The sequence below is a fragment of the Akebia trifoliata genome, chromosome 4 (assembly GCF_017979445.1).
Source record: "Akebia trifoliata isolate Shusen 1 chromosome 4, ASM1797944v1, whole genome shotgun sequence".
NCBI classification, from domain to species: domain Eukaryota; kingdom Viridiplantae; phylum Streptophyta; class Magnoliopsida; order Ranunculales; family Lardizabalaceae; genus Akebia; species Akebia trifoliata.
Genome location: NC_141378.1, coordinates 28,184,425 through 28,256,513, shown reverse-complemented (window position 1 = coordinate 28,256,513; position 72,089 = coordinate 28,184,425). Strand labels below are relative to the sequence as shown.

Sequence of the window (72,089 nt, the reverse complement as noted above, 5' to 3'; positions counted from 1 at the left end):
GGGACTACAGATTATATATTATATTATCAGAGAACAAATTTATGACTATAGGGTTATAGTGATAAATATTGGACTAGTGATCTAGATGAGCATAGATCCACGTCAACTTATGCATTCTTGTTTGGAGGTGGTGTTATTTTTTGGTCTAGCAAGAAACAATTGTATGTTGCTTTATCCACAATGGAGTTTGCATATTGTGGTGTGATTTAAGAAGTTGTGTGGTTGAAAAGGTTCCTTATTTGACTAAGTGTAGTACATAGTGCTAAACATCCTGTAACATTGTATTGTGATAGAATAATAACACTAGCATATGCGAAAGATCCTAAGTACCATGAAAAAGTGAAGCAAATCAACATTCGCTACGACTACATTCAAGATATGATTATGCAAAAGGAAGTATTCCTATCACATATTTCTACAAGTTAGATGATAGCATATCTTCTGGCTAAGAGTTTGGGACATCGTAGGTGTTGATTTATGATTATAGCAAGTGTTTCCCCATTAATGGTCAGATCTTGATTATTAGATTTTTGAATCTGATTTGGGAAAATAATGACGAGTTATTAATTGATCTCGTTTCCACAGCAAAGAAGAGGGTCGGGAACGCAACCTCGCAATACAACAAGGTGATCGACTCCGATTTTACATACATTTAGATTTGATTTTAGGTGTTCTTGATGGATTCTCAATTGGAAAAGCAAAAAAATCATAAGAAAGAAAAATATTAAAGAACATTAGAAATTGAAAGAAAACATGGAATTGGGAGGCAAATGCAATTGAAACCTGAATTTTATTAATTAAATTAAGTAGAGAGGCAATAATTTATAGGATTTGGAGGATTTGGAGTTCCATTATGGAATTTTCTTTACATTCTTCTCCACTTTTCTCCTTCATCTCTATTTTGTCTCTCCTCTTGATCTTCTAGATTCACTTTTTTTCCTAATACTCTCTCCCCAATCTTTAACAAAATTAAGAAATAAATTATGCCTATTTTCTAAGAACTCTCATCTCGAAATTATAATCAACTCCTTCACTTATAACTCTTGATTATTAGAGAGCACCCCTTACTTACAAATATTGCAGAACACTCATTCTCTACTTCTTCTTTTTTATAATTATTACACATTATCTCACTTCTCCTGTAATTATTACAAAATAATCCTTCTATTTCAATTACAATTATTCCAAAATAAACTCCTTTCACTTTTAATTATAATTATTTTCAAAATATTCCAAAATACAAGAAAAATTATAGAATTACCCCATTTAATTACAAATAATCTCCAAAATAATTAAGAAAATTGGATTATCTTATACTCACACACTTTTAAACATAGTTTTTTTAACAGAGACTTGTTTTTTCGTCATTAGGCTAATGGCATTCACTTACACAATGACCACCCTGGCCCATAGACTACAAGTAGAAAGACAACTTGTTTATATTTTTGAATCTTAAGGGTTGAATCAATTTACAAGGCACAATGATTGTGAGCCTGATAATTGTGTTAATGTCACCTTGAATTTTTGTCGAGATGAGATTCATAGGATTCAAACATAATTTGTAGACTTACATAATCATATAGCCTAAGGAAATCGAATGTAATCTTTAATCAAGTGTTTTGATTAGTAATTGGATTGAAAAGTTCAAGTTAAGTGCTTATAGTGCGACTAAATTCAAATCCGTATGGTGTTGAGGTTGACAAACTTTTAAGGAACTCCACCAAAGCATGTAAGTCATATTACATGTGTTATTTACCTGTTTTTAAGTAAGTGAATGATTTCATGCTTCCTTATCGTGTGAGTATATTGAATAATTAGGTAATAATTATGCCTTTAATGATTAATGATTATGTTGTGAAGTAGATATCAATATTTACTAACTCTAGTATGTTACCTATGACTAGGATTGATAAGGTCTAATAAAACGCAATTGAGAAAGTGACTTAATCAAAAGTAAACAACATGAGGACTTGAGGAATACTATTTGGCATCGCATTCTAATGATAAATTGTACACGATAAAGAGAGCTTGTACCCGTACTAATATTTTTATTTTCAAAAAACATTTCTATAATATCATATATTCAATTATATGTATGAATTTACAAATTATTTTGTTTTTGAAAAGGAAGCTCGTGTAATGTGTACAAGATTGAGTATTGTTCTGAGCTTAGGCTCACGAGGGTTTGGAAAATGCTTAATCCGATGTAACCAAATAAGTCTGGGGCATGTCTGAGTCATAGAATATGAGATATGTTTTGTTAGTTAAATAGAAACTTGACATAACGTTCTCTCTGAAAGACAAACTCATATTGGTTGCACACCTTATTCCCTTATATGAAGAGAATAATTGTATAGTTTGAGATGAAGAAATGATTATTGAACCCTACTATGAATGAGTGAGAGATGTTGATTGTTTTGGACGTCCATGTGGGCCCATCTTATATTCATGTACACTAGGACTCCTCTAGGAGTAAAGTCCTAGTTATATTGAGTCCCTATTTTGTTAGGAGACTACAATCTATAAAATCCTTATTACTATAAATAGGGATATAGAGTCATACGTGAAAAATACCAAAAATTAGAAGAAAAAAACTTTATATTCCCTCTCCTCTTTAAGTTCAATAAGTTTTTGGGTTTCTATCGAAGACTCTAGGGTTTAAAGCATAAAAACATCTTGACTGCTCTAGTAGCATTGATGTGACGAGTATTTAGACTCTTCGATGTCTGACAACCAACAAAACTTGACATGATTCAAGGTTTGGATCTCTATTACATTTAACATGTACACTCCCTAAATTCCTAACAGTTTGGGAAGACAAGGATGTGATTTTGTATCAAGGGTGAGATTGTTGGGATAATATAAAAGACCACTCTTTTCTTGAGAGTATTTTTATCCAAATTATTTGAGGATCATTTGGATTTCTTTTATGTTTTCTCTCCATATGGGTCTTTATGTTCTTTATTTAGAAATATTCCTAGAGTAAGGATGAAGTGAAGCTAGGGTAACAAGGGGGTTGGGAGGGTTTTCTTTGTGCTCATGATACATGACCATTGTTGAAACTGTTTGAGAGAATTTTCTGATCTACAACCTTGCAGGAATAAAGATTGAGTAAGAAGGTAAATAATTTTGATGGCATGTGTTGGTATAAGAGGTTCTTGTTGACTTTTCTTTCAATTGTAAGGCATCTCTATAAATTCAACCTTCTACTTTTTCTTCAACATTGATAGTGATAATTTCTTTATCAGATTACCTGTGGATGCAACCTTCATTGCATGAACTACATAACTTTTTTGCGTTGGGTTTGTTTTTCCTCCTTTCTCTGCTTTCACTAATTTTCTCAACATAGTTTGCTTGTTTTTTGTTCTTGGAACATTTCTGATATTGTTGTCGTACCAAAAAATAATTGTTTTTGTGGGTGTTCATGATTCATTACAACACTTCCCAATCATCTTGTTTTTTGGTTGATATGGGATGTTCTATATTTTTTGTTTTTTCTCCAATTTGTACACATAATTTTAAATATAAAAAAGAAAAAAATAGATCAACGTCCAAATGAAAGTATAATATTTATAAAACTAACTGAACAAGGTATTTATAACATAAATACATTCATAGATTATCTAAGGATGATCATAGATCACCAATTTACGGCAAAATAATAATTGATGATCACATATCATTAGGGAATATTTTTTACTTGCACCTTTTGGAATTTTTGTTGTTGATGGCTCAAGGAGAATCATGATCATTTAGTGTTGATGGCTCAAAGATAACAATGATCATTGAAATATGTTTTGTTATAAAAAAAAATAAAAATTAAAGTAACCTTAATCGATTATTGTTCAAAGATCATCCAATAACATCTAACATGCTTGAGATAGTCATCGATTGGCATACTATAGCCAAAAATTTTCTATTTTCCATTAAAACATTTCATACTTCTTGTAGATGCTAGAAATTGACACAATTCTAAAATAATTTCAAATCAAAATCATGTTTTGAAAACCAATAAGTGTTGGGCGTAATGGCCAGGGCCTCCCTCCAAAAAAGGAGAGGTCTTGAATTCAAGTCCCCTTATTAGCTACCATAAGGATTTATCCAGTCTTACTTGGTATGTGAGGTTTGTGGGGAAATTGCATGTAACAAGACACCCCCATTATTAAAAAAACAAAATCATTTTTTGACAAGAAATCAATGAGTACATTGAACAAACCTGTGGCGCCCCGCCAAACACTGACACAAAACCCAATGCCAAGTCTCAAGGTACTAGGTGGTACCTCGAAATTTGGACATGACCCATTTTGTTTATATTAGAATTCTACGGAACATGAAAACCTGATAATCCAATATATAACAAAACCTATATATAAATATGCAAATACAGGAATTAACAGTGAAAGACTAATTACATTTAACATGTAAGTAGATCAGAGTGCTAAAAAATTAACAATATGCAGGCTTACCAAAATACTCTCACTCTAACATAGTCCTAAACTCTCAATCCAAAGACTACATACATCTTGGATGAAACTGACAACACTAAGGGATGTAGCCCTAGTACTCACCATGTAATAGACTCTGATCGTCGATCTGACCGATCAAATACTCCTCACTTACTGACTCTGCCCCTGCCTCAGTAACTGCAAGTGCTGAAACTAAAAAAAAAATAGGAAGAAAATGGTGAGTAACGAAAGTTACCCGGTAAGTCCACAACCAATTCCTACTAATAACCCTCCCTAAACATGATCAAGTAAAACATACTGAACATTTTAATACATGCAAGGTTTTATAGAATAAAATACGATCAACTGGTACATATAGCCAGAGATGAACAACTAAACAGTTTAAAAGTTCACATATCATCAATCATCGGTACTTGAAAGCGCCCTCGATCCGCGGGGTGCGCGGATCCGCTTTTGACCCTTGAGGTTTGGGAGTCGCCACCTAGTTATTATGGTTTAGGAACCAAACTGACTCTACAATGGATAAAAAAGAACTAATCTACTACAGAAATCTGAATCCGGGGATCATGTTACGGGGTTGGAAGGTGTTAGGCACCAACCCCGCCCGGCCAATGCCGGTCTCTACTTATTCCAAATATAACTACATCGCTAATGACAAAACCTAGATTAAAAAAATAATGAAAAATCTTACCTTCGATCTGCAAAAGTACTATTCCCTCAGATCTGGTGAAAATAGCTCCTTGTACCGTACTCCTTGCTTCGTTCTGTGTCCGGATCTGATTTCTGATCTCCGAGGCAAGGTATCTCCTTCTTGGATCTGGATGTTTTGAATTTGTTGTGAATTTTGGAGTGTTTTTTAAAGGTTTCTAGGTGTTTTTTAGGCTAAAATCGAAGTAGGGGTGTTAGGGAAGGAGTTGGGACTCCAAAATTAGGGTTTTGGGGAGGTTGTGGAGGCTTCTTCACCTACTTTTTCTAGGGTTTTTTTCTTTGATACGAAAATAGGGTGTGGAGGCTCCTATTTATAAAGTTTTTAGAAGCATTAGGGTTTGATTAGGGTTTCTTTTAGAGTTTTAATTAGGGTTTTGACTTTGGTCTCATGAGATGGACTCAGTCTTTAGGGCTTTGACTTAGGGTTTTGACTTTAGTCTTATGAGATTGACTTGATTAGTTTAGATTAGGGTTTTGACCTTAGTCTTATGAGATTGACTTGATTAGTTTAGATTAGGGTTTTGACTTTAGTCTTATGAGATTGACTTTAATACTTGACTCTAGTCTTACTTAATTGACTTTAATTTTGACTTTAATTTTGACTTTAGTCTTATTTGATTGAATTTAATATCTTGACTTTAGTCTTGCTTGATTGACTTTAAATTTTTGGAGAACCCCCCTCTATTATATCTTTGATTCTTTGGACCCCCAAATGGAGGGGTCATTAAATAAATATCTTGCGAACCATCAACAATTTTTCTTGAAAGCCTGATTGATCAATTTTTTGATTTAAATTTTATAATTAATTTTATTAATGTTTCACTTTACATTATTTAATGATTTATTTCGAAATTTTTAATTATTAAAATTATGAAATTACCATTTTGCCCTCGGAGAGGACTTTTTACGTTTTAAGTCGTTTTTCAATGTTCCAGGATGTTTTGAAATCAGTTTTTCGTAAGGAATTCAATGGGAATGTTGGTTTTTGTCATTTATGAAAATTTTTGTGTGAAATGGTCGTGAATTTTATGAGGGGTATTTTCGTAATTTTGTCAAATTTTGTGAAAATTGGCAAAATGATTTATTTGGTTTCGATTTGTCGTTTTATGTATTTGAACGGATTTTCCTAAGCGTAATGTAGGCTCCAAGGTTGTTTTGATGTTAGGGGTATTTTGGTAATTTGATCATTTTTAGTGATTTTTATCGTGAAGCTTCTTTTTGGCTTGCAGGATGATGATTTTTATGTTTCTGGGATAGTATTTTCCTAGCGTAGCGTGATTTCTAAGTTTTGTCAGTTCGAGATACCTCATCCGGATTTCTGAAATATATCTGGTAACAAAATAAAGCATTGGAATAGACATCCATCATTGGGAACCTTTGCGATCGGGTTGACGACTTGATTAATCAGGCGGATGCAAAAATGGGGTGTCTACAGTACTCACTATACATTTTTCTACTTATGCAAATATAGTTGACAATATTGAAATAGTAGACGTGTTTTTCAGTTTATACTTCGAAATATAACAACAGATACATAGTACAAGTAGTGGAGTCTTGGAATTAAAGAGTTGGGATTCACGATTGGATCGCTCCCAGTCGGGACATGATATTCCTCAATAACATTGTAGTTCCTGATTTTGTGGTTGATTTAAATTCATGATTAGAATTAGAGATGGCCGTTTGACGTGATCGTAAGTAATAGGTCTCTTTTCGATGTGTCAGAATGTTTGACTATTACTAGATTGTTAGTGATCACTAACTAATCATCTTCATCTATGCCTATCAGGCGTGTATGTGATTCCCAAAATAACACTCCACTCGTATACGACCACCTTTACAATACACGTTCACTGGTAAAGATAAGAAAAGAATGAACCCGGATTCCAGTTGTGACTCCACTCTCATACGCGTCTCATACCACGTATAGTGGTCCCTACCATACATCCCAAGATAGTGCACCCTTCCGGATGATGTGATGCACTATCTTTTCAAGCATTCACAGATCCTTTAACATCTCACAAAATAGCTACATATATATTATTTTTCATTTAAAACAAAAGAGAAATTAACAGAATAGGGTTGAGAATGGATATTCAGCTCTTACTATGCAATTGTGGCCCCTCGGCCTAAAAATAAATAACAGTACTCAGCGCACGCGCTAACATAATCTTAAATAAATATGCAACCCTTTCATTAATAACTTAGATATCCTTTCACCAACCTACATACAACATACAATGTAAAATGCAGACATCACCCCTCGGGTGTGACTTTAACATTTTACCGATTCATCAATTTCCCATTCTTTCGACATTCTCATTTTTCGTCTTTTCAAATCCACTATTTCCTTTTCAATATTTCAAATTCACTTTGTTTATTCAATCGAAAAACTACTAAAGTTTACGCAAAATAGGGTCCTAACAATGCACATGACTAAAGCTGTTAAAACGAGGAAAACTGGTGAAAATTTGGCTAAGTATCGGAAACTTGATTTTTCAAAATTCTTGAAATTGAAAAAGGATTTTTGGAAATGAAATCCTCAAGCACGAGATTTGACACCATATAATTTTATAGCTTAATTTAAAATAACACGAAAGTTATTACATTTTAAAATTTTGCCAAAAACATTGAAATCTACGTTTTGTTCTTGAAACCAAAATATGAATTTTTATCCTTTGAGATTTGGATCTCGAAACCATTCCCATTGTTCCGAACTGAGGGGTAAAATCGACATTTACTTAAATATTTTTAATGAAATGAAGGGTGAAAGTCATGAAGAAAACAAACCAAGAGTCAGAAGCAGTTTTGATCAAACTATTATGTCAGTGGGATAAGCATGATTTTGTCGGTGGGACCGATAAAATGACCTTCGGTAGGTGTCGGTGGAACCGACAGCTTCTGCCAATAGCACTGAACATATTCGTGAAATTTCGATCTTTCGATCCATTTTTGGGGTCTTTCATCTGTTTTTCGAACCCTTGGATCCACCCACGTGTTTATTATTAAAACTTGATAAAAAAAACATCAAATCTCTAATTCTAATCATGAATTTAAATCAACTACAAGATTTCTACGATTTATAGATACAAACAACAAGTTTTTTTAAAAACCTAAATGCACATTTTCAAAATCTAAGATTACTACTAAGAATTGAAAGTCCCTTACCTGGTTGTGATTGTCGGACATGTTTAACTAACTCGAAAATCAAAGATTGGCAGCAAGGACTCGAGGTTGAACGACTTCGAGGCCCAACGGTCGGGTTAGTTGCGAAACCCTCGATGGAGATGTCATTCCTTCCCCAACAACGATGGATCACTCTTCTTCAAACTAGGTGAAACTCCAAGTGGGTAAAATTAAAACCCCTATTGCTGGTTTTTAGTGGGAACCTAAGAGAAAAGAAAAAGAAATGGAGGTTGGATAGGGTGAGAACGTGGAACTCGACAACGCCGACAATATTGTCTTCTTCGTCGAGGTTCAACTAGGACTTGATCACGATGGATGAGGGTGAGAATGTGTTAAAATCCTAGGTTAGGAAAATGGTGTTGATTTGGTTTCTTAGAGAAGAGGGGAACAAATGAGAATAAAAGAAGTTAGCTTTCTTTTATAAAAATTGAGGGTATTTATGGTATTTTCTCTTCTTTATATATTCGGTTGTAATTCGACCATTCGGACTTGAAAATTTTCAAATGAATATTTCATTTCGAACAATTTTTCGTTGCGTACCTAACGGTATCATCAAATTTTTCTAGTTCTCGCTCTAATGAACTTTCACCATTTTGGATCCCACTTAACATGAAATTCGAAGATTTTATAACTTTTTCATCTGAACTCGAATTCGAACTTGCTTATAAGCCAATGTATATATTTCGATCCTTTTGAATCTAATGATGAAGTCGGTTTTTCTTGAAATTAATCATAATAATATTTGAGTATTTTACTCTAAGTCCCTCATTCAGTATTTTCCTCCAAATCTCACCATTTAATTTTCTCGAGATATGAGTTGCAAATCCAGGGTATTACATTCTCCCCCTCTTAATAAAAATTTCATCATCGAAATTTGAATCATACCTTATTGGATTTTTTCGTCACCCTACTAACACAACATATATAACCAACAACACCTATATGCGATTATCATTCATTCAGGTATTCAAGCCAATTTCTTTTCTAACTCCTAACCACATGTCAAATATTTTTCATCAACCCAATACATCCATCCATTAATTACTCCAAATCATTCTCATGCCCCAACTAATTCATCATTTGTATAATCATAAAATACAATCAACTTACCTCCTATCAATTCCCCACCAATTTCTATCAATAATTCTTTCACACCCCCCTCTATCATTTATTATTGTAATATCAATTAATCCTTATTCATGTAACTTTATATTTTGCCTAAATCATACATATTTCCACCTATCATCCAATACTGATAGCACCATGAATACCCTTTACAAATCTCACAACTATCTCTCGTGAATTTAAATTCATAGTAGTATCGTTGTCTTACCTTCTTCGTCTATTTTCTCACAATTTCATTAAGTCACCATTAATGCAACCTTATCACAACATTATTCTTTCTCGCTTCTTATATTGATCTACCTTACTTTCAAAATTACAATTTCTACCTAACTCTTTCATACTGTCATTCCAATCATTTTAACAATACTATTAACTTATACAATCATCAAATTCAACATGCTTTCCCATTCGTAAATTCATTCTTACCTCTCCTAATGAAGCGTATCTTTCACATATCAAGTTTACCTTCAGATACTCGTTCATTTTTGTCACACACCAAATTTCAATTTTATATTGCACACCTCTATTCGGTAGATTCCTACTTAATCTTTTCAAAAATTGCATTCTTCCTTCACAAGGTATCATTCTAACCTCACTTTCTAACAATTACTTTTAGCCTTAATTCACACATACTCAACATCATATTATTATCATGTTATGAATACACTTATACTACAAAACACATTTTTACTCATAATACTCCTTCCTACCTTACCTAACTGTGCCTATCTCATCAACATTTTTTGCCCCATAGTTCTCAACAACTTTTCTGATAGTGGTATAACTAGTTTTATTACTCGATCCGTCTTGATAAATTACTAGCTCCAATAAGTATGCAAAATCTTAGCAACAATATATGATCTAAATGAATCAATATTGAATAGAACTCCAATTTCTAACATCATAATTAAAAATCGTACTTTCTAAAATATTGTTGGAGATAGTTGGTCCCTTTTAGGTCACAATTCCTACCTGCGACTGTGATAGATGACACTCTTTTCTAATATGTCCCACTTGATCACACCCATAACATGTTAATGATTTTGTCTTCGTAAATTTTTGTAGAGTGGGCAGTTGGTAAACTGGAGTCTAAAATCTATGGGTCTGTCTCGTTGGTACTCTTGGCCCTACTGACCTCGTTGGAATTCCAATAGCTCTATGACTTGGTGATGAGGGAACCCCACAACTCGGTGGTTGAGTAGCTCTATATTGTGCGTAAACTGATCTAGGGGCGATCTGCCTCAAATACATCAGCCTTTTGCCTGGGTTTGGTCTGGAAAGATAAGAGGTCTAGGGTTGATTGGTCTGTCCCTGAGACATTTGTAATTTCATCTCCTCTCGCTTTTGATCGCTTGTTCGGTCCGTTTGTGATGTTATAAGCATGTCTTCAACCATGTTAAAATCCTGTGGCATTTTTATCTCTTGAATTGGCCCATCTAACATCTTTCTAAGCCACAGATCTTTAATTGGTTGACGTCAACCCGAACATTGCACCCCTGTGTGTCCCAACTTACCACATTCATAACACACTACCACTTTTTCTTTCGATTGATTTAGTATTTTATGTTGTTGTTTCCTACAAAACTCATCCATTTCTTGAATGGGTATTTCCATAGTCTCACTTTTTATATATGGTTGTTTTCCCCACGACTCTACTAGTTTTGTAATTGTTTACCTCTCATTGATTCCTAATTGTCTTTCTTCTACTAGGTCTTAAGGCGATGATTGTACTATCCCTATTTCTTCTTGTGGTACACCTTGTGTCGGGATATTTCCTCTTGGATCCTGTCGGGACTTATTCTTAAAGTGGTGGTTGAGCTTTTCTTCTATCCTCTATAATCTTTTTGTCAATTGGCCCACCATGATCATTTGAGCCTCAAACATCTCTGATTGTCTCCTTTCCATGAGGGCCTGACTCTAGGATAACTACGAGATAACTTCTATCAACCGTTCTAGCTTGGCGAGTTTACTCGATCCTAGCAGGTCTTCCCCACCAATTTGACTCTTTGTCATGGGTCCAGTTGTAACTCTGTTTCCTTGCATCTTTCCTAACCTGCGAGTTCAGTAATCTACTATTTATTAGAAGAAAGGCACTTCTTAGATCCATGTCGACATCATTCTTACGGAAACATTAACTATTATTATAATATAGAATCTAGTAATGAACACTATTTTATTACTGTAAAATGAACTTAGAATCTTATCTTAGGCTTACTAGGCTTTACGAACTTCTAGACATGGAAGAGCTCGCAAACCCAATATGGAACCACTGATGAGCTCGAATATCAGATTCCTAGTAACACTCAATGATTACCTCTAATGTTATGGTATCAGCTTATTTTCTAAAACATAGCCGACTTGTATCCCATATGGATCTAATGCCACTACAAAACAAAGGGGTTTTAGAGGCTGTTTTTTGGGCTATTTAGTGAAGCGCCACCTATATATGTACATCAACGGCGGTTTTACATGGAGTGCCTCCGAACAGATTAAATCAGTGGCGTTTGGTGAGAAACGCCTCAAACGATCGGAAAATAGTGGCGATTTTTGGTAAAACGCCTCTAAAGGGATGAGTAGTAAAAGCGATTTTTGCGAAACCGCCGACGAAAACCCTAACCCTCGTTTAATCAAACCCTAACCCTCTTACTCTCTATTGCGACGACGACGACGACTCAGATTTCTATTTGGGTCTCTTCTCTTCTCTTCTCCCTTATTCTCTTCTATAAGCCCTAACCCCAAACCCTAGTTTCGTTGTCTTCTCCACTCGACGACGACGACGAAGACGGCTTCACCTCATCTCCTCTGTTATCTTCTCTCTTACTCTATAATTTGCGATTATATATCTCATCCGACGACAATGATCAAAGAAGTTCATCTCAACCTAGTCTTCAACAAAGTTCATTGCCATCATCATCTTCGAAGAACTTCATACTAGCTCGTCTGTTGCACTCTCTAGGTATGAATTTTAGTTTGTTTTTTAAGGTTAAATCTGATGAATGTTTACAGTATTTTTCTCTTCTTATTTCTTTCTTTAATTTTGTTTGGATAGTTTGTTTGTTTGGTTAAAATCTTTGTGAAGTTCTCTCCATATAGATTTAAATAGATGGTGGCCAAGATGTTGCTGGTAATACAAACATAGTGAGAAAAAATCTTTTTTTTCTTCTTCTTTCTCTTTATTTTGATTTCTCCTTTGTTTTCCATGATCTCTGTTCTATTCTTTTTATAGTATAGTTTGATTTTTGTTTTCATTTTTCCATGATTTCTCTTTTGTAAATTCCCATTCTTTTTATTTGTTTATATTATTTTAATTTTTCCTGACTTTTTAGGTTAATTTTAAGCTAATCATTGGGGGTTTAAGTGTAAAAATTTAGCTTTTGGGTACCCATTTGCGTTTGGCGGCATCATGCAATTTAGTGAAGCTTAGGATTCATAGATTCTCCAAGTGCGCTCTGTAAATAGGCGCCATGCCCGAAATGCACATGTCAATAAAACAATCCGCCATTACAGGTTCATGGAAATTGGTTACAGCGTGACATAAACGCCTTACAAAATCAATAAGTGTTTCCTGATCGTCCTGTCTTATGCGGCTCATATTCACCACGGTAACTTGTTCTTCGACGAAAAAAATTTATAGATGAAGGAATTCACCATGTCCTTCCAAGAGGCGATGGACCTAGGTTGCAAATATATTGTTATACAAACTATAGGTCAGACTGGTTAGAGACTTAGAGAATTCCCTAAGGCACAGATCGTCATCTGATTCATATTCACCCATGGCCATTAAAGTACCTGTAGAAAGAGCTTGGGTTTTATATTTTTGAAGAGCTTTCAATGATTGGGATGTCAAGGTAGTAGCTAGCTTATCATCTTGCATTTCATCTAGTTTAATTTCTACAAGTGTTGAAGAACGTCACAAATGGGTGAAAGCTGGATGGGGCTTTTTCTGCTTAGTCTTTTTTACTTTCCCCTTCAATCTGTATGACAACACTTTGAAGCTCTTTAGCTTTCAACCTAATATAGACCGACCATTTTTGTCTTCCAATATTGCATTTTTCATACGCCTTATGGAATTTTTATTGCCATTGGAAGTAGAAGATGGGTTAGATGATATCTACTTTGATGATTGTATAATGTAGACAATAGGTTAAAGTGAACTTCACATTCCTTACCTACAATCTTTGCAGTAGTTTCCTAAATCTCTCTAAATTCAATTACTTACCATCCCTTGTCAACTATTTGCCATTTACTTCGGTAATTAAGAAAAGAGGAATGTTGGAATGATAAATCTCTCTAATAAATTGGAGGGGTAATGGTCCTTAGTTGTTTCTATCCATTTGTACAGTGCTTTATGCAGACAGTTATAATATGAGGATGATTCTATTATGAAACATTATCCTTTTGATTGAAATTCCTTAGGGGACGTTTGTTTGCGGTTGTAACACTATTCTGAAATTTAATTGAAATAGCTCCTAACTGATATAATTGTGTTCTGAATTAATTTGCCTTTATTGTTTTACTGATACTGGAAGTAATTGAAATTTGATGATTTTATGTTTTGATTTTGGGTGATCGAAAATCAGAGAGCTTTGTAACTTAATAGCTAATACACTCCAACTTTTAAAAAAGAGTTTGTGTGTCATATAAACTCTCTCATATCGAAAATTGGAGAACTTTGAAACTTACTAGCTAATCCACAACATTTTCTCTTGTCTATACCTCTTTTTGGTTGGACATGTTGAATAGGGTATTTGGACTAATTTTACATTTATGTATTTTGGTTGGGGGTTTTAAGGGAGCATGCAATCATTTTTATAGATACCAATTTTATGTTTTAGTTCACATTTTTCTTGATTTGGCAAAGTTAATTACTTGGTTGTCATTCTACCCAGCAACCATTAGGGTGTGGGACATAGACCCATTGAACCTGCACAATTTGCCACTTTGTGAACTACTAGTCCTTAATAAGTCAATACTGAACTCGAGGAAAACTTCTAACCTTCTCGGATTGGTGATGGCAGGGCCAATTGTCCAAGCTACAAAACAAGGAACATAGGCTGGGACCAATACCCACATGGGTGATGGGGTGATTCTCGTAATCCCTTATATGCAGCATTGACTAACCATCAAGTAATTAGCTTTACATGCTGAATAATCCTTCCTTTGATTATTACTTCTTGGGTTAGTTCATAATTTAGCTGAGAACACTAATGTCATTATCCCATTGATAAATAATACAATATTATCTCATCCCAGCTGTTAGATGTGGAATATGTTGTTTTGCGTTATTGTTCTCCAATCCAATAGCTTGCACACTATAATTTTTTTCATTCTCCAATCCAATGAAAAGGAGAATGATTAGGTGTACACACAAGTGACACTCTGCCCTCAATATGATTTTGCTTCTTTCTTGCTGGTTTTCTATCTTGGGACATTCTCAAATGGGGTTATTAGTAGAAATGTCTCATCAAAACCTGCTTCTATGAACATTGAAGCTATTTTGTCTTTTGATTTACTATTGGGAATGTTGCAAAGGTAATTATCTGTAAAAGAATTCAGGTATGCAAAATTGTGGAGGGCCAAAGATCCTCCAAGAAATTGAATGATAGACAGATTACTGCTCTGCTGAAGGTGAATTGTCAGCATCCTCAAGAAAGAGAGCTTGACATTTTACAGGTGTGTCTTTATTTAAAATATTTAGTATTTTGCTCATTATCTTATTTTTCATACATATAATGTGGCTTAAGAAAGTTGAAAATGCAATTCCATACAAGCTATTATCAGTAGCTTCTTAGGCAAACAATGTCCTATTATTTTAAGTGGGATTTGCTTTGGGATGCATGAGGGCCTTGTAATCTTCTGTTTTTGATTGCTATTTTGTTTTCTCTTTCTTTTTGACAGAATTTTATTCTATCAAAATACACATACACTCTGTCCTGTTATGTTTGCTGGAGGAATGAATGCAAGACCTCACTTGACTAAATTTTGTTCATAGGATTCAGGTGTTTTTTTTCCATCCTGGGATTGATATAATGGTCTATGGATAAATTATTGTTCTATAATTAAAAAGAATGCTCAACTCCAATAGTTGGAAATCACCAATTAGGCTTAGTTTTTGCCATATTGGTCTACCAAGAAGTGGGGCTTACATGGGGTCATTGACCGAGGGATAGTGTGCCACATGGAATTCCTGAGTTCATTGATTGAGCAAAGCTTTTATGGAAATTTAGTACTACTTGGTGGAACACAGGTATCCTATGCTTCTCAAAATTTAAGGATCCTCTTCACTATTGATCAACGTCATTTACTTGTGGAAAGTTAATGTGTTTGAACCCCATCAACAATGTCTGGATTCCCTAGCCAAATTACAAAATGCACCCGTCCCTCACAAGGCTTGCATGTTCTTCTTGTACATTATTATAGGCATATAAATTGTGACTTTGTGGGACATTTTTTCTTGTTATTAGTCTGGTTAGTTGATGAATTTCAAAGGTGCATGAAGTTTTAATAAGAGTCAACATCATTGACCTATGGTCAAGGGTGACTCACTAATTTCACAAAGTAAAGGAAGTGTTATTTTTCATGTTGATAGTAATAGATTAAATGCTCATAAAATTTTCCAAGCACACTAGAGATATATAAAAAGAAGAGACCTTTCTCGTGAGTGAAGCCTCTTGTTATTAAAAAATCATCACAACGTGAATTTACAAAATAGTTTCTTGTGCTGAGTATAGAGGATCTTAACCCTTTCTGTTTTTGGTTCAGGCTCCTATTGTCTACATGAAAGATGCATTAATAATGTCCAGGAAACAAAACCAGTAAATATTATTATTTCAACACTTGATGACCTAAGCCCAATTCGAACCTGATCGAATCGTTTTTTGGTTTTTAGCAGTGAGTCGGGCTACAACCTTTTAGATAGGTAGTGCACTTGTTAGCTGCATTTTTGGAATTTTGGGCTTAACAGATCTACTAGTTCTTTTATTACATTTAGTAAGAGGGTTCTTGAGTTAAGAAACATATCGTAGATGTTGTATGATGGACAAATTCTTCTTGGGTATGGTGCCCTAAGGCTTATTTTTTCTATTAGACTGTTAATCATAATGCTTACCATCAAGACCCTTACGCAAAGGAATTTGGCATCCAAACCAGTGAGAAACTTACTTCAGTTGAAGCACACATTCTGCCTACACCCAGGGTAATAAATGTGCAACTATTTTTATCTGCACGATATCATTTTTCTATTATATGGAACCACCTTTTGCCACTTCAGTTTAGGTTTTTTAATGGTTCGTGATTGGTTGTATTGTTCATGCAGATTAAATACCATGATACATGAAAAGAAAAGGAGTGCTTGCCAGTAGTTGGTCAATGGAACATGATGAATAAGGTTTCACCTTCTCATTATTCAAGAATTTCACAATTTAATATTTCTATAGTTGTAAGTGATATGGTTCATTTTTTTCTTCCAATTGACACTTGTGTAAGCAAAAATAAAATTAAAATTCTAGGTACATATTGTAATCATCATTTCTTGCGAAAGCTAGTACTAATTGGCAGAGGTTATTATGATGTTGCATATGATGCAGGTCAGTTTTGTTCTTTCATACAAATAGTTTTGTTATAAGTACTCATTTTGAGCTTCAGGTAGGGCCAGCAACATTTTCAAATTAGATTCTAATCTGGTGCTATCTACATAAAAGTTGGTTAAGGGTCAGTCTCTTATACCTTGGCTTAGTTTGGTTTTCGTGGTTGAAGTATGTGAGATTTTTCAAATATGCCCGTCGGTTTCAAGAAAGTTAATGCAATACCCATTAATGCTACGGCGTATTCAGTTGTTGACCTACAGATGGCTACAAACAGCTTCAGCGTAGAAAACCTCATTGGGGAAGGGTCTATCGGACGTGTTTATGGGGCTCAATTTGATGATGGAAAGGTATACATTTCTCCTACATGCATCAGGTCCTGTTTGGTTTAGTTTAAACTGTGTGAATCTTCTCCTTCGTAGGATTATACTTTCATGTCATTATAACAATTATTAATGAGAAGGTAAGAAGGAAGATTGCACTATTTTTTTCCCCTAGTGTTTGTTGTGGAAAAGTGGAGCTTTTTTTTTTATTTTAAGAGTGTTCTTTTGGCATTCCTAAAAGAACGTGTTCAGTTGATTTATTTGTTTGAACATTGTTATTTTTATCCTTACAAAGCAATAGTTCTGATTTTGCCAATGATACTCATCAATTGCTTGGTACTTACGAAAGGGAATCTATTCAGGTATTTACATAAAGTTTGCTCACCATCTGTTGTTCACAAGAATTTCAAATCAGCCAACATTTTGCTGGACATAGAACTCAATCCTCTCCTTTCAAATTGTGGGTTGGCAAGCTTTGTTCCAAATGCAGAACATCAGGTAAAAACTCATGCTTCCAAAGTTTCATTTCTAGTGCATGACCAAAATATATCCTTATGTATAATCAAAAAATGAAATATGTTGGAAGTATGTTACTGGTTAGGTGTTACTCATTATACCCTCTTTTGTCAATCTTTACTGTACCAAGTTGTTATTATAGTCACTATGTTAAACTTTTCATATTTCTGTATTCAAGGAATAATAACGTCAGGATGTTAGGACAGGAAGATATAATCCACCCCACTTACGCAGTACATTTGATGTATGTGCATGGAGTCTTCTTGTAACTCGACTGTCATATTCCACTATAACCTTATTTATTACATTTTTTCTGTCATACATTTGTTTGTAGAGAAAACTGTCTAAACCCAAGTTTCCTGGACCCTTCATATCCCTTTGTATATCTATGTTGTGGGTATGGGTATGGGATCCTTGTTACTTGAGGCTCAGTTGAATCCAAAGATTTGACATTGAGTAATATTAAAGTAAAAAAGTTGTATTGAAAAATAAAAGAAAATAGCAAAAAGAATTTCCTTATAATAATATTAAAAATAACAAAAGATATGTGGGTAAAGCAAGTCTAACACTTGTGTGTATGGATGATTTCAGGTTTTCAAGTTTGAATCGATGTGTGTATGGATGACTTAAGATTTTCGAAAACCATTTGACAGGTAAAGCTATCTATTATACAAGAGATGATTTTACTACAAATTTTTGGAGATGAAATGATATTCTGATATCATTCTTTCTTACTTCCTAATTACTATAGGGATATGCACCTGACAGTTCAAGGCCGAGATTGGAGCAATCTTTGGTTTGATGGGTGACGCCTTAGCTCCATGACATTGATGCTTTGGCTAAGATGGTCGATCCAACACTCAAAGGGTTCTACCCACCAATTTTTCTATTGAAGGAGTAACATCGATATCGGTTGATGTACATAAGTATGGGTTGGCTCTAAAGGGAACTAGTATAGTTCTATATAAGAATCACATCATTAGAAAGGTAGTGTTGTCTAACGATCAATGTTTGAGTTACTTATTTTGTTTATAATTCATAGAGTTGCCTCTTATTTTATAGTGAAAATATTCGTGAATACGTACTTTGTTTTTGGATTTCGTAGATGTATGTTTGGTACATTGTAGTTTATGTAGCGTAGATCTCTACACAACACATTTACAGGTTGTGACATCTTTTTATAAACATGTGATAAGTGAAATGTGGGGTGCCAATAGTAGTTCCTTTTCTTTATATAATTGTAGGTTTTATTTTGGAATGAATATTTTATTAATTTTTTTTACAACATTAGAGGCGGTTTTGAACTGCTTCTAATGTTGTTTTTTTTTAAAACTAATTTGTTATTAGGGGCGGTTTTCAAATTGCCTCTAAAATATAAAAACCGCCCTTTAATAACAATATTTAGAGGCGGTTTTAAAACTGCCTTTAAATTATTATTATTAGAGGCGGTTTTCAAATAGCCTCTAAAATATAAGAACCGCCCTTAAAACATATTCTTTAGAGGCGGTTTTTAAACTACCATTAAATTATTATTATTAGAGGCGGTTTTAAAATAGCCTCTAAAAATATAAAAAATGCCCTTAAATCATTATTTTAGAGGCGGTTTTAAAACCGCCCTTAGTCGGCTACTAAAAGGAATCAGCGACGCCACTATAGTGGGCGGTTTGACTAAACCGCCCTTAAATATATTGGAGGCGGTTTAGTCGAAATTGGAGGCAGTTTAAAATCGCCTCTGAATACCTCATATTTTGTAGTGTGCTATGTTCTGATACCATCTATGGCGCCCTTCCAAACGCTAACACAAAATCCAATGTTATGTCCAAATTTTGAGGTGCCACCTAGAACCTTGAGACTTGGCATTGGGTTTTGTGTTAGCGTTTGACGGGGCGCCACAAAACCATATCTTACCAACTGTGTACCTTATCTTACCAATGGTGTAAACATGAAATCTAATAATTTGGATTTACCACCTGTAGACGCGTGATTTTTGATTTCGAATATCACTTCTACGAAAGTTTGAAGGCGCCCCCATTCATATTTGTAAAAAGGTGTGAATGGTCACCCAACGTACATTTTTAGAAAAAGTGTCATTTTTGGCATTTAGTGACTCTCGTTTAGACAAGGTATCAATCAACCTAAGATTGGGGTAAGCGGCTCGATTGGATAAAAAGGAAGGTGTTAGGCACTCTTTTCTCCCTACCAAGCAGTGATAACCTCAAAATAACTTGGTCATTTTAGAATAAAAATGCAAATAAAATAAGATGCCACGTGTTGACGAATGGTACTCAAGTAGAGATTTACTATCGACTTTATCCTATAAGGATCATCTCATTGAAGGAGTTGATCTTTATATGGACCTAGTCTTGGGAATAATATGTTTTTGAAGAGTGTTGGCTATGGTTATGGGTTCATTCCCATGAGTTGGGAAGGACTCAAATACCGATTGCCTCAAAATACTTTAAAAGGGTTTAAAATTAATTTTTGTTTTGAAAATGGTTACAACCTCTATACTTTTAATCAAATCAAAGTCCAATCTACAAGATATAGGGGAGGAGAATATTACATCTTAGAGATTTTCTAAAAAAAATTAAAGAGGTGAAAGGGATAGTAGAGGAGGAATATGGAGAAGAGAAAAAGAGAGAGAGAGAGAGAGAGGAGGAGGAGGAAGAGGAGAGGTATGCATTCCTTTGACCCACTTTGAAGCTTTAATGTTCTCTTTCTTTCCTTCCTTCCTTTTTCTTCTTTTATCTCTTTTTCTTAAAATCCTTAGTGAAATATGAAAGTATTTTTCTTTTAGATTAATGTGAGAGTATGAGAATGAAGTAAAAGAGAGTTGAAAGAAGATTTTTTAGTCTAAGACTTGAGTACCCATTTTGGAAGGTGAGGAAGGTTATTTTTAGGTGTGGAAAGTTACTTTAAGGGGTAAAATAGGGTGAAAAGATATAAGAGTAGTGAATAACATGGGTTTTAGGGGTGAGGGGTGTGAAATTTAGAATTGGGAAGAGAGTATTTTTGGAAGAAATGTAAATGGATGGGTTTTTTTATCCAAATGGTTTGGATCCTACGCAATCTATTTGGGTGGAGTGTTTGGTGAGGTGAGATGATGCGAGATTTGGTTAAAAGAATAAGATTGAGTGTTAGTTGGAATGAGGAGGTGAGGTGTTTGATTAGAAGAATGGTTGTGTAAGGAGTTGGGTGTTTAGCATGTGTCAAAAGGGATGGGAGATGATTAGATGAGTTGATTGGAGAGAAGGGGTGTTTGATTGGAGAAGATGGGTGTGAGTTTGATTTGTGAATGTAAGTTTGTAAGAGGACAAGGGCATGGGTTGAGATGTGGGTAGATGATTTGTTAGAGAAGGATGATGGGGGTAGGTATTGGTTGAGATGTGGGAAGGATGATAGGGGTAGGTAGTTGGATAGGGGAGATGGGTTAGGATGATGACATGTGTCCTATTTAATGATCAAAGGGTGATTGGTTGATGTGGATAATAGTTTGTGGGTTAGGGTCATGGATTATGGATGTGGATTTGAAGTGGTTTGGGCTTTGGTGTGTTGGACTTGGGTTTTTGGAATGATTTTAGGTTATTGGAATTGGTTAATTATTTTAGAATGAGTTTTTGAGGGTGGGTGTGTTTTAGGGTTTAGGTAATGTGAGATCAAATTTAGGTTAAGTTGGATAAGGTGAGAAATGATTTTTAGGGAGTTGAGGGTTTGTGGGCCTTAAATGGACTTGGGTATTTTCAATTTCGAGGGTGGAGCGGTGAAAGGTGAGGAAGGTGGGGGTACGCCAAGTCTATTTGGTAGACCGATTAAACCTTTAGGGGGTCTTAGGGACCTTTGATTCGATTAAAATGTCACATTTCGATGAGTTGGACTTTTTAGACCCGTTGACAAATTTGATATTTTTGGGCCCTTTGAGTGAGGGCCCGTTCAAATTGGGGTGTTGTAGACACCCCATTTTTGCACTCGCCTGATTAATCAATTCGTCAATCCGATTGCAATGATTCCCAATGATGGATGTGTATTCCATTGCTTTATTTTGTTACCAGATGTGTTTCAGAAATCCGGATGAGGTATCTCGAATTGACAAAACCTTAGAAACCACGCTACACTAGGAAAATACGACCCCAGAAATATAGAAATCATCATCTTGCAGACCAAAAAGAAACTTTACGATAAAAATCACTAAAAAATTATCAAATTACCAAAATACCCCTAACCTCAAAACAACCCTAGAGCCTACGTTACGCTTAGGAAAACTCTCTCGAACACATAAAATAACAAATCAGAACCAAATAAATCATTTCACCAATTTTAACAGAATTTGACAAAATTACGAAAATGCCCCTCATAAAGTTCACAATCATTTCACATGAAAATTTTTATAAATGACACAAACCAATATTCTCATTAAATTCCTTACGAAAAACCGATTCTAAAATATCCTAGAACATTAAAAACCGATTTGAAACGTGAAAAGTCCTCTCCGGGGGTAAAACGGTAATTTCACAATTTTCATAATTAAAAAATTCGAAATTAATAAATAAAACATTAAATAATTAAAGTAAAACATTAATGAAATTAATTTAAAATTTTGAACCTAAAAAATCGATCAATCGGACTTTCGGGTAAAATTGTTGAGGGTTCGTGGGATATTTCTTTAAGGACCCCTCCATTTGGGGGTCCAAAGAATTAAAGATATTTTAGAGGGGGGTTCTCCAAAAATTAAAAGTAAATCAAGCAAGGCTGAAGTCAAGGTATTAAAGTCAATCAAGTGAGACTGAAGTCAAAATTAAAGTCAATTAAGCAAGACTAAAGTCAAGATATTAAAAGTCAATCAATTAAGACTAAAGTCAAAACATTAAAAGTCAATCAAATAAGACCAAAAGTCATAATAGAATTATAATTGATTAATAACTCTATCTAATAGAGTTCTAACTTAAAAACAATTCTACCTAAAATAATTCTAATTAAAACACAATTCTACCTAAAACAATTATAACTAAAACACAACTCTAATTAAAAGATCTCTAATTAAACACTAACTCTATCCAAATCAACCTTAAAAAAATTCTATAAATAGAGGTGCTCACACCTTATTTTCGTATCAAATCATAAACCCTAAGAGAAGTAGGTCTAGAAGCTCTCCTAGCCCCCCATAAACCCTAGTTTTGGAGCCCCAACTCCTTACCTAACATCCCTCCTTCAATTTTAGTCTAGAAAACACCTAAAATCCCTCCAAAAACACCCCCAAATCCGCAACAAATTTGAAGAGTTCAGATCCAAAAACAAGGAAATACCTTGATCTAGGAGATCCGAAGTCAAATCCGGAGACAGAACGAAGCAAGGGAGTACAGTACAAGGAGCTCTTTTTGTCAGGTCTGAGGGAACAAAATCCTTGCTATCGGAAAGGTATGTAATTTTTTTATTTTTATCTAGGTTTTTAGCAATGTGATATATTTGGGAAGTTAGTAGAGACCGGCTTTGGCCGGACGGGGTTGGTGCCTACCACCTTCCAACCCCGTAACATGATCCCCGAATTCAGATTTTTTGTGGTAGATTAGTTCTTTTTATCCATGTTAGAGTCAGTTTGGTTCCTAGACCACAATAACTAGGTGGCGACTCCCAAACCTCAAGAGTCAAAAGCGGATCCGCGCACCCCGCGGATCGAGGGCGCTTTCAGGTGTCTACACCACCCTCACGATAAGAGTCTTCGAGATATGTAAATATTATTAGCATATGCATAAAATCCAATTGTTTGATTTCATGTTTAACAGATCGGGTTCATGCGAGTCATTTTCCATGAGTTATTGGACCTCAATCCTTTAAAATATATAAATTAAAAAAAGGAAAATCTTTTAAGGACCCTGGCAAAGAGGTTTCTCTAATTAATCCCTAAGTTTTAAGGCTACTCTTAATAGTCCACTTAATAAAACTTTTATTTCTAATCAATCCTTGAACTTCATTCCTCACATTTCTTACAATTGAAATATCGAAACTACCCTAACCATTCAAACTCACAATTTTCTTCAAAAATTGAATTTTCAGCATCCTAATTGAGTTTCAAAGACTCCATTTTGATGAAAAGGATTTGAGAAGGAATAAGAAGTCATTTTCAAGTAATTTGAAGATGTATGAAAAAATTAGGATTTTTTCAATATTTTTTACTTCATTTTTGGATGAAAATTGATTAAGGGTGGTTCTTAATTTCTTTTTGAAATCATCTATACAAGTTGTCGTTTCAAGTTTTTAGTTGATCTTTCCATATCTTTTAGTTGAAAAAACTCGAAAAACAAAAACTGGTGGGTTTTACCACTATTGAGCTCACCACTTTTTATTGTTGAGTTCAACATTCTTATTGTCAAGCTCAACATTTGTTTTAAAAAAAAATTGTCGAACTCAATAATAAAAAATGTCAATCTCGACAATAAAGAAAGCTTGATGAACTCGATAATAAATAAAAATTGGCGAGCTTGACAGTGCATACAGTTTTTTGAATGACAGCTCCATTCTTCATTTTTTGTTATAAATCATTCAAAAAAAAAAGGAGTTGCTATTGGCACCCCAACTTTTTTCTTTTTGCACCCCAATTAAAAATAAAGAAAATAAGTATGATTGAAAATAAGTAAAAGTTGAGGTGTCAATAGAAGTTCTCTTCTATTTTTTATGTGGTAGATTTCTATTTATGGGGTTTAAGATTTTATACGATCCTAGTCATAATTGTAAACAAATACTAAAATTGTTTGAATTGAGTGTTATAATGTTTTGTAATGTTGAGATAATAATTTGTGCCAAACCTTTATAATGTTTGAATGGTGTGTTTTAATCTTTAATTGAGGTGTGATAAATAATTGAAGAGATTGTGGTGTAATAAATAAAAATTGGGGTGTCAAATACAACTCTTAATAAAAAATGCATCTAAATTCCAAATTAGAAGTATATCATTTTCATTCATCATTCACGATAAAAAATCATGAAAATGATTGGAATCATGATTGAAAAACCTAAGTATGTGAAGAAAATAAAAAGGGGGTAGTTTGAGAATTTTAAAAATATTATAACTTGAGAGGCTGATAGGGATGGCAATTGGGCAGGTTTAGCTAAACCCGGCCTAGGCCTTGATTAGATATGCTTGGGTCATAATTTTTTGCCTTGCCATGCCGCACCCATTATATAAAACGTTTAAATGATCTTAAGAAGGTTTGAACCATAGGTTTTCCTAGCCTTGCCCATCATATAAATTTTTTAAAATGATATCAAGAAGGTTTGAACTTAAGATCTGTTTCTTGCATCTCACCACTAAGGTGTTGTTTGTTAAACTGAAAAAAATAAGTACTGAAACTTATAAGTGTTGAAAAAGTTGTTTGTTTAGATGTAAAATCATGTTTGTTATACATTGCTGAAATTAGTAAATTATCTTTTTTACCCTTACAATCATATTATACATTGTTTGCATGTTTCAAATGCCTATTTCTTATTAAATATAATAAAACATATTATTTCTTATAAAATTAAAATACAATTCATTTTTAAAAAATAAGTTATACTAAAATTTTTAATTTATAAATAATAATTTTTATTTATAAAAATCCACACATTTCAAATTAAAAATAATAATGTCATACAAGTCATCAAAATTTAAAATCAACATTGAAAGAACTTAATTTGAGATGAATAATTTTTTATGGAAATGAAGGATGTGTACTTATAAAAGTACCTCATGAATTAACAAGGGCAACCAACACTATAGCCAATTTTTTTTTGTCTTATATGGGTTAAATTTTTGGGAATGAACCAATTTATGGTGAGGATGATCTATATGGTCTATAGATCATACTCACAAAAAATTAGCCAATTCTGAAACTTCTAACCATGTCAAAACCAATTAAAAAAAAAAAAGATGATTTACAGTTCTTGAACTTGATTTGATGGGATTAGAAGTTTCGGGATTGGTTGATTTTTGGTGAGGATGATCTCCTCATTGTAAAGATCATCCTCACCAAAAATCAACTCATTCCAAAACTTTTAACCCATATAAGACAAAATAATTTAGCGTTGGTATGGGTTTATTAATTTGTGAGGTGCTTATATACTTATCCATAGGATATAAGAGGTAATATCCTTTTATGTATAAGGACATACTTGTCCATATCTAAAAAAATGAAGGGAATATTTGTCTGTGCCGAAAAAAGTGAAGTGCTTACTACTTCAGCATTAAATAGTGCTGAATTTTTTTCACTTATCTTCAGCAATAAGCACTGAAAATATGAAGTAAAGAAACACACTATTTTGACAAAAAGTACTGAATATTTTTTTTGGCAATAAACATTGAAAAATAGTGTAAATAAATACTATTTGGGGTGAGATGGGTTTGGATTAATGAGACGAGGTATATCAAAACCGTCTCTATCCCAAAATCGAATTGGATTAAAAAAAAAAAAAAATCAAAATAGCCCAACACCGTTTAAGGTTCTAAAAAACGGACCGTAATGGAGGAGATTCCTAGAGAGGTTTAGAGGTGACGTGGAGCGGGACTATCAAGCAACCGCCCAAAACTTAAGGTTAATGAGAAAGATATCCCTCCGCCAGGGTCTTCAAGTAAAAAATAAAAACTTTAACGGTTTAACACGTACAAAACGAGGCGACTCGTACGAGCCAATTAGGTCTCGGTGTCGGTGACGAGACGATACGAGATATCTGGTTTGAAACTTGGAAATCACGCTTATGTGTCTGGTTTAACTTTTAATACATCGAAAACAGAGAGGAAGAGAGAGAGAGAGAGATGACTGGAATCTCAGGTCGGATATCGTTACAGTATCTCATCTTCTTTTCTTCAATCGCTCTGCAATTGATTTCAGGTTCGTTTTTCCAATCTCGACGGTTCAAACTTTTTGATCTCTTATTTTAGATCTACATTTAAATCTCCGTTCCTGCACCCTTTCTTTTCTTTTTTTCTCTGTTTAATTTAACTTTTGAAATCGTCAAATTGAACATCTCTAAAACCATTTAATTGATTCCCCTTTCAAAGCTTTTTTCATGGATTGGTTTATACATATTAAATTTGGGCTGGATAATTTTTTTCTTGTATGCTAGGGTTTCAATTATAAATTTGATAATTTGTTTGGTTCTCTGATTGTTGATCTCTGTTGTCTGTACAACCATGGGTGGTGCTTAGTTTTGGGATTTGATTAAAAATTAGATATGATGGTTAATAAAATGGATGTGTGCTTCTGGAGTGCCATGTGACCGTTAAATCTCCAATCAAATTTAGGGGTCACTCACTATGCTCTATGGAGCTGAATATTTGGGAAATTCATAGATTCAGTGCGGTGGAATTATGTATGTTGAGATGAATCATGGATTTGTTGAAAGACTAAGAAAAATGGAATTAAAAAATGATTTTTGTTTTTGTTTTCGTGAAATGTAGAAATGCCTTCAATTTCAATATATGATAAACTAAGGGATACATCAATTGGGATGGGTTTTTATTATGTAACAAAGACTGATAATAAGTAGGATGTGGATTGAGGCAGCGAGAGCTTATATGAACTCTCTTGAATTAATAAATATATGGTGTTTTTACATAAGGTTTTGATGAGATGAGTTAAATCAAAATCATTTATTAGGTTTTTAGGTGTTCAGATTTGTTTGGTTTGTTGTAACTTATTGATTCTCCTCGTTGTTTTTAGGTCTAATTATAAATTAGTTGATCTTTGCAATCCATAGACTTACAACTGACGCTTAGATTTGGAATTTTTATTTGATCTAAATGAATGGTTAGTATTGCTTGGGTCCAGATTTGCTTGGTTAATTTTATTCGTGTTTTAATTGAACCCAGTTGTAGGAGACATCTCAATTTCTACCTTTTTGTTTAGTCTCTAAATTGCGTTGATTTATATTTTAGGGTCAAGCTTGATTCTTTGTAGTAGGGTTTAATTAGTAAGTGTTTTGTCTTGGAAGATCAACACTGGATTCACTAAAAGTGAATTAGAGGAGTCTATAAAGAAGGGTATTTCGAGCTCTAAAGAAATGTTCTTGTTCAGTTTTTTATTGAATTTTGCCTGAAGGACATATTCTTATGTTATTTTCTCTTCAAAGCTGTTGTTTGCAATCCTTGAATTTTTGGTATGTCTAGCTATAAATTTATGTTTGTTGTTTTATTTGATTCTTTTTGTTTAGTTTTGACTAGAAAGCCATTAGATGCGTTTGAATGTTTGTTCTGAGATCTACAACCATTTCATGAATCACATGGACATTCTGATCCTTTGGGGGTCAAAATTGTGTTGAAAGTTCCTTTATAATAGAATTTTTGAGATTACTTGGATTTTTCTTTTTTACTTTGTTCCTTTGTGAACTTTCGGGATTGCTTTGATTAGCACCCTGCTTGAGTTTTTTCCCAGATTTACATATAAGAAATATAGATTTGAGTGTGATCGAAGTTCTATTTCTTCCTTGCCTACCCATTCTTCCAGCTTCTTAAGTGGTATCATGAGTAGTTCTTTTCTTGGGTTTGAGAGCAGATTCATTAGCATAAATTTCTTGGAATGCTATGGCTACAGAATATCTTAGTGAACTTCAACGGCAAATTTTCAAAAAATGAAAGGTAACTCCATGTTTCTATTCTTTTTGGAACTAGAACAGTTCACCTTTTGGGAGTATACTGATCATTGTGAATATAAAAAATGAGAGGGGTTTGGTTGTCATCAATTGGAGCTCACCGTCAATCTTTGATAAATATCCAAAAGATGGAAATTTGTAGATCTTATGAATAAGAAAAAGGAGCAGAAGAAGAAAAAAAGAGTTAATTTAGAAAATGTATTGACTCAACAGGTAGATTTAGAAAAGATTTCTGGTTTTCCGAAAAACTAAATAGTCATATATACAACTTATGCTGACCCATTTTTATTTAACTCCCAAAACATTTCTTTGTGATGATATTGGTGTATTTGGTGTTGTTTTTAACTACTTTGAGATTGAAAATGATTTATCAAAACAGAAGTCAAAAAAAGTATGTGGAGGAAGCATTATGGATCTATTTAAAAAATGCATTCGATTAAACTCGAGGACAAGTTATTCTCCAACTTGGGGAGAATGATGTAGAACACAATAAGATCTTTTAAACCTTAATATAGAAGATCAAAGATCATTAGTCATCTTGAAGATACTACAAACATATTGATGCAGGACTATGAATGAACTAACTAAAATGATAGTTCTGAGATTACAAAATTTTTTTATCAAGAACAATGAATATTATAAGTTACCGGATTCTACCACAAGAAATAAGAAAAGTCTAGTAATTAGCTAACAAATAATTTTAGACAATGTTGTAAGTCCTGCCGGTTTGAATTTAAAATATTTCATTGAGGAATCTTATGGAAGGTAGAACTTCCAACTAGCTTTGGGTATTAGTCTAACAATATCTAAAAAGATTTAGAAAATTTAGGTTCCTAAGGTCATATCTAGGGTCGAAATAAGGTTAGAATAATAAAAATAAGGATTTTAGGATGGTCTAAGCTTGCTATAAATTATTGGACAGCATGTATGGATGATTTTGTGTTTGATTTAGGTTGACTAGACAAGGGTTTTGGACTGGTTTGGGCTGGGCAGAAACGTGGTAGTTTTAGGAGGGGTTATGGTAGGTTCTATATATGTAGGATATCTAAAAAGACGTTGGTAAGGGCTCACCTAGGGTTTAGTCACAGAAAAATCACATAAAACTATGAAAAGAAGATGAAAAGAAGAAGAAAATTAGACTATACCTGTAAATCAAGAAGAAAATAGAAGAGATAGATAATTCTTGCTTACCAAGATGAATGTCCTAACATTCAAGATAGGAAAATTAGAAATTCTGTAAATTGTATTAAAAAAAAACTCCATAAAATGACATAAAGATATCCTTAAATTGTAAAAACAAAACCCTAAAGAGAAAAGACCTAAGCTACTCTTAAGTAAAAGATAAATTACAAAAATTATTTAATTTTCGTAATTTTTCTCTCCTAAAATTTTAAACCTTAAAAACTTAAATAAAAGACAACCTAAAGTTACTAAATTACCCCTAAACATCTATATTATGACCATGCATCAATAAAACATAAAAATAAATCCAAAACGTAAAAAAATTCAAAATAAAGTCTAAAACAGAAAGTTAAATAAATTCCAAGTATTCTAATACTAAGGTCACGTGTTGGTCATTCTAATTCAACCATCAAGTCCTCCTTGATCCAAATGCAAGTCCTCCTTGATCCAAATGCAACTCATATGCACTCTCAAATGTGGAGTCTTCAAAAGATCTTGCGCATGGGGTCTTCAAGTCCTCTCCATAGCTATCACCAATCCACAACGAATCTTGTGATTTCCTTCTCTTATGGTAATATTTAGAGGGCGATGATCTGATGTCCCAATCACATATGTTAGGAAATGAGCTCAAACTCTCTAATCCCATTGGGTCTAGGTATTGTTAATTTCTAAGAAGAAAGAAGTATAACATGTTACTTGTATATCCGATTGATAAGTCATTGGATGTGTGGAACGTTCATTTTGAAGTCTGCAATAGCCATTTCATGATTTATATATTGAGATTATGATGTTTTGGATGTCAAAATTGTGTTGAAAGTTTTGGTCTAATCAAAGTGAGGAAAATTAGGATATTTTTGTTATTATAAATAAAGTATTTATGTTACTTGAGAGGTGTGGCTAGGATTTGTTACTTCGAACTTTAATTAGTTTAAAGATTTTGTTTTCTTATAAATGGATATTATGATGATCTTCAAAGAGACTTTTGATTGTTTATTGGTATTCACCCTTATGGTTTTCAACTTCTTTTGTGAACTCATGGGACTGATTGGATTAGTACCATGTAGGTGGTTGTCCTAGATTTCCTTTTGTAAAAATTAGAAAAGGCATTAGGGTATACTGGTAATTTACTCTTCAAAAAAATAAAATAAAAAATCTACTGATAATATTGAGGAGAAATAAAATATAGTTATTTAAACTTGTTTGAAATAGTAACAAGAAATTGATGGGGACATTGGATATCATGGGCCTCATATTTGGGCCATATTTAAGTTTTAGGATTTTATTTTATTTTAGTCATTGAGTTTTAGTTGCGGGCCTATTTTATGTTTTTTTGTCTCCTCGTTATTTTAGAAGTTTATTAATAGGAATTTTTAATTAGTAGGAATTTTTTTATATATATTTTTTTCAAATTATAAAATTTTCTATTTTTGGAAAGTATCTATTTCCCAAAAATTATTATTTCGGGATTTTTTAAATTTAGAAATTTTATCTAGTGAATAAAAGAGTCCTGTTAGGTAAGTTTCTGTTTTTAGAGTTTCTATTAAACTCTTTAAGTTAATTTCTTATATACAGCTTTTATTACGCATTTAGTGTAGATTTTAATGAACAAGAAGAGAAAATATGTTCTACAGCCTTCGTTGGTGTGAAACCTCCAGAAACCCCAAGTGTGAAACTTGGGTCAGTTTGTGTGATTCAAACTGTAATTTTCTTCTTTAAGTCTCCATCACCAATCTCTCTTCTTCTTTTTATATTCTTTAATTATTATTATTATTATTTTTTTATCCTAACATCACACCTTGCTGCCCCCATCACCTAGCGCAACCGATCTAAGGTTTAACCCTAGAACTCTTTCCTAAAATGCATCCCTACACAGTACCTGTTGTAAATACTATTACAACTTTTGACACAGCTGCACCAACCCTAGATCCCAATTAATTCTCTACATCCCAATCCAAACTACCCTTCTAAGAACTCAGTACTGGCTGCAGAAAATTTCTGCTCTGTTAAATACCACTCTGCAGCGACATTTTCCAGCCCCTAAACAAATCATTCAACCCTAATTTCAGCCTATAACCCTGCTGGACCTGTTTGCAAACCATTTTAAACCTCCCATAATCCATATCCTATCCCTATTATCAACCCTAGACCTAGTTCTAACCTTTTTCTAACTCAATATAAAGCCAACGGAACATCCATAACCCCCCATGTTTTATCTTCTTACCTCTCCATCTTGCATTAGAAATACTACAATAGGACAAAGTTTTAGCTTGGGAATGGGAGTAAGTGTTTTTGAATGGTCATTTCCATATGAGTACATGCCTTTTCCACCAACCAAACTTTTAGACAATCAACCATGCGAAAATTCTTAACAAATGATCTATTGACATCTAGGTGTGCTGCTTCTTACATCAAAGCCGCTCCTTGTTATGACTGAAATAGTGTAGGTTAAATACCCCAAATGTAGGGTTGTAGCGAAGTAATAAAATCTTCGGAGTCTGAGTTTGATCCATGGGGATTTTGTAAAAATTGAAATAAAACACGGATGAGGTAAAAGAAGACTTAACTTAAATATGAAAAGATGATTTTCCACATTTTCGTATGGAGCAAAATTAAAAGATTTAAAAAAAAATTAAAAAGTGCTAAGGCATCGGGGGATTCACTCAAAAATTATAATTTTATTCATTCAACTTTTTTCTCTGTTAGTTTTGAATAAAGATTCTACCTAACTGGATGATGTAACAATTAAATAAAAAATTATTTTCTAAAATATCTTGGAAAATATTAGGTTAGCACGTGTAGTACATTCACATACCACAAGGATTCCTTAAGGAATCAATGTGAGAATTATCCACAATGAATCAAGAAAAAATTTCAAGCACTCAATGTAATGATCTTAAACAAAAACTCAAATTTTTTTTATAGATATCGAATTAAACAAAAATAATTAACTCACATTAGATCAATTCAAAAAAAATATAAGCATTAAGTTATCATCATTGATCGAAATAATATTATAATCTTTGAGTTACCCTTAACCCTAGTTAGGATTTTAGTCAACAATTTTCATAAATGAGTCCATCAAAATTATTGAATAAAAAAACTTAGAAAAGTAAACTAAAAGAAATTAAAGAGAGAGATTAGAAAGGAAGATTGGAGATGAAGAAAGATGATGAAAAGTCTAAAGAAATAAATAATGGCAGGAGAATAGAAAAAATATAAACAAATTAAAATAGAATGTGAGATGTGGGAGGGGAGAGAATTTAACATGTGGAGGAAAGAGAGAAATAGAAATAAAAAAGATATGGGAGAGATGTATTGGATCTTTTAGAATAAGACAAAATAGAAGAGGATTTGGTGTTTTTGTGTAAGAGAATATGTAGAGATTTTCATTTTTTGGAAACTTCTCATTCTTTCTTTTTTTCTTTAGGCTTTCCTTTAACTTGTCTCATAATTGCTCAATTTCCTTTTTGTATGTTTTATTCACCAAAAATCCATATTTAGTCTTTTTCTTACCTTTTGAACGTCTTAACACCTACGCGAATGAAAATTCAACTAATTAGGCTATATTAACCAAATTAATATTTATTAATCACCACAAATTAGGGGTAAATATCATCAATTTGTATAATTATCACACCCCTAACCCGCATTTTGCTAGTCCTCAAGTAAATTAAGTGATCAAAATAAAGTCACTTTCGCAGGTAATTCGACTGCATTTAACATATGCAATAAGCCTGTAAACCCATAGGTTATCCTAGTAGACAAGTTTGACTCGTGAGGGTTTGCAGTCCATATACCCACAAAATTCAATTCATCAAGTCCATTATGTAAGATTGTAATCTAAAGCTCCTGATTAGCAATGGGTTGTCTCTTAAGAAGCGCTAATTTTAATGTCTACTAGACAAAAAGGCAAAAAGCAAAAAAAAAATTAAGAAATAATTTTTTAAATAAAGAAACACCTGAAAGCATTATTTTATTTCAATCCCTCAATGGTACTACCAAATCATGACAATGAATTCAACTTAGATTAGAAGGGTATAAATTAACAATCAAAATAATCAGAATAATCACTGTAAAGCATGACCAACAATACCCCATTTTTTCAAAGTATAAATTTGATCTATTCAGAAATCAACTTCAAATGTTGCATAAACCAATCAAGAATCAAACTCAAGATTACTATGACACGGGATATTGTACATTTTTTTTTTCAGTAAAAATTTCTGACATTTAAATTAAAGTGAAAAATTATTAATTAACCGTTAGAAAGCTCAAACAATTTAACCTTGAGTGCATGTGAATTTTGACAAATAACTGAAGTTTTGGTCTCTTAAAAGTAGAGTTAAACTTGTAATCATCAAAGAAATGGTTAGATTAACCTAAGAATCCAATTCAAAATTAAGCTGAATTGTCCAGGATTGCAAAAATTGTGGATGTTCACTTTAGTACCTCATGAGCTTTATCTATTATATTTCAATTTATTTGGTTTCTTACAATGACGGTTTTTACACCCCACATTTTTTTAAACTACACTTTATACTTTCATTGCTTTTTTTGTTATATTTTTTCTTTTATTTTCATTGCAATTCACATTTTTTTCAAACTTAAATAATAGGTAGCCTTTTTCAAAGTACCTGATCTAATCCATTGGTTGCTTTTCATAACGTAATAATACCCTATTTTATTTTTTCCCAACCAAGTGAACAATTCAGTCATAGTTCATCAGACTTGGTCTCCTCCAACCCATTGAGTTGTGGAGCTTCCTAAACGAGCTAGCTTTGTGAAGATCAAAATTGAGTTTTTATTGTTTATTAGGCTTTATGCTCCAATTCCACAGGCAAGTGACAAGTTTTACCAAAGAAAAGTCATTAGGGGACATTCCAATCGGAGTTTTAAAAGCTGTTTGATAAGCCCAAAACGCATCAGTTAGTCGTAAATGTAAGAGATAGTCTCACATTGCCTAGGTATCAAGACCTTGGGCTAAATATAAACCTGGGGCAATCCTCACCTTATAAGCTAGTTTTGTGAGGATGAGTTAGGCCCATGAGCTTCCATATGGTATTAGAGCGGGTAGCCACAAGGATGTAGGAGACACGTTACATGTGAGGGGGAGTGTAAGAGATAGTCCCACATATCCTAGGTATCAAAACCTTGGGCTATATATAAACCAGCGGCAATCCTCACCTTATAAGCCGATTTTGTGAGGATGTGTTAGGCCCATGGGCTTCCATAGTAAAGACCAATCTTTACGATTCAGATTCACTATTTTTTCTAAAATATTTTTTATTTCACAATTAGAAACTTCTATTTCTCCACTCGTCGATGAATGCTACGGTGTAGCCACTTATGGGTGATCCCATATTTTTTCATTAAGGCTTCGAAAGGTCTATTACAAAAGTGTGTTCCCCATATCACTTATAATGGCTTGAGATGTTCCAAATCTGGACAATATTTTCTTTAAAATTTTTTTAAATAGTTTTATGATCATTTTTTCTACATGGAACCGTCTCAGTCCATTTGGAAACATAATCCACACCTATTAAACATATAGATATCCAAAAAATGGAGGGAATGATCCCATGAACTCGATGCCTCAACAATCAAACATTTCAATTATAAGATTCAGATTTAATGGCATCAAATTTCTACGGGATATTCTTCCCAATTTCTAACAACGCTCACAAGCCTTACAAAATGTATGAGTGTCCTTAAACAAATTAAGCTAATAAAAATCACATTGCAAAATTTTGAAAACAATTTTCTTGGTTAAAAAATGACCACCACAAGCATGCAAATGACAAAATGAAATAACATTCAATTGTTCATTTTTTGACCATAATTACTTAATCTGGACAATACTTAAATAAATAAGGATCATACCTCGATGATGAATTTTTTGTTATCATGTTTCCAATGATAGAAATTTTAGTTGTAACAAGATAATTTGCAATATCTGCATACCAAGGTGATTGGGAAACATGAAAAAGTTGATCGGGGAATGTTTCTTTGATGAGCATATTTTCCATTGAATCCAAGATGACAAAACAAGATAAATGGTTATCTACTTTTTTTTATATATATTTAATCTCCAAATCAAATTCTTTAAGTAGAAGAATCCAATAAATAAGTCATGGTTTAGCATCCTTCTTGGAAAGAAGATACTTAAGCGCGGCATGGTCAGTGTAAATTAATATCTTAGATCTTTTGAGATAAGATATAAAAATTTTCAAAACAAAAACCACAGTCAATAATTCTTTTTTTTTTTTTTTTTTGTAGTTGAATAATTAATTTAGACACTATTGAGAGTTTTATTTGCATAGTAGATAACATAAGGCTTCCGATCCTTTCTTTATCCGCCCTCACAACATAATCACTTGCGTTACACAAGATTTCAAAATGTGAATTCCAATCGGGTGGTTGAATTATAGATGTGGATATCAACATTCCCTTTAGCTTATCAAAAGCTAATTGGCATGGTTCGTTCCACTCAAATGAATTCTTTTTCGCCAAAAGATTACATAAAGGTCTAGATATGGAGTGAATTCCTTTATGAATCTTTCGTAAAATCCTGTGATTCAAGAATGATCTAATTTGTTTAACATTTTTAGGGATTGATGAATTAGTAATGAGGTTAACTTTAATTCCATCACGAGAAATAATGTCCAAGAACAATTCCCTCAGATATCATAAAATGACATTTTAACTAATATAAGATGGGATCATTTTCTTCACAACAAATTAAAACAACTTCAAGATGGTATAAACATTCATTGAAAAATAAATCAAATACAGAGAAATCGTCCATGAAGACTTCCAAAAATTGCTCAACCATATCAAAAAATATACTAAGCACGTATCGTTGAAAAGTTGCGGAAGCGTTACATAATCTGAATGACATTCACTTGTAGGCAAAGGTACCAAAGGGACATGTTAAAGTGATTTTCTCTTGGTCTTCAAGAGCAATTTTGATTTGGTTATATCTTGAATAACCATCTAGGAAGCAATAGTAAGGGTGTCCTGCTAATCTTTTTAACATTTGGTCTATAAATGGTAAAGGGAAGTGGTCTTTCTTGGTAACAACATTAAGTTTTCTATAGTCTATACACATTTTCCAACTAGTCGTAATTCTAGTTGGAACAAGTACATCATTAGAGTTTCGGACTCCAATAATCCCATATTTCTTAGGAACTACTTGCTAGATTTACCCACCTATTATTAGAGATGGGCAAATACCCACATCTAAAAGTTTGAAGGCTTTAGTTCTAACCACCTTTTTCATTGAAAGGGTTTAGCCTACGTTGCATCTCTCGAGATGGTTTGCCTTGGTCTTTTAAATGAATTTTATGGGTACACATCGCAGGACTAATTCTTTTGATATTTATAATGGTTCATCGTATGGCTTCTTTATGGTTTTACATAACATTCTATAATATATCTTCTTAATCTTGTTCTAGTTGTTTAGAATGATTACTGGAAAAGTATTCTTTTGACCTAAAAATGCATATTTAAGATCAAACTGTAATGGTTTTAGGTTAAGTTTTCGTGCTTTGACACTAAATGGGACATATTTTTCTAAACTAAGTGGTAAATCTTCAAAGTGAGATGTTTTTTTTCTTGTGTCTAGCATAAAAATAGAATCCAGAAGAGCATGGACATCATTAATAATTATGTCATCAAGAAATCCAAAATGGGCCACACATTCTTCCAAAGGATCTGAAAAGGTAGATTGACTGAATTTGTCTTGCACGAGGATGTCAATTATGTTCACTTTGTTCAGTTCATCATTGTCATTCGGTTGTTTGCTTATGTTAAAAATATTAAATTCAATCGTCATATTATTAGATGATAATTTCATTACACCATTCCTACAATTGATTAAAGCATTAGAAGTAGCAAGAAATGGATGACCAAGTATGACATGAATTTGAGTGTTCACATTAGCAATAGGTTTAGTATTCAAGACAATAAAATCTACGGGAAAGTAAATTTTTTTGACTTGTACTAGTACATCTTCTACGAGGCCTCTTGGTATTTTAACAGAATGATCTGCGAGTTATAAAGTGACTCAGGTGGGTTGTAACTCACCTAAGCCTAATTGTGTATATATTGAGTAGGGTTGAAGGTTAACACTCGCCCCTAAGTTCAATAACTCTTGTTCCATGTGGAAATTCCCTATGACACAATAAATTGTAGGGCATTCAGGATCCTTGTACTTAGGGGGAGTGTTATGATTAATGGTTGCACTTAATTGTTTTGTCAAAAAGGCTTTCTTTTGTACATTGAGCTTATGCTTTACTTTGCAAAGATCATTTAAAAATTTGGCATATGATGGTATTTTCTTAATGGAATCTAACAATGGAATGTTGATTTTAACTTGTTTAAAAATTTCCAGAATATCTTGATTGTTTGCATTTGACTTCACTGGAATTAAGCTGTGTGGAAATGGAATTGTAAATATCATCAATTTGTACAATTATCACTACTCCTAAGAGTTTATCTATCACTCTATTGACTATGCCCATGCATATATCTCCATGCATACATGTGTGTGAATAAATGTATGTCATTATACCACAAGCTTTTTATATGAATCATATATGCGCAAACCTATATTTTATGTGCTATATTCATAACAAATTTATTTCTATATTTCTGGGGAAGAAAAATTAAGTTTTATTCCAAATAATTTATTTGCATGACTTGGATTTTCAAATAATTAATATGTCAGGCTGGAAAAGTAAGGTGTTTAACATGTGTGGAGGTTTAAAAGTTGTAATAAATTGCATGGCATGGTTTCATTGCCTTACCCGAAAAATTGCAAGTGTTTGCCATAATGAAGTTATATAATTTTTAATGTTTAATTATAATTATTTTCCCGGTGCAGTATTCCTTTTTTTTTTTTTTTCATTTTTTTGGTATTGCCACTGGGTAATCCTGTTAATAATGAGATCAGTGACTCAATGATGGTGGGAAGCAAACCCAGGTCATGTTAACATCATCCACAGACTTTACCAGCTACTAGCTGGCATCCTGATTTCAATTGCCTATTTTTTTTTTTGCCCCAATTATTATGTGCATGCATTTTGTGCAAGATCAATTTAACTAATGTATGCAACTTGATCCATGTTCTGTATTTTGCATCCTCTTTTATGGTGCATTTTGGAATAAATTAAAATTGCTTGCCATTTTGCCAAAAGCATCACCTCTATACCCCTGAAAGACAACCTTATATCTTCAGGAATGGTTCTTGGTTTCCTTTGAAAGGGCATTCCTATGTCGGGCTTGTTCTTCTGTTTAAATGGGATATTTTGTTTATAGACCAAGAATAGATAGTGTCAACATCAGTTCTAACTAGGCAGGTCTCCTCAACTTCCTTTATTATTATTGATAAATTCCATTATCCATTATACTAATCAGAAAAAAAGGGCAGAAATGTGATCTACAAGTTATTCAGACGTCTTAAAATCTTGATTTAGATCGATCTTAAAAACAATCGAATATGGATCCTTTAATTTAAACTTCATTTGGAAATCATGTCTTTTAAGTTGGATTTTCTGTTGCAATTAGCCAAACAATTTATCTGTCTTCTCAGGATTGGCTGATAATCCGACAAGTTTGAAAGATGCGATGAAAGCTGAGAGTGGGACTGCTACTTCTACTAGTAGCATTGGGGTTAGGGTGGTCATCATATGTCTTGGGGTTGTGGCTGTTGCGGTATTCTCTGTATTCCTGTTCAAGATATGGCAGAAGAAAAAGAGAGATGAGCAGCATGCACGTCTTTTAAGGCTGTTTGAAGATGATGATGAGCTTGAGCTTGAGCTTGGCCTTCGAGATTGAAATCTATTTTACCATGCATAATTTCCTTTTGTAATCCCAAGCGGTCCTCCGGAAAAAAGTTGTTACAAAAAAAAAAAAAAAAACTTCCAATTGTACATGAGAAGGAAGACTTACATGGCTACCTCTTTTCTATTGTCTCTCTTATCACTTATCCAATTTCATGGATTTTCAGCGTTTGTACCATTTAACTTTTAAGCACCAAGATGGAATCTATATGTTTTTCTTGATTTGATCTGTATAAATTGCCTCATTTACCACATACATAGAAGAAATGAAGAATATAAAGAGCCAACTCAAGAGGTTGAATGCCCAAAGTATTGTTTTGAGGATCTGAATAGCAACCTTGGAATCTGCTTGGACTAATATCTGTGATGTTGTTGAGCCCTAAGCCTCCATCTTGAATTGGTTTGCAAATCTCCTTCCAACTGACAACTATATAAATTTAGTATAAATCCCCTTCTAGCTTTTTGGTTAACCTTGACTTAGAAGAACGAAACAGGAGCTCCAGTACACACACCTGGATAGAGTTGAGCGCTGATTTTACATGCTCTCTTTGCCAGTATATGATTCTCAAGTCATCTTCTCCACCACAGGAAGGCAATCTCTTGTAAAGAGAGGAAGGGGGAGGCCTAGGTAGATATCTTACTGGGAATTAAGGCCCCTTTCTTGAACCTAGAACCTCAGCCTATGAAGTAAGATACCTTCTTCAGTATTCCGATCAACACCTGCAAGGAAAATTTGACTCTTCTCAAGATTGATTTCTGAAACCCAAAACAAGGCAATGAAGTTTAGTTTATGGCTTTAAAGAAAACGAGGAGGTCTTCTGCAAAGCTAAGGTGAGTGATTGTTGGTTCGAGGTGCTTTTCCTTTACTCTGGAGAGAACTAGAGAGGAGTAAGGGATTTAGTACTACTATGACCATCACAAATAAGTAAGGGCATGCTCAAACCACCCACAAAAGGGACCCATTGATAGAGCAAGAGTAGTACACTGGATATGGATGTTGGAACATTTTCAAAATTAATACGAATAAATGTTTTATTTTAGACATGCAATTTCTCAATTAACAACATTAATGTCTTTTGAAAATTATTTTGGTCCAACACGTAATGTTTTTAAATAGATTGATTTATTGCCTAATTTATTAACTAAGGTTAGAAATGAAGAATCAGCATGCAATCTAATGGTCACCTATTTTAAATGTGGGTCGTGATTTTCCCATAATGCAAGAGTAATAATGACCTATAAATTCCTCCACTTTATGATGACCGTAAGTATGGAGAATAAAGAAATCCTATAACTAAGTAGCCACACTTTGTAATTGTTGTAGATTGGTATTGCAGACACCCCAATTTAAATGGGTTCCTCTAAAAAATAACCTTAAAAATCATTTTTCTATATAAAAAAAACCCCATCAACGGGCCTAAAGGCCCAAATATTCAAAATTCAATATTTTTGTTCAAATCAAAAGATCCTATGATCTCTAAAAGTCTCACGAACCCACAATAAGGCTTCTATCTTCTCAAACCCTCACCACTCTAACCCCAAACCTACTGTCAAATCTTGGACCCATTTTAAAGCCCACCTAGAGTCCATCAATCTTCAACCACCCTAAGTCTCATTTTAGTCTCATCTTAAAACAAACTAACCCTAACCAATACCTCAACCTAGCCCTAGTCAATTCCTCAAAATGCCTCAACCTAATCTAACTCTAAGCCAATTTTAATGCAACTTAACTTAAACTACAATCCAATCCTAAGCCTAACATACAAAAAAGCCTATCTTAAATCAAATCTATACCTTAGCTCAAAATCATATCCATAATCTTAACCAATCAACACAAAAAATCCATGATCATCAAGGTGGACACTTATTACAATCATAACTCATCTCCCAAATCCATTCTACTCAACCCTATCATTACCCTCAAAAGCTAACCAACTCACATCATACCACATGTTACCACTAACCCCATCACATTCTCCTCAAAACACTCAACAAGTAGTCTCCATACCCCTACTCCTCAATTTCCTTAATCAACTCACTTAACCCATGCTCTCACGCCCTTTTTACATGTGTCACCATCTCTTCCACTCTCCCTAAACCAATTGCCTAACCACCATATCTTAGCCATTCCCTCAATCAACTACCTCATTTGGGTCACACTCATCCTAAGAATGAGTTGAGAGATCCAACTCATATAGGTCAAAAGCATGCAACATGGGTCAAGAAGATCCACTCACACCATTTATCATTTCTACCCTCCACTAACCTTAAATCCCAATCAAAATCCTCTAAATCCCATATCATTATCTTTCATTTTCTATCTTGGACCATCCTATCCCTAAAAGTAACCCTCAACCCCTATAAAAACCCCTCACACTCTTCGAAAAACCCATGCTTGAAATCCTCTCCCTCAATTCTCATCTCTTATCTCAATTTCACTCTATATTCATAAAATCCCTACTAACCTTTTCATTCTCTCCCTCGCCCTCTTCTCTTAAAAAAAGACTTAAAATATTACATCAAGGACTTAAGAAGGAGAAGAAGAATAATAAAGTAAAGGCTTCAAGGTGGGTTTTAGAGTAGGATTTTTTTTTCTAGTATCTCATTCTTTACCCTCTCCATCTTCCTCTTCTATCTCTCCATCTTTTTTCTCTTATTTTTTTAGCAGATCATAAGATGCAATGTTAACCCTTCCCTACCACCGGTATGTCAGACTTTAGTTTGGTCGAAAGTCTAAGGGTTGAAGCCCTGTTAAAAAATAACTTTAATCCCTAATCACAAGTTGCACACATGGTAAAACTTGTTTTGAGGCTAAAGGAAGTTAGGCCCTTCTCATTCCATGAAAGTGGGCCCATACCTGCAAAACCGACATTTTCCTTTAAAGGCAAAACATGGTAGAGTCTCTTTTCTCAATGAGATGACCCTCATGGTTTAAGCCGACATGAAAAGTCCCTTACATGTAAGGGCACAGAACTCTGGTTTTCCTAATTTTATTGTCTTTATTATATATTTTTAAAATGGCCATGTATTTAAAGGTTACCACCTAAGGTGGAGAGAGAGGGGGTGCCTAACACTTTTTCCAATCTCTAATCGAATCACTTACTTAGATCTTAAGTAGTTTGGTACTTTATCCATACGAGAACCACTACAAAAAAAAAATTATTTTTCTCAAAATCATATTTCGGATGCCCATTCACATCAATTGCTAAAAAAGAATGGTAACAACTTTGAATCCACATGACGGTGATCTTCACACTCAAAAATCACGTAGTTACGGTATTGTAGGCATCAGGAAGATCACCTCGTTGTTTGTCAAATTAACATTCACAATTTAAAGGTATATAGATTTAGTTTCATGAATTACATTTAATTGTTTAATTTGATTGGAGTATGATGGCTAAATCCTAGTAAAGTGGATTGAAAAATTCATCAATTGTTATCAGAGTCATGGATGTTCATCATTATTCAATCAAATTAATGTTGAAGAGGTTAAATATTGTATTTTAGATTATAATAATAAACTTTTCATATAAAATTTCCCAAATGTGATTGATTCTTTAGACTATGTGTAGACATGAATGTTCGCCATGAACCTCAATGCTATATTATTTGAAGCCGCCACCATTCTTTTTTGGAAATGGGTATGAATCGGCATTTGAATTGATTTTTTGAAAATCATTTTTTCATACAATTGTAGTGATTTTCATGTGTTGGAAAGGGTAAGGTCTACTTAAGATCTAGGTAAGGAGGTCCGATTAGAGGATGGAGAACGTGTTAGGTACCTCATCCTCTCCACCAAAGGTAACACCTTGCTTAACCATTTTTTTAAAAAAGTTTAATAAAATAGATAGAAAATGCATGAAGATGCATGCTAAGGTAGTGTGTGTATTGAGTAAAAATATCCCTTTAAAGAAGGATTTTGATTTCAATGTAAACTTAGGGATATCCTATGGAGAAAGATGACCCATGTAGCCACATTATTTTTATGGATATGAATATTGGTTTTAAGCTATTAGAATGAAAGTGCCCTCGATCCGCGGGGTGTGCAGATCCGCTTTTGATTTTGAGGTTTGGGAGTCACCACCTAGTTATTACGGTCTAGGAACAGAGCATTGGTTCAAGATGGATAAAAAAATAACTAATTTACAAAAAGAAACTAAGTTTGGGGATCACGTTACGGAGTTAGAAGGTGTTAGGTACCAACCCCGCTTGGCAAAAGTCGGTCTCTACTATTTCCCAAGAAAACTATATTGCTAAAAGACCTAAAAATAAATAAATAAAATAAATAGAGAAAAAATATAACTAGATGTTCACGACCATTTGTTCCCTCAGATCTGGTGGAGAGATTCCTTACTTCGTTTTCGTCACTGAATCTACTTTTGATTTCCAAGATGAAGTATCTACTTCCTAGATCTGAGTATTTTTTAAAATTTTGATGGATTTTTAGGTGTTTTTGAAGGGTCTCTGGGTATTTTTTGAGCACAAGTTAGGGTTTGGATTATAGGTATGGGGTTAGAGCTTCTACATCAGGGTTTTCGGAAGGTTAGGGAGGCTTTTTGACCTACTTTTTCTAAGATTTTCTTTGACCTGCAAAATTAGATTGTGAAGGCTCTATATTTAGAGAATTTTTTTTTAGAAGAATTATGGTTTGACTAGGTTTCCTTTTAGATAAGATGAATTAGGGTTTTAACTTAAGTTTTATGAGATTGATTAGGTTTCTTTAGATTAGGATTTCAATTAGGATTTTGACTTAAGTCTAATGAGATTGACTTGATCTTTTTAGATTAGGGTTTCAATTAGGATTTTGGACTTAAGTCTTATGAGATTGACTTGGTTATGGTTTTAATTAGGGTTTTGACTTAAGTCTTATGAGATTGATTTGATTTCTTTAGATTAGGATTTTGACTTAAGTCTTATGAGATTGACTTGGTTTAGATTTTTAAATTAATTTTATTAAGGTTTTACTTTATGTTAATTAATATTTTATTTATTAATTTTGAAATTAAAAATTTTAAAAATTGAAAAATTATCGTTTTACCCCCGAAGAGAACTTTTGCATTTCAAGTCAATTTTTTATGTTCCAAGATGTTTTGGAATTGATTTTTCATAAGAAATTCAATGAGATTATTGGTTCGTATCATTTATGAATTTTTTTGGCATGAAATGATCTTGAATCCTATGAGGGGTATTTTCGTAATTTTATCAAATCTGGTGAAAATTGACGAAATGATTTATTTGATTTCATTTTGTTATTTTATGTGTTTAAATGGATTTTTCTAAGTGTAAAAGGGCTCTAAGGATGTTTTGATGTTAGGGGTATTTTTATAATTTGATCATTTTTTAGTGATTTTTATCGTAAAGCTTCTTTTTATATGTAAGATGATGATTTCTATGTTTTTGGGGTTATATTTTCCTAGTGTAGTGTGATTTTTACAATTTTGTTAGTTTGAGATACCTCATTTGAATTTCTGAAACATATCTATAATAAATAAAGCATTAAAATAATCATCCATCATTGTGAATCGTCGCGATCGGGTTGACGAGTTGATTAATCATGCAAGTGTAAAAATGGAGTGTCTACATAGAGAGACTCTATGATGGAGTTCATTTGAGGCCACAACCTTAATGCATGTATGCATGGCTAGAAACTTAGTGTTTCTGTGGCGCCCCGCCAAATGCTAACACAAATCCCAAGGCCAAATCCCAAGGTACTAGGTGGCACCTCGAAATTTCGGCATGGTCTCCTTTATTTATGTTAGCATTTCACGGAACTCAAACCTGATAAACCAATTTATAACAAAACCTGTATATAAAGACGTAGATACAGGAAAAAATAACAGCGGAAGACTAATTACATCTAATATGTAAGTAGATCAGAGTGCGGAAGATTTAATCATATACAGGCTTTCAAAATACTCTCACTCTAACATAGGCCTAAACTCTCAATCCAAAAACTACATACATCCTGGATGAAACTGGCAATTCTAACGGATGTAGCCTTAGTGCTCACCAGGCAATAAACTCTGATCGTCGATCTGACCGACCAGATACTCCTCAAATACTGACTCTACGCCTGTCTCGGTAGCTGCAAGTGCTGAAACTAAAAAAAATAGGAAGGAAAGGGTGAGTAACGAAAGTTACCCAGCAAGTCCACAGCCAATTCCTACCAATAACCCTTCCTAAGCATGATCGAATAAAGCATACTGAATATTTTTAATACATGCAAGGTTTTACAAGATAAAATACGATCAACTGGTACATATAGCCAGGGATGAGCAACTAAACAGTTTAAAGATTACACATGGCATCAATCATCCATACTCATTATACATTTTCCATTCTATGCAAATACCGTTGACAACATTAAAATGATAGACATGCTTTTCAGTTTATAATTCGAAATATAACAACAGATACATAATACAAGTGGTGGAGTATTGGAATTAAAGAGTTGGGATTCACGACTGGATCGCTCCCAGTCAGGACATGATATTCCTCAATAACATCGTAGTTCCTGATTTTGTGGCTGGTCGTGTCTACCACGCTTGCGGAACCATTTATCCGGCTCAGGCTGGCCGTTTGACGTGACCGTAAGCAATGGGTCTCTTTTCGATGTGTCAGAACGTTCGACTACTACTAGATTGTTAGTGATCACTTACTAATCATCTTCGTCTATGCCTATCAGGCGTGCATGTGATTCCCAAATGACACTCCACTCGTATACGACCACCTTTACAATACACGTTCACTGGTAAAGATAAGAAAGGAATGGACCCGGATTCCAGTTGTGACTCCACTCTCATACGCGTCCCATACCACGTATGAGTTTGGTGGTCCCTACCGTACATCCCAGGATAGTGTACCCCTCCGGATGATGTGACACACTATCCCTTCAGGCATTCACAAACCCTTTAACAGCTCACAAAATAGCTACGTACATATATGATTTTTCATTTAAAACAAAAGAGAAATTAACAGAACAGGGTTGAGAACGGATATCCAGTTCCTACCATGCAACCGTGGCCACGCGGCCTAAAATAAATAACAGTACTCAGCGCAAGCGCTAACATAATCGGAAATAAACATGCAACCCTTTCATTAATAACCTGGATATCCTTTCACCAACCTACACACAACATACAATGTAAAATGCAGACATCACCCCTCGGGTGTGATTCTGACATTTTACCGTTCATTCCCTTTTCCCATTCTCTCAACATTCTCATTTTTCATCCTTTCAAATCAACCATTCATTTTCAATCTTTCAAAGTCATTCTTTTGGTCTTTCCATTGAAAACCACCAAAGTTTATTCAAAAACAAGGTCCCAGCAATGCTCGGGACCAAAGCTGTTAAAAATAGAGAAAGCTGGTGAAAATTTGGCTAAGTGTCGGAAACTCAATTTTTCAAAGTTCTCGAAATTAAAAATGGGTTTTTCGAAATGAAAGTCTTGATCATGAGATTCGACACCATATAGTTTTTGAAATCTAATTCAAAGTTACGCGAAAGTTATTACACTTTGAAAAACTTGTCGAAAACGTCGAAAAATATGTTTTGTTCTTAAAACCAAAATTCGGATTTTGATCCTTTGAGATTTGGATCTTGAAACCATTCCCATTGTTCCGAAATGGGGGGTAAAACCTTAATTTCATTAAAGAACTTAAAGTAAATGGAAAGTAAAAATTAAAGAGGACATTTACTTAAATGTTTTTAATGAAATAAAGGGTGAGAAATAGTGTATAAGGTGTGAGGAAGTCAAGCCAAGAGTCAGAACACTGTTCTGAAGAGAACTGTGTCTGTCGGTGGCTGTCGGCGACAGGAACAAGATGCTGTCGGTGGAACCGACATAATACACATCGGCAGATGTCGGTGGGACCGACGGTCCTGCCGACAGTGTAAAATTTCTCGCGCTGTTTAGCTTCGTCGGTGGCAGAAGCTCCATTCTGTCGGTGGGACCGACAGAATGCCTTCGGTAGGTGCCGGTGGAACCGACCCTACCCGCCTACAGCCTGAACCTCACTCGCGATTTTTGGGTTTTTTTCGATCCCTTTTTCGATTTCCTTTTCCATTCTTCGAACCATTCTACCCACCCACGATTTTGTTATCAAAATTCGATCAAACATAAGCAAAACACCTACCTCTACCATGAATTTGAAATCAAACACAAATTTCTATGATTTAAATGCAAACAATAAGTTTTGTTTTAAAACCCTAAATGCACATTTCGGAAATCTAAAGCTACCAATAAGAATCGGAAGTCCCTTACATGGTTGTGGACGCCAAAGGTGATGAACTCGTACAAGGATCAAAGTTGGTGGCGAAAGAGTTGAGGTTGGGTTGACTTGGATGCCAAATGAGCGAGGGTTTGCAAGGTATCCGACAATGACGTTCTCCTTCGCTTCTACAATGAAGTATAGACCTAGCTCCTAACTCGATGAAGCCCTCGGACGGAAGATGTGGAGGTTTACTCGAGCTACCGGGCTGGTTTTGATGGAGGATGGAGAAAACGAACAAGAATGAACACCCAAAGGTGGTGAAGTTGTAGCCCTCGACGTGGCCGACAACTTTGTCTTCTTCATCGAGGTTCAACTCGACTTCGTTCGGGCTAGAACTTGAAGGGAATGGGTTGAAACCCTTGGGTTGAGAAGTGGCTGCCGTTTGGTTTCCTTGGAGAAGAAGAGAAATGAAATGAAATAAAAGAAATAAGATTTCTTTTATAATAAAGCTGAGGGCATACTTGTAATTTCCCCCTTATTTCTAGTTTCGATCGTAACTTAACTATTCGGACTCGAAAAACGACAAATGAATATACCATTTCGAATAATTTTTCGATTCGGATCTAATGGTGTCATCAAATCTTTTCGATTCTCGCTCTAACGAAATTCCACTGTTTTGGGTCCCACTTAACACGAAATTCGAGGATTCTATAACTTCTCTATCCGAATTCGAATTCGGACTTGCTTACAGGCTAATGTATATATTTCGATCCTTTTGAATCTAATGGCGAAGTCGGTTTTCCTCAAAATTAATCATAGCAATATTCGAGTATTTTACTCTAAATCTCTTCTTCGATATTTTCCTCTAAATCTCACCATTTAATTTCCTCGAGATATGAGCTGAAAATCCGGGGTGTTACATTCTCCCCCCCTTAATAAAAATTTCGTCCTCGAAATTCGAATCATATCTTATCGAACTTTTTCGTCATATATAACTAGCGATACTTATCTTCCATTATCTTCTACCCTCGGTTTTAAGCGAATCTCATTTCTAATTTATAAATCTTATGTCGTCTATTTTTCATCAATGCAATACATCCATCTATTAATCACTCCAAATCATTCTCATGCCCCAACTAATTTATCATTTGTATAATCATCAAATAGAATCTACTCACATCATATCAATTTCCCACCAATTTCTATCAATAATTCCTTCATACCTCTTCTATCGTTTATCATTGCTTTCCTTACCAACTACATCGCCTATTATGCGTACTTGTACCTACAATGAGAATCACTCTTCGATGCGTTGTTTTTGCTACAAACACCATTATACTAATACTACTTCACAAATCACATCAAACCTCTATTCCCCATACACCAGTATTTCTACATTCGAATCCATATTCCAAGTTTTGCTTATCTTGATATCTCCTTAAGGCCTTTGTCATAATCTTCGTGATTTTAAAAACCTTAATCATGAGGGTAACTCTTACATCAAACAAATTGTTTCACAATTAAATCACGCGTGAAGGGTCTGACAAATACTTCTTCGGCATAGCACGTAGAACACACGGTGAACCTACTTAAAATCCATTCAACTATTTCAAACGGTACCATAAGCCGCAAGTCACATGCTTTCTTTCCCTACTCCCAAAATCACAGTATTGGCCGGCTACTGTTTAAATATCATTGTAACATCACTTAATTCTTATTCATGTAACTATATATTTTTCCTAAATCATACATATTTTCACTTATCACCCAATACTGATAATACCATGATTAGCCTTTACAAATCTCACAACTATCTCTCGTGAATTTTAATTCATAAGCAGTATCGTTGTCTTACCTTCTTCATCTATTTTCTCACAATTCCATTAAGTCGCCATTAATGCAACCTTATCACAATATTATTCTTTCTCTCGCCTTATATTGATCCACCTTGATGTCAAGACTACATTTTCTACTTAACTCTTTCCTACCGTCATTCCAAATCGTTTTTAACAATACTATTCACTTATACAATATTCAAATTCCACATGCTTCCCCATTCAGAAATTTATTTCTTACTTCTCCTAATGAAGCGCATCTTTCACACATCAAGTTTTACTTCAAAATACTCGTTCATTCTTGTCATCCACAAAAATTTCAATTTTCAATTGCATACCTAATAATTTTTCTTTCTTTTGTAGGTTCCTACTTAATCTTCAAAGAACCTCATTTTTCCTCCCCAAGGTATCATTCTAACATCACTTTCTAACAATTACGTTTAGCCTTAATTCACACATACTCAACACCATATTATTATCACGTCTTGAATATACTTATACCACAATACACATCTCTACTCATAATACCCTTCCTACCTTACCTAACTGTGCCTATCTCCTCAACATTCTTTGTCCCATAGTTTTTCACAACTTTTCTGATAGTGTTGTAACTAGTTTTATTACTCGATCCGTCTCAATAAATTACTGGCTCCAATAAGTGTGCAAAATCTTAGCAACAATATATGATCTAAAGGAATCAATATTGAATAGAACTCCAATTTCTAACATCATAATTAAAAATCGTACCTTCTAAGACATTGTCAGAGACAGTTGGTTCCTCTTGGGTCACACTACCTGCCTGCGGTTGTGATAGATGGCACTCTCTTCTAATATGTCCCACTTGACCACACCCATAACATGTTAATGTCTTCGTCTTCGTAGATTTCTGTAGAGTGAGCAGTTGGCAAACTGGAGTCTGAATTCTCTGGGTCTGTCTCGTTGGTACTCTTGGCCCTATTGGCCTCGTTGGAATTCCAACAGCTTTATGACTTGGTGATGAGGGAACCCCACAACTCGGTGGTTGAGTAGCTCTATTCTGTGGGTAAACTGATCCAAGGGAGATTGGCCTCGAATACATCGGCCTCTTGGCCAGGTCTGATCTAGGAAGATGGGAGGTCGAGGGTTGACTGGTCTGTCCCTGGCACGTCTGTAATTCCATCCCTTCCCGTTTTCGACCACTAGTTCGGTCCGCTTGTGATGGTATAAGCATGTCATCGATCTTGTTAAAATCCGACGACCTTATTGTTCCTTGAATTTGCCCATCTAACATCTTTCTGAGCCACGCATCTTTAATCGGTCGACGTGGACCTGAGCATTGCACCCCTGTGTGTCCCAACTTACCACATTCATAACACGCTATCACTTTTTCTTTCGATCGATTTAACATCATATGATGTTGTTTCTTACAAAACTCTTCCATCTCTTGCACGGGTATTTCTATAGTCTCGCTACTTATGTATGGTCGTTTTCCCCGTGACCCTACTAGTTTCGTAATTGTCTGTCTCTTGTTGGATCCTAACTCTCCTTCTTCAAGTTGGCTTGGAGGTGTTGATTGTACTATCCTTATTTCTTCTCGTAATCCTCCCTGTGCTGGGATATCTACTCTATGGTTCTTTTGGGATTCATCCTTAAAATAGTGGTCGAGCTTTTCTTCTATCTTCTCTAATCTCTTTGTTAGTTGTCCCACCATAATCATTTGAGCCTCAAACATCTCTGATTGTCTCTTTTCCATACGTGCTTGACTTTGGGATAATTCTGAGACTGCTTCTATTAACTGTTCTATCTTGGTGAGTTTACTCGACCCAGGTAGGTCTTCCCCACCACTTTGACTCCGCGTCGTGGGTCCAGTTGTAACTCTACTTCCTTGCATCTTTCCTAACCTGCGAGTTCAGTAGTCTACTATTTATCAGAAGCAAGGTACTCCTTAGATCCATGTCAATCTCATTCTTATGTAAGCATTAACTATTATTATAATACGAAATCTAGTAATGAACACCATTTTCATTACTGTAGAATGAACCTAGAATCTTATCTTAGGCTTACTAGGCTCTACGGACTTCTAGACACGGGAGAGCTCGTAATCCCAATACGGAACCACTGATAAGCTCGGATATCGGATTCCTAGTAGCACTCTAGGATTATCTTTAATGCCTGTGGTATCAGTCTATTCTCCAAAGCATAACGGATCTGTATCCCATACGGATCTAATATTGTGCTCTGATACCATCTGTGGCGCCCCGCCAAATGCTAACACAAATCCCAAGGCCAAATCCCAAGGTACTAGGTGGCACCTCGAAATTTCGGCATGGTCTCCTTTATTTATGTTAGCATTTCACGGAACTCAAACCTGATAAACCAATTTATAACAAAACCTGTATATAAAGACGTAGATACAGGAAAAAATAACAGCGGAAGACTAATTACATCTAATATGTAAGTAGATCAGAGTGCGGAAGATTTAATCATATACAGGCTTTCAAAATACTCTCACTCTAACATAGGCCTAAACTCTCAATCCAAAAACTACATACATCCTGGATGAAACTGGCAATTCTAACGGATGTAGCCTTAGTGCTCACCAGGCAATAAACTCTGATCGTCGATCTGACCGACCAGATACTCCTCAAATACTGACTCTACGCCTGTCTCGGTAGCTGCAAGTGCTGAAACTAAAAAAAATAGGAAGGAAAGGGTGAGTAACGAAAGTTACCCAGCAAGTCCACAGCCAATTCCTACCAATAACCCTTCCTAAGCATGATCGAATAAAGCATACTGAATATTTTTAATACATGCAAGGTTTTACAAGATAAAATACGATCAACTGGTACATATAGCCAGGGATGAGCAACTAAACAGTTTAAAGATTACACATGGCATCAATCATCCATACTCATTATACATTTTCCATTCTATGCAAATACCGTTGACAACATTAAAATGATAGACATGCTTTTCAGTTTATAATTCGAAATATAACAACAGATACATAATACAAGTGGTGGAGTATTGGAATTAAAGAGTTGGGATTCACGACTGGATCGCTCCCAGTCAGGACATGATATTCCTCAATAACATCGTAGACATGCTGGTCGTGTCTACCACGCTTGCGGAACCATTTATCCGGCTCAGGCTGGCCGTTTGACGTGACCGTAAGCAATGGGTCTCTTTTCGATGTGTCAGAACGTTCGACTACTACTAGATTGTTAGTGATCACTTACTAATCATCTTCGTCTATGCCTATCAGGCGTGCATGTGATTCCCAAATGACACTCCACTCGTATACGACCACCTTTACAATACACGTTCACTGGTAAAGATAAGAAAGGAATGGACCCGGATTCCAGTTGTGACTCCACTCTCATACGCGTCCCATACCACGTATGAGTTTGGTGGTCCCTACCGTACATCCCAGGATAGTGTACCCCTCCGGATGATGTGACACACTATCCCTTCAGGCATTCACAAACCCTTTAACAGCTCACAAAATAGCTACGTACATATATGATTTTTCATTTAAAACAAAAGAGAAATTAACAGAACAGGGTTGAGAACGGATATCCAGTTCCTACCATGCAACCGTGGCCACGCGGCCTAAAATAAATAACAGTACTCAGCGCAAGCGCTAACATAATCGGAAATAAACATGCAACCCTTTCATTAATAACCTGGATATCCTTTCACCAACCTACACACAACATACAATGTAAAATGCAGACATCACCCCTCGGGTGTGATTCTGACATTTTACCGTTCATTCCCTTTTCCCATTCTCTCAACATTCTCATTTTTCATCCTTTCAAATCAACCATTCATTTTCAATCTTTCAAAGTCATTCTTTTGGTCTTTCCATTGAAAACCACCAAAGTTTATTCAAAAACAAGGTCCCAGCAATGCTCGGGACCAAAGCTGTTAAAAATAGAGAAAGCTGGTGAAAATTTGGCTAAGTGTCGGAAACTCAATTTTTCAAAGTTCTCGAAATTAAAAATGGGTTTTTCGAAATGAAAGTCTTGATCATGAGATTCGACACCATATAGTTTTTGAAATCTAATTCAAAGTTACGCGAAAGTTATTACACTTTGAAAACTTGTCGAAAACGTCGAAAAATATGTTTTGTTCTTAAAACCAAAATTCGGATTTTGATCCTTTGAGATTTGGATCTTGAAACCATTCCCATTGTTCCGAAATGGGGGGTAAAACCTTAATTTCATTAAAGAACTTAAAGTAAATGGAAAGTAAAAATTAAAGAGGACATTTACTTAAATGTTTTTAATGAAATAAAGGGTGAGAAATAGTGTATAAGGTGTGAGGAAGTCAAGCCAAGAGTCAGAACACTGTTCTGAAGAGAACTGTGTCTGTCGGTGGCTGTCGGCGGCAGGAACAAGATGCTGTCGGTGGAACCGACATAATACACATCGGCAGATGTCGGTGGGACCGACGGTCCTGCCGACAGTGTAAAATTTCTCGCGCTGTTTAGCTTCGTCGGTGGCAGAAGCTCCATTCTGTCGGTGGGACCGACAGAATGCCTTCGGTAGGTGCCGGTGGAACCGACCCTACCCGCCTACAGCCTGAACCTCACTCGCGATTTTTGGGTTTTTTTCGATCCCTTTTTCGATTTCCTTTTCCATTCTTCGAACCATTCTACCCACCCACGATTTTGTTATCAAAATTCGATCAAACATAAGCAAAACACCTACCTCTACCATGAATTTGAAATCAAACACAAATTTCTATGATTTAAATGCAAACAATAAGTTTTGTTTTAAAACCCTAAATGCACATTTCGGAAATCTAAAGCTACCAATAAGAATCGGAAGTCCCTTACATGGTTGTGGACGCCAAAGGTGATGAACTCGTACAAGGATCAAAGTTGGTGGCGAAAGAGTTGAGGTTGGGTTGACTTGGATGCCAAATGAGCGAGGGTTTGCAAGGTATCCGACAATGACGTTCTCCTTCGCTTCTACAATGAAGTATAGACCTAGCTCCTAACTCGATGAAGCCCTCGGACGGAAGATGTGGAGGTTTACTCGAGCTACCGGGCTGGTTTTGATGGAGGATGGAGAAAACGAACAAGAATGAACACCCAAAGGTGGTGAAGTTGTAGCCCTCGACGTGGCCGACAACTTTGTCTTCTTCATCGAGGTTCAACTCGACTTCGTTCGGGCTAGAACTTGAAGGGAATGGGTTGAAACCCTTGGGTTGAGAAGTGGCTGCCGTTTGGTTTCCTTGGAGAAGAAGAGAAATGAAATGAAATAAAAGAAATAAGATTTCTTTTATAATAAAGCTGAGGGCATACTTGTAATTTCCCCCTTATTTCTAGTTTCGATCGTAACTTAACTATTCGGACTCGAAAAACGACAAATGAATATACCATTTCGAATAATTTTTCGATTCGGATCTAATGGTGTCATCAAATCTTTTCGATTCTCGCTCTAACGAAATTCCACTGTTTTGGGTCCCACTTAACACGAAATTCGAGGATTCTATAACTTCTCTATCCGAATTCGAATTCGGACTTGCTTACAGGCTAATGTATATATTTCGATCCTTTTGAATCTAATGGCGAAGTCGGTTTTCCTCAAAATTAATCATAGCAATATTCGAGTATTTTACTCTAAATCTCTTCTTCGATATTTTCCTCTAAATCTCACCATTTAATTTCCTCGAGATATGAGCTGAAAATCCGGGGTGTTACAGTTTCACTCCATCAAGAGGGTGATGCATTTTTCCATCATTGCCATACATATGTTAGTGTATGCATTGTGTACAATATGATGCATGAGATTGAGGTAAGAAGGACTTCAACCCCCATCCTTTCGATCAAACCTTAGTCCAATCTATCGGGGATGGGAGAGGGTGTGCATTACATCTTAAAGATTTTTAAAAATAAAAGAAAATGAGAGGGTTAGAAGAAGAGAATGCAAACTTTGAAATAAATAGACTACAACTTAAAACCCCACCTAGTCCCTTGATGAACTTGAACCTTGAGAGGGAGACTGGAGAGTTGAGTAAGATGGTTGAGTGAGTTGAAATTAGAAGATGAAAGAATGAGTAGTGATTTTGGTAGAGTTTTAGGTTGAAGATGGGGGCTTGAGAGCATAAATTGTTCATAGAAAGTGAGGGTATTTATAGAGTTTTTGGAAGACTTTTGGAGATAAAGTAGTCAAACCCTAAAAATAAAGAGAATGGACATGAGGTTTATGTTATTTCTTTTTTAAATTTTCATTTGTATGAGGGTAAAGATGACATTTGTGAAGAAATCTAAAAAACATTCTTTGATCTTTGATTTTTTGATAAATAAAGATTAGAGAACAAAATATATTTTTTGGAGGGTGAATAGGAGAGTGACATGTGTAAAGGTGAAGTGGTAGATGAAAAGTAGATTTTGGTTCTTTTATAAATAACTCATAAAGTAAGGGTGGATGTATGTTTTTGAAATGGACCAATGGGAGAACAAAAATACTTTTGGGAGGGTGAGTAGGCGAATGACATGTGTGAATGTGAAGTGGTAGGTGAAAAATAAACCTTGGTTCATTTGTAAATAACTTATAAAGCAAGAGTGGAAGTATATATTTGAAATGGACTAATGGGAAAGCTCCATATATATATATTTGAAGATTTCTACCTTTTGAGGGTATGCTTGAAAGTTTTCTCAACTTTATATATTATTATCAAAGACCCAATAATCTTTTTGGTTTGACAAACTTTTTGGGAAGGGCATTCTTGAATTTTCATAAGTGGGGTTGACTCTCCAATTAGATGATGTATTGGGTACTGAGGACTTATGGGAGATCAACATGTGTCATCTTTTGATGAGGTGTGAGATACTGAGCTTAGAATGGACTTGGTATTGGGCTTAGGTGATGGACTTAGGCTATGGATTATGGGTATTATGGCTATGGACTTAGTTTATAGATAATGGGTTTGGAGAGGGATTTGGTTTATGGATAATAGGTTTTGGACTTTGGGTATTAAGGCTAGATTTGAGAGTGGATTTAGTAGGACTTGGCTTATGGATTTAGGTTATGGATAATGGGTTGGTTAATGGGTAGTGGATACAAAATTGGGTTGGTCTATGAAAATAATGCAAAGTAGCAATGCGGGCCCATTGAGAGGTTTAGTTTTTAATTGAAATCAATTTGAGAAAATTTGGATTTTCCTAATGGGTTCGTACAAATTTGGGTGTCTACACTTTGCAATGTAATTAGTGTCATCCCATTGTCTTAATTGACATTTTGATTACTTTTGGAATAAGGATCCAGTCAGGACTCGTACCTAACCAAGGTAAGGTGGTACTCCATTTTATGCCATGTGGCACTTTTGGTGACTCACTAAACGTATGGATATGTGGTCCATCCCTTGGTGAGTCTACTTACAAAAGATCATTTGATTAGTGATATGAATCGATTGATTATAACATTGTCTTAAAAATGATTCCTAATCATTGGATTTATATAATTTCAAGAGATTAGATCTAGTGGATACAAGTTATCAAACACTATGATTTTTGGCATGTAGGTTCACTTAGGGATGGACTAGATATGCATACGATCAGTGGGTTTTTCCATATGGGTCAAAACAATTAGGTCCGATCCAAGTGTGTGTGTTTTTTGGGTTGGTCCAAGGTAATTTGGGATAGGCTTGTAACTTATATAATTGGCCCACTTTGTAGTATTTCAAAATAGGCTTTTGTTTTTTTTTATTATTGTAATTCCAAGTCTAAGTTTTTTCTAGAGAGGAAAGTAGAGAAAAAAAAACCTAGAGAGAAGAGGTTTGGGAAGATTGAAATTTAGAAGAAGATGAAGTTAAGTGATAGAGGCGTTTTCTTATATCGATTTACCTTATTTTCTTTATAGTGAAATTAAGTTCCAACGTTCATCTCTCTGTAGACGTAGCATTTGGTTGAATCACATAAAGTCTTGTGTTGTGGGTATTGTATTCTTACTATCTCTTTGTGTGATTGTTTATCTTCCTTGCAATTACTACTATTTGTTGGGTTTATTTTTGATTGCCATTAGCAAACAAGATCTTGAAAGATGTGGCATATGAGGTGTTTGGTAAAATATCCAATAAGTGCTTGATCAAATTACTAAGTGAGTTTCGCAAAGGTGTTCACATACTCAACAAGTGGTATCAAAGCCTAGGTTATCTTGGGGGTTTACAATGGCGGAGAATGGTACAACCGTGATCGGAAGGTCTAATGGAGTGAAGTCATTTGATGGAAAATCAAACTTTACATTATAACAAATGAAGATGAGAAATATTCTTATCCAACAAGGGTATCATAATTGCATTGGGAGGCATTGAAGCAAAGTCGGCGAGTATGTCCAATGAGATATGAGAGGAGTTGGAATTGAAAGCTATTAGTTCCATTGAGTTGTACATATCTGATGAAGTCATATACAACATCATGGAAGAAAATATTGCAAAAGGAACATGGAATACGCTTAAGAAGCTTTACATGGGGAAGACTTTGTCGAATAAGTTATTCCTCAAAGACTAACTCTATGGCCTAAGGATGGAGGAAGAATAAGACATCATAGAGCACTTGAACACGTTCAATCGGTATTTTAGTGATTTGTTGAAGGTATAAGTCAAGTTTGAGGAAGAAGTCAAAGTATTTATTTTGTTGAGATCACTTCTAAATTCCTTCAAATATTTCCGGATTACTCTCAGATTTGATAAGGAGACCCTTAAGTTGAGGAGGCGGGTTAAGACCTTATATCTCACGTGACATTGAACAAGTCAAGTGAGAAGGGTGCTCAAGGAGAATGATTCATTGCAAAGGGTTCTAGTAAGCAGGGCCGAACAAAGAAGAAAAGCAAATCTAAAATAAAGAATTCTAGTTCCAAATCTAGAAGTAAGAAATAATTGGAGTATTACCATTACGAGAAGAAGGGATATTACAAAAGATATTGTAGAAAACACAAAATGAAGGTAAAAGAAGGAAATAAAGCTAAATCAATAGAGAGCTCTTAGCAGCATCTTTGAGTAATCTCACCTCCAATTCTTAGATTTTAGATTTTGGGTATTCTTTCTATATGTGTTCTAATCATGATTGGTTTGACTCCTAAGAATCTCATGCGGTGGAGATGATCTAATGGGTAACAATACGACATGTAAAGTCATTGAAACGTGTACTGTAAAGATAAGAATGTATGATGGGGTTATGAGAACCTTTAGTAATGTGAGGCATGTTCCATCATAGTAACAAAAATCGACGATTTTTTGAAAGAGTTGCGTTTAAAATGCGACTTGCATCCCTGATGATTAAAACAATAAAATAACGTGAAAGTCAACATTTTTTTTTCCAAAATTTTCCCATTTTTTTCACAAGGACAAAAATTTAAATATTTCCTCTTTTTTTAAATGTGGGATTTGATACATAATAGAATTTGGTAATTAATAAATGTAAAAAATATGGGATTTGATGATAATAACTTGATTTTATGAATTTTCATTAGATATATATTTTTCATAACTTTTAGTTTATTTTTTATTTTCATCATTTTATTTTCTCGTTTTTAACATTTTTTTCAGAAGTTTTCCCTTGTTGATTTAAACCTATACCCCGACTTTGTGACTGTGCATGCTGATACTCGAGAATAAATTGATATCTTTGGACACACTCGACTCAAATATGTATTCATTTTTGACAAAATGGTGGAGCACTTAAGGTGTCTAAGGGTGCCACAATGATAATGGGAAGTGTGAAGCTTGCAAACAATCTCTAGGTGGAGTTGCAATATCTACGGAGAATTTTTTTAACAAGGATGAATCTCAACTTTTACACTTAAGGCTTGGCCATATTTGAAGAACAATACAAGAGTTACATCGGTAATAATTATTGAAAGGTGTTGGAGCATACAAGCTAAACTTTTACATGTTTTGTGTGAAGGAAAAGAAAAATAAGGTGTTGTTCAAGGTTACAAACAAAGAAATCAAGAGTAATTGATTGCTAGACTATATTAGTTTCGATGTGTGTGGGCCTGCACCTACTAAAACAAAAGGTAGAATTCTCTACTTTGTCACTTTCATTGATGATTTGTCAAGAAAATTTTGGGTCTAATTTATGAAGGAGAAATCTGAAGTCTTTGCCAAGTTTATGGAATGAAAAGTTGAAGTAAAAAATCAAATGGAAAGAAAAATCAAATACTTGAGAAGTGAGTACAAAGATGACAAGTTTTTGAATTTTTGCAAAGAAGAAGGCATCGCAAGGCATTTTATCGTGAAAAATATCCGTTAACAAAATGGCACGGTCGAAAGGATTAATAGAACTATCATGGAGAAGAATAGATGTATGAGGCTATATATGGGATTGCCCGAACCATTTTAGGCAGAATTAAGTAATTATGCTTGCTATTTGGTTAATCGATCATCATTTAATTGAATTTAAGTATGTTGAAGAGATATAGGCAGTAAAAGAAGTTGAGTATTTTACATTAAAGGTGGATGAGAGAAACAAGTTGCAATAAAAGTCATTCAAGTGCATCTTCCTCGGATTTGAGAAGGGAGTGAAGGGATTCAAGATTTGGGATCTGATAAACAATAGTAGAGAAGTAATCTTAGATGAATCTTCCATGCCCAAGGGAGAAATCAAGAAGGATGATGATGAGAAGTAGTTACTGAAGTTTCTATTACCATGGAGAAGAACACGATGGAAGTACCTCAAATTCAATTTGAAGAGGGTAGCACATCCGGTAGGAAAGAACAACAAGAGAGGGTTCATAATGAGCCTAACAATATATCACAAGGAAAGCCAAGAAGAACCATAATACCACCTTAAAGGTTTGGATAGGAGGATGAGATTTATTTTACACTAGTGACAAACGAAGGAGATCCAATTACATTTCAAGAAGCTATTGAGAGTGATGAAAAAGAAGGTTAGATGGGTGTTATGATGGAGGTGATGGAATTTCTTCACAAGAACTTTGTTTGGGAGTTAGTTCCTAAGCCTAATGAGAGGAAACTTATAGGTTGCAAATGGATATTTAGGAAGAAACAGTGAATGCATGACGTTCAAAGCAAGGTTAGTTGCAAAAGGGTATTCACAAAAGGAAGGTGTTGATTTATGATGAAACCTTTTCCATGGTAGTAAGGCACACACATCTATAAAAGTATTGTTGGGTATGGTAGCACATTTATACATGGACTTAGAATAACTTAATTTGACGACAACATTTCTTCATGGGGACTTAGATGAGGTCATTTACATGGCTCAACCGGAAGGATTCATTATAGTCGACAAAGAAGAAATCTCCAAGAAGAAAAAGTTATTATATGGGCTCAAAAAATGTCCAAGGCAAATGGTACAAGCAATTCAATTCATACATGTTGAAAATTAGCTACAAGAGTTGTGCACATAATTATTATGTCTACTCTCACATGTTTGATAATGGTATCATTATTCTCTTGATATTGTATGTAGATGATATCCTCAGAGCATGCAAAGGATATGTTGATGATATCCTCATAGTATGCAAGGATATGGTGCAAGGTTGATGGACTCAAAGTACTATTGAGTAAGCAATTCGGCATAAAAGATCTTGTGATTGTCTCAAAAGAAGTATATCTACAAGGTGCTTGAGAAGTTTTGTATGTTTGATACTAAATCAGTTTCTACTCCTTTAGCTTCACACTTTGCTTTGAGTGCAAAGTAATACCCTTCCACTAATGCTGGAGTGGAATAAATGATGAATGTATCATATGCAAGTGTTGTTGAGTATCTCACGTATGCTATGGTATTCATGAGACCTAATCATTCTCAAGTTGTTAGTATGGTTTCAAAATACATGGTAAATTTGGAAAAAGTGCATTGAAAAATAATCAAGTGGGTTATTCGTTATTTGAAAGGCACAAAAGCACGAGAATAATGTTTGCAAGACAACATGGGGGGGGGGGGGGTACTAAAGTGATTGGTCATATGGATTTCGATTATGTCAAAGATTTTGACAAGAGGAGGTCCATTATGAACTATGTCTTCACATTGGGCGAGGGTCAGATTTCTTGAAGATCAATGCTACGAACTACAAGTGCATTATCCACTACCGAAGTGGAATATATGGCTTTAGCAGAAGGGAACACCTTTGGTAGAAAACCCCTAAGAGTTAGGCTAACACCACTTCCATAATCCATGCATTCTCACAATAAAGGTATACTTCCCATTTCTTGTCTAAGATTAATGCCTTATCAACTTAGGGTACATCTCATGCATACACACATCCCACATAGGAATGCATTTATAGAAATATCATGGATACATGCATTTACTTTTTTATATGTAAAAATAATTCAAAATGGCCAAGTTAACGAGGTAACTACCTTAAAGTATAGACTCGGGTGCGTAACACCTTCATTACTCTTTAATTAGACCTCCTTTCCTGGACTCTAGGCATACTATACCCATATCCAGTAGTGAGTCACTACATTCTTACAAAAAATTGATTTTTTCAACAATAATTTTTTGAGTGCGCATTCACACCCATTTCTAAAAAAGAATGGTGATGACTCCAAACATTACCTTGAATGAGATCTCCCTTAATCGAAAATCACATACTACAAGTATTATTTGATTGACGCTAGATATCCATTTATGGATAGGTTCCTTGTACCTTACTACGGTACGACATATCATTTATAAGATTTTAGGAGAAAATCATGGCCAAAGACAAAGAAAGAATTATTCAATTATATGTATTCTTCACTTTGAGGCGTCATTTAGTGAAGATTTGGATTTTAAAGGTAAATAATCAATTTTGAAGCACATACCTCGCTATAAATTTGAAAAATAACACGAGACATTGTATTGACTTGCATGATACTTCATAATTTTAGAAGAAAACATGTTATTGCAATTGATGAATTTAAATGTTTTGAGGAAGAATAAATTGTGGATGATGAGGATAAACGTCAGGAGGATGAGAATGATGCCCTCCAATGGTAGATCGTCGAGCTCAAATAAGTATAGAGATGACTAGGAATGCAATAGTTGATACTATATATATGTTATTTAAGATGGAATTTAAAAGTCTTGAAGACTTTTTGTTTGTTAGTTATGATAATACATCATTAATTTTATTTTTTATGAAGGATTCTATATTTCTTTTTTACACTTCTAAATTTATTTTCAATGAAATTATACTTCCTTTTTCTGGTAAGTCGTGATGTGCATGTAGTATTGATGGGACATTATGCACCTCCTCATTTTTCTTATAACTAAATTATGAAATAATTAACAACCTATAGAAAGAAAAATGATAGAATAATGTTTTATAGATGTGCTTTATTGGAGGTAATCTTGGATATTAATATCATTTAAGTTTCATTACTTATTTATAAGTGAATTACTTATTTTCAATGAAAATAAAATTCATTAATATATGTGAATTAATTGTTTTCAGTGACATGAAAGTAAATTTTATGGGTTGATGAAGTAGAGGAAAATGAGGATAATGCAGCTACTAAGAAACTTACGTAGGACCTAGAAAAAAAAAGAATAATCTAAGATATGCATTGATAGGATGTAATACTTTACTTATAATATTTATTTAATTTTTATTAGAGTATTAGTAGTAATATTTTTATTTCAATGTTAATTAAGAAATGTATTAGAATAAGATGTTGATGTACGGATTTATGTTATAATTTTCTTTATGTTTGTATAGATATTGAGCTAGCTTCTTAAACTATTCTATATGTTTGTTTGGATGTTAGTCTAGCTTGTTAAACTATTCTATATTTTGTTTAGATGTTAATAAAGCTTTTTATGCTATGTCAATTATTTTTTGTTCAAGAATCTTTTAACTATTTTATATTTTTGTTTAAAATTGACAAATATTTTTTTTATTGAAGTTTTTATACTTAAGTACTATTTAATATTAATTTAATACTTGGATCCTCAAAAGGTTATTTTAATACCTATTTTTTTTTTTATTTAAAATATCAATATATGTCATTTGATGGCCTTTTACAAATGAAAGGGAATTTTGGTTAATTTGATAGAATCCAACAACAAGAAGTTCTCAAACAAACAACATAATATATTTTTAGTTTTGTTTAGAGACAAGCTTCCCTTGGTCATAGCTTCCCAAGCTTTGGATTTCTACTTCTCCTAGACTTAGTTTCTTGAAGCAAGAGCTAAAAGTTGTAATGAACAATTTACTTTTCAAAGTTTTACTTTGAAGCGATAGGTCACTTCAAAATTTTGGAGTAGCCCTCCTACTTACTTGACATGTTGCAATTTATATTTTTGAATTTATAACCAATCCCTATATATTTTTAAGAATATTTGAGTTACAGACTTGTAGAATAGTTGATATCAATACTCTGATAATCACCATCACCATCCCCATCATCAACACCACCATCACCTTATTCATCATTACCATCACTATTGTAATGCCATGAAAATTTATTACATATATCAAAAAATTAAATCAATTATGTTGACTTGCTTTCCTATTAAATTTAGAAAAAATATTAAAAATAAATCGTAACATTATGGATTTAAATAGAGATTTTCTAAAAGGAGAATCTGACAAATTAAACGTACAATTCAGGAAATCTTACCATGACTATGATTGGAGATTTAAAATGTTTAGTCAAAGTAGATAAAATTCAAAATTTTATAAGAAGCTCTATTGATCAAATGGACATTACCGTTGAGTTCGAAAGGATAAAAAATATAATTTATATTGTAAATATGCTTAAATCTGAATTTAATAGGATAAGTTATGAAAATATTAATTTTTTCAAAAGAGCTTAGAGTTAAAGGGTATTTTGGTCAATAAAGAAAAATTGGCAAGGAATTTCAAAAATTCGAGGTACATAGTTCGAATTTGTCTAAGCAATAGACATAATGAAGAAAAGAAAAATATATTATTAAATTATTTTTTTACTACTTAAATATAAAATAATTTTTTTTTATAAAATTAGATTTAAGTATAGTTATTCATAGAAGAGGAGCTGATTTGAAATCATTGAATTGTTAAAGGGGTTATGTATAATTAATATTAATATTATTATATTATATTATATTATTATATTAGATGTGTCGTTGTATCAAAATTCATGCTTAGATTAACTTGAATTTGATGTTTTTCTTATGGATCTAAGTTTGAAATTGATATTTGGAAAGTTTGATTGAGTTTTGGACAAAATCGGATGAATTTTTGAAGGAAAATTTAAGTCTGGTTTGTGTCTGTTAGTGGCACTAACCTTGTCACCAACGGAAATTTGGTTCTGCCACAAAAAAATACATTATGTTGGCGACACCAATAACATACCGTCGGTGGCACCGACACCTACCGACAACATTTTTTTGGTGGCACTGAACTTGCCACTGACAACATTGTTTTGCCTCAACATCACATAAATTTTAGTTTTCCATTTAGTTTAAGTTCTTTAATAAAATTAAGAAAATTTCCACCCATTTGAAAACAATGAGAATGGTTTAAAAATCCAAATCTCAACTTATTGAAATCTAATTTTTTGCCTCAAAAAAAAAATCCAAAATTTTGTTTTTTTGTAAGATTTTCGATTAAACTTTTTAAAATGAATTAGATTTTAAAAATTACATGATGTAAATAATTTTATTTAAGACTTCCATTTCTAAAAATCCATTTTACATTTAAAGAACTTTGAAAAATCACTTTTTCAATGCTTAGTCAAATTTTCGCCAATTTTTCTTAACTTTGACCAACCATTGTTGACTTTGCCCCAAATTGCCTACATAAACTATTTTTGGCCATTTTTTTCAAATACTTTCACAAAATGAATTTTGATATTTAAATTTATTAAAATTGCTCTTTCAAAGAATATAAAAGTATTGATTGAAAATGAGAAAATAAAATGGTTTGGAATGTTAAAAATTCAAGGATCACATTCTAGGTGCGATGTCTTATGTTTTATAAATGAGAGTGTAAGATCTTTTTGGTTCCATGTCTTGGTGAGTGGTTATCTAGAGTTAACATTTATGTTTCTATTATCATGAGGTAATGTGTACTGTGTTTATTTTTACCAAGTTGGGTCGTTGCATGGTTGGAATTCGGATATCCATTCCATACACACTTATATGTTATTTTCCATTTCATTTTAAAAAAATAAACAAAAAAAGTATAAATATATATATATATATATATATATATAGGTGGCGTTCAAAGGCCCTAAAAAGAGCCAAACATTGTGCCAAATATTTTTCAATGTATGGGTTAGAGGTTTTAGAATGTATGATTTTTTGTGAGGATGATCTATATGACGAGGAGATCATCCTCACCAAAACTCAGCCCATTATGAAACTTCTAACCTCATCAAAATTGGTTTATAAAAATCGGAAAGTCCATAATTCTTCAACTTGTAAACAAGGGTTAGAAGATTCAAAATGAGTTGAGTTTTGGTGAAGATGGTCTCTTTACCATAGAGATCTTCCTCACAAAAAATCAGCCCACTCTGAAACTTCTAACCCATATGCACAATTTTTGGCTCTCTGTAGGGCCTCTGAATGCTTCCCTATATATATATATATATATATATATATATATATATATATATATATGCCCTAATGAGAGCCAAACATTTTTTCAATGTCTGGGTTAGAAGTTTTGGAATGGGTTGATTTTTTGTGAGGATAATCTTTATGAAGAGAAGAACATCCTCACCAAAAATCAGCCCATTCCAAAACTTCTAACTCCATCAAAAGTGGTTTGCAAAAATCGAATGATCCATGATTCTTCAACTTGTAAACTAGGGTTAAAAGTTTTAGTAGGAGATGATTTTTGGTGAGGATGATTTCTTCACCATATATATAGGATTTGAAACTTCTAAACCCTATTTGGAAAAAATGTTTGGTACACTATTTGACTTTATTTAGGGCCTCTGAACGCTTCCCATATATATAACTATTTTGAGACCTATTAAAGAGTCTGTGAATACCTATAGAGGATAGTCTGTCATGTCATTTCCGGAGTGACATACTATCCTAAGATATACAATTGGAATACTAGCCTCCTATGTAGTATAGATGCATATGAGAATGGTCTCCACAACTAAAGATCTAGGAGATTTTTCTTTATTTTTATCAATGAACTATGTAATATAAATGTAGATTGTACATGAGTAGAGATGTATTATTAGAATCACATATTCGCTTGATAGGCATAGATGAAGATGGTTAATCAATGATTATTAACAGTCTAGTAGTAGACAAATGTATAGACATTTCGTGAAAGGACTTGTACCTTATGGTCACAATCAACGGTCAATCTGAACTAAATAAATGATTACCCAAATGTGGTAGTTGTAGTAACTGATCAGGTCCCATAAAGTCTATTATAGGATCATAATTGCATAGAAATTATCCACATTAGATTGGTATTTTACCCTAAATAAACACAAATTGTACAAATATGCCAAAATCAATGAGCTAATAACATTTCTTACTATTTGCAGGTAAAAAATGGTAAATTTCAGAGATAAATAATTTTGTAACAATTTTTGTTATAATGTTCAAGACAAATGGGAGCAGCCAACCAAAAGCCAGCCCCCAACTCTTTCATGTCATCGCGTTGCGGCACCCTTGTGGTGTGCCACGATAACCTCAAGGAGTTATGTCTCAAGATTTGTGCTGAACATTTCAAACTCTTTAACCGTTGCGACTGTGGGCCTTTCTAGAATCAACTAAGGTAAAATTCGACCCAATAACCGGAAAAGAAAATCTATAAATTGAAGGATTGTCCCAAAGGAAGGGGGCCCGCTTTTTCTTCCTTATTTTCACTTTGTATTTTCTAGTTTTTCTTTGAGAGAGAGAATCCTTATAGAAGTGAGAGCTCAAGAATTATTTCTTTCACCTTTCTTCTTTAATTTCTCTTTGTAACACCATTATAGTTGATCATACTTTCAAGTTTGAGAATCAAATTGCAACACAGAATTGTCTCATTCTCTTCTCCACCATACTTTTTTTATTTTACTAATGCTGTAATTTGTTCCTCGCAATGATCGGCTAGACTCTCCATAGAGAGATCAATGATACCGGAGTGAGTATTTCTTGATATTTTTTAGGTAATTATATATTACCTATTTTAATTCTGCTTGTGTGAAATTTATTAAGTCTGGATTATCTGATTCGTATTAATTGTTCTCACTTTAATGATTCATGCTTAGATGAGAGTAAGCTTAATCATGCTTAGTGACAACTTGAGATAGAAATATGATAATACCACTTTAATTCAATATTCACCTATATTTTGGTTTCATCTAAGAGGTTTAATCGGTTTATCCTCCGATCCACGAAAAAGAGTTTTATTACATGGATTGAGATTGAATTCGAGTTGTTTAGATTGTTAAGTTTGCTTGCAAAGGTTGATTTGATCTTTTTAATTTCTTTTACATTATTTTAAATTCATTTTTTTGCTTTAATTTCATTCTACTTCTAGTTGCAATTTCTCTACTCTGTTTAAATTTGTTTTTAAAATCTATTTTGGTTTTTAATCAAAAGCAGATCTAAATCGACTATTGTCCCTATGGAACGAGCCTTGCTCACCAAGTTTTTATTATTTGTTCAATTTCCATCTACAATAAACTACTCGAACAAATTGACACTGTTGCCCGGGCTAGTAGTTCGACTCATTTTCATTTCAAAAAGAACCCGATAGATATTCGAAATAAAATCGAATCTTTTGTGCTTGAAATAGATACTAAACGAACAAAATTAGATACCAAAATATTTTCATTACAATCCTTGATACAGTAGAAAATTGTTTCAAAAGAAATTTTGATTTTCATCAAAATTTTATCGCTCAGCAGTAGGTCCTTGGTATTCAGCGATGATGTGGCAACATTTGCCTCTAGATTTCTAGGAGCAAGTTTTTGACATCATGGACATTGTAGTGAAAATATTTGATTTTTTTTGTTTTTATTCTAATTTGGATAATCTTATTATTTTTACGTGAAAGAATCGACGAAAGGCGACTCGTGGAATTTTTATTCACCAACTCGGTTCCCTTACCAAGAAGACAACAACTTGAAAAATTTTCCTTTCATTTTATTTTTACTAAAAAAAATTGTATTAGGAACTTGAAGTTGTAATAATTTTTTTTAATTTAATCCGAGAAGGATTGAATTGTAATAGTTCTAGAGAAGGATAATAGTGGGATGAAACTGTTCCGATCTCTTGGGTTCGTACATCAAAATTGGTGTCGGTGGCCCGAGTTGACTCAGATTGTTCATCCCCCATCTAGAATGGGAGGTAATATTCGCACCACCAATGCAACTCTCATCAATGGGTTTCTATGTTGATTTTGAATGATTAAATTGTACACTTTGATTTGCACATAGTAATAAAAGTACCCTTACGAGGATGGCACCATAAGATAAAATCGGATTTTATCACCAATATCTTGCCCTTTTAAGAAATTGAATTCGGCGGTAACTGAGCATAATTTCGAGAAAGCCCTCGACGACATTTGAGCATAGATCCGAGAAAACCCTCGGTGGCATCTGAGCATATTTCTGAGAAACCTCAGCATCTGAGTATAATTCTTAGAAAATCCTCGGCAGTAACTGAACATAATTCCGAGAAAGCTCTCTACGGCATCTGAGCATAATTCCGAGAAAACCCTCGACGACATCTGAGCATAATTCTGAGAAAACCCTCAGCGGCATCTGGGCATAATTTTGAAAAAGCCCTCGACGATATCTGACTGAGTAAAACTGAGACTAAAGGAATAAATCTAGAAAAGAACGATTGAAAATGAATCTGAAAAAGAGGGGTTGAATCTGGAAATGAATAGATCTGGGATAGAATGAATGCCTAATCTCCCATGTGAGATCCAAAATGCTTTTGTTTGAACCTCAAAGATTTATCTAAAAGTTTTATGAATTTAAAACCTGAGTTTTTATTTCTTTTGAACCTCAAGAGTTTTTCGAAAAAATGTTATCAAGAGGGTAACCTTAAGTTTGGGGTTCTCATTATCTTTTAGGATTAACATTGCTCAAAAATAAATACCCCTAGTTTGACCATAAACATGGCATTGAAAATAATTGAACACATCATAAAAAAATGCCCTTAGTATAAAGGGGAAAAGTTATATTAAAGAAGAAAGACTCAACTTTTAATTTTGATTAATTTTATTGAAGGTTTTGAGTCAGGCTCAAGAGAACAAAATTATTTCCTTTCGAGACTCATCATAAAATTCACCCTTATCTCCCTTGGTTAACTTGGGAAAGTAAAAATTTCAGATTGATCGTAGACAAGATACTTGTGTCTTCCGAGTCTATGCCTGATTTAAGCTAAGTATTGAACTTGATTACTCGGACTTCTCGGACCGTTCTTAGCTTTTAACTCCCCGAAGATTTTCTTCTATTTTTCTTTGTTGCTCTAACTTTTGCCTAGATCGCATTTTCAGGTTTTCAATCTAGCGAGCCCTTTTCTTTTTTCTTTACTCTGATTGTTGCCAAGATCGTCTTTTCGGATTTTCAACCTTGCGAGCTTGTCTTAATTTTTGCCTAAGTTGCCCTTTTCGGGTTTTCAACTTAGTAGACTTTTTTTATTTTTTATGGAATTGCTGTCTGATCATGTTTTGTATCTTCCTAACTTTTCACACGGTACTTAGGAGGACTTTTATAGGTAAGCTTAGGACTGGATATAAAAAGAAAGGAATTTTGAGGCTCAAAACCCAAATGCCCCTTGTGTGGCATTTCCTTTTAAATTGTTTTCTTTTTCCTTAAATTTTCTTCTTCATTTTGAATGATATTTCTTTTTCTTTTTAGATTTTTTCATTGTCGGGGAATCTATTTTTTTATTTTGATGTGGTCGGGCCTGAAGTAACTTCTCAGGTTGCCTACGTACCCCAGAATCTTGGGATCAGACCAAAACGTAGTTCGAATTTTTCCTCTCCTGGGTTAGGTGATCGGGCTAAGGAATAAAAAGGTTTTTTTTTTTTTTTTACTTTATTTTTTTTGAAAAAAGACTGCAAAGGGCTGAGAAAGGAGATACTGTACTTTTGAAGTGGATAACAAGAAATTAATTCGGTCAAAGATGGCCCCCTTAAATGTAGTACTGTTTAATTTGGTCAAGGTTGGTTGGTTCTGGTCATTCGATTCCATCATGATCTTGAAGGCTGACAGTTTTTCCTGGTAATATTTCTTTGATGATGAACGGACCTCCCCAATTTGGTTTGAACTTTTCTCTAGGGTCAAAGATAGGTACTCAATTCTCTTTTAGTACTAAATCCCTGACTTGTAAGTGACGGATCTTGATCTTTTTGTCAAACGCACGGGCGACTCTTCTTTGATAAGCTTGCACGTGGTACAAAGCTCTTAGTCATTTTTTTTCAATCAAATTTAATTCTTTATACCGTTGATGAACCCAATCTGATTCTGACGACTGACTTTCCAACAAAATTCTAAGAGATGGGATTTCTATATCAACTAGTAAGACTACTTCCATATCATATACTAGAGAGTAGGGAATAGCTTCAATAGAGGACTGCATTGAAGTATGATGTGCCTCTAGTGTGAACGGGAACTTCTCTAACTAATCTTGGTGTGATTAACACATTTTCTTGAGGATTGTTTTGAGACACTTACTAGCTGCTTCAACCGTTCCATTAATCTGAGGATGGTAGGAGGATGATTTGTGATATCGGATCTTCAACTTTGAACACAGAATAATGACTTGAGCTTTGAAGTACGACCTATTATCAGAGATCAGTTCAAAATGTATCTCCATATTGACTGAGAATATGCGCTTGAATGAACTTTACAACTTGAGATGCCGTGAGAATAGCACTGATATATTTTCTAACATCTTCTATGATTTCATCGATATAGACGAGTATCTATTTCGTGTTGAACGACAGCTAAGCTTGCACCTCAAGTCTTTTGAAATTTCTGAGTAATTCATTACCCCTTCGTGCTCCTTTGGGGATAGGATAATTCTAATCCGAATTTCTTGAGAATTATTTTTTTGTTCTGAGGTCAATGACCTTTGCTTTTTTGATTAAAAGTTGAACCCGACTCTTATCTTTCTTGTTCAGGAGAGAAATCTATCAGATTATCAGTTAATTCGTTAATGCGCTCGAGGTATTCAAAATTTTTTTTTATCCAATCAATTTTATTAGATGGGGCGACAGACACCTTTATAAACTTGATAAACTAACTCGACTTAATAGAAAAAGAGTAACTCAATCTAAAGAAGACATGACCTTGCTAAAAAAAAAGGACTCGAACTAACCCAAATGACTCATGAAAACTCAAGACCAGTACCCACACGAGTTTGATTATGACTGAGGACTGAGATATTGCTTACAACTGGTAGGATATGAAACACTATGATCTTTAGGGAACAACTGGGCGATGTTGAGAAATCTTGAGGTCATTTCTGACTGTTGACTTGATACTGACATTTGTTCTAATTGACCGGACTTACAACCCTAACTAGATGATGGACGATTGAGCTTAGGTACAATGACAACCTTGTAACTCCATCAAATGTGAATTTAAT

At 34.1% G+C, this 72,089-nt stretch overlaps 2 protein-coding genes across 12 annotated transcripts; both read left to right on the top strand.

Annotated features, from left to right (window-relative positions):
• Positions 1–11,862: 11,862 nt before the first annotated feature.
• LOC147404660 (protein STRUBBELIG-RECEPTOR FAMILY 7-like) lies at positions 11,863–19,105 on the top strand. 10 transcript variants are annotated; one of them, XM_086440702.1, is made up of 8 exons: positions 11,863–12,438; positions 14,501–14,609; positions 15,039–15,155; positions 16,798–17,068; positions 17,315–17,441; positions 17,751–17,886; positions 18,496–18,557; positions 18,656–19,105. In XM_086440702.1, exons 4-7 carry the CDS (start codon positions 16,858–16,860, stop codon positions 18,532–18,534), a joined length of 513 nt encoding a protein of 170 aa, XP_086296828.1. In that variant the 5' UTR covers positions 11,863–12,438; positions 14,501–14,609; positions 15,039–15,155; positions 16,798–16,857; the 3' UTR covers positions 18,535–18,557; positions 18,656–19,105. The 10 variants fall into 10 exon arrangements, 3 of the variants coding, with proteins under 3 accessions (XP_086296828.1, XP_086296830.1, XP_086296829.1); XR_015177862.1 differs by lacking the exons at positions 11,863–12,438; positions 14,501–14,609 and adding an exon at positions 17,069–17,192 and having other exon boundaries at positions 14,629–15,155; positions 16,798–16,869; positions 17,329–17,415; XR_015177861.1 differs by lacking the exons at positions 11,863–12,438; positions 14,501–14,609 and having other exon boundaries at positions 14,632–15,155; positions 16,798–16,869; positions 16,991–17,068; positions 17,315–17,415.
• Positions 19,106–26,604: 7,499 nt separating this feature from the next.
• LOC147404659 (uncharacterized) lies at positions 26,605–39,601 on the top strand. Of its 2 annotated transcripts, XM_086440701.1 has the most exons (3): positions 26,623–26,762; positions 28,425–28,507; positions 39,296–39,601. In XM_086440701.1, exons 2-3 carry the CDS (start codon positions 28,501–28,503, stop codon positions 39,538–39,540), a joined length of 252 nt encoding a protein of 83 aa, XP_086296827.1. In that variant the 5' UTR covers positions 26,623–26,762; positions 28,425–28,500; the 3' UTR covers positions 39,541–39,601. The 2 variants fall into 2 exon arrangements, with proteins under 2 accessions (XP_086296826.1, XP_086296827.1); XM_086440700.1 differs by lacking the exon at positions 28,425–28,507 and having other exon boundaries at positions 26,605–26,762.
• Positions 39,602–72,089: the final 32,488 nt, after the last annotated feature.

What these genes read in the sequence shown, in the direction of transcription:
- LOC147404660 (XM_086440702.1), top strand. Translation starts at nt 16,858, where the DNA reads ATGATGAATAAGGTTTCACCTTCTCATTATTCAAGAATTTCACAATTT. An exon ending in TGATGTTGCATATGATGCAG is followed by an intron (nt 17,069 to 17,314) that starts GTCAGTTTTGTT and finishes CGGCGTATTCAG; the next exon opens with TTGTTGACCTACAGATGGCT. An exon ending in ATTTCTCCTACATGCATCAG is followed by an intron (nt 17,442 to 17,750) that starts GTCCTGTTTGGT and finishes GAATCTATTCAG; the next exon opens with GTATTTACATAAAGTTTGCT.
- LOC147404659 (XM_086440700.1), top strand. Translation starts at nt 26,687, where the DNA reads ATGACTGGAATCTCAGGTCGGATATCGTTACAGTATCTCATCTTCTTT. An exon ending in CGCTCTGCAATTGATTTCAG is followed by an intron (nt 26,763 to 39,295) that starts GTTCGTTTTTCC and finishes CTGTCTTCTCAG; the next exon opens with GATTGGCTGATAATCCGACA.